Source organism: Ovis canadensis, chromosome Y, assembly GCF_042477335.2.
Source record: "Ovis canadensis isolate MfBH-ARS-UI-01 breed Bighorn chromosome Y, ARS-UI_OviCan_v2, whole genome shotgun sequence".
Classification (NCBI taxonomy): domain Eukaryota; kingdom Metazoa; phylum Chordata; class Mammalia; order Artiodactyla; family Bovidae; genus Ovis; species Ovis canadensis.
This window is the reverse complement of record NC_091271.1, coordinates 12,605,673-12,677,761: the sequence shown is the minus strand read 5'-3', so window position 1 is coordinate 12,677,761 and position 72,089 is coordinate 12,605,673. Positions and strand designations below refer to the sequence as shown.

Genomic DNA, 72,089 nt, shown 5'->3' with positions numbered 1-72,089 from the left:
GAGCTCTAACTCCTCATCTGCTTTCTGTCATCTGCATGCCTGAGTGTATATTTCTCCCAGCATTTTGATTCCAGTTTGTGCTTCATACAGTCTGACATTTTGCCTGATATACTATGCATGTAAGTTACATAAGTGGGGTGACAACAAGATAGCCTTGACATACTCCTTTATGAGTTCTGAACAACTCCATTGTTCCTGTCTGATTCTGTTACCTCGTGACCTGCATACAGATTTCTCAGGAGCCAGGTAATGTGGTCTAGTATACCCACCTCTTTAAGAATTTTCTACAGTTTCTGTGACCCACACAGTCAAAGGCTTTAGAATAGTGAATGAAGCAGAAGTAGATCATTTTCTGGAATTCCCTGCTTTTTCTATGATCCAGTGAATGTTGGCGATTTAATCTCTGGTTCCTCTGCCTTTCGTAATCCAATTGGTACATTTGAAAGGTCTCAGTTCACATATTGTGGAAACCTAGATGGAGGCATTTTGAGCATTACCTTGCCAGCATATGAAATGAGAACGACTGTGCAGTAGTTTGAGCGTGCCTTCACAATGCCCCTTTTTGGGATCAGAGTGAATCTGACCGTTTCCTGTCCTGTGGTCATTGATGAGTTTTCCAAATTTCCTGGCACATTGAGTGCAGCATTTTAACAGCATTGCCTTTTACAATTTGAAATAGCTGAGCTTCAGTGCTATCATCTCGACTAGCATTGTTTGTGTTAATTCTTCCTAAGATCCACTTGACTTCACACCCCAGGTTGTCTTCTCTATATGAGTTATCACACCATTATGGTTATATAGGTGATTAAGTGGAGAAGGCAATGGCACCCCACTCCAATACTCTTGCCTGGAAAATCCCATGGACAGAGGAGCCTGGTAGTGTGCTGTCCATGAGGTCGCTAAGAGCTGGACACGAGAGAAGCAACTTAGCAGCAGCAGGTGATTAAGACCTTTCTTTGGTACAGCTCTTCTCTTATACACTTGCCAACTCTTCATCGCATCCTCTGCTTCTGCTAGGTTCATACCACTTCTGTCCTTGATTTTGCCCATGTTTGCATAAAATATTCCCTTGGTGTCTCTCAAGTTCTTGGCAAGATTTCTAGTCTCCTATTCTATTTTCCCCTCTATTTTCTATTGGTATTAAATGCACACAATATTATATCCCCATTCAGTGTTTAAGTTTAGATATGCTTCAAGTGTTTTTTAATCCACTCCAGAAGAAATTAATGTGATAGCTATCCATCCATTTTGTGTTTTTCCAGGAAGTGGATGAATAGGCACTTGAATCATGTCATAGCACTGAAACACTGACGTTAGTAAAGTACTGGATGTATTTTTCCAGTCTGGATGATGCAGCAGTTTGTGTCACAGCTTGGAAGTGCTGGATGGTGATAAACTACTGGTGTGTTTGATAAAGATGCACTTGAACTTGTGACAGCAGTGAAAAACAGGAAGTGATAAGCTGGTGAGGCTATTTTACCTCAAGATGGATCCCATCCATCTTTTTCTGTATTGTGACATGGTTTGAGCCTCCTCCATTCCCTCCAGGTAAAACACACCCTGTAAATTATCATCTTTCTTGATGCTGTGCTAGTACAGGCTTGAAGTGTCCCTTTGTCTCATTTAATCAAACACTCCCTGTCGTTTACCATTATGCAGTGTTCCAGTACTGTGGCTTGCCTCATGTACTTCTTTATCCTCTCCAAATAAGATATGGCAAGCAGCTTATCACAATTACTGTTCAGTTCTGTAATGAGTTTCAAGTCCTTCTTTGGTCTATCCTAGATAAAACACACTCAGAAGTTTACCATGGTCCCATGTTTTACTCTGTGCCATGCTTCCAGTTTCTCTTCATTCAACATGTATCAAACACACCCCATAGTTTATCACCATCCAGTGTTTCAATGATGTTTCCTGCTCAACTGCTTCTTCATTCTCTGCAGAAAATACACAAGCAATAATTTATCACAATCCAGTGTGTTAATTCTGGTATATGTTTCAAAAGATCGTTTTTCCACCCAAGGTTGAGCACACTCTTAGTTTATCACCCTCCATTGATTCAGTGCTATTACATACTTTCATTGATTTTTCAACTACCACAAGTCATCATACACAATGCTTTATCATGATACAGTTTCAGTGTTGACAGGCTCCTTGTGCTTCCTTCCCCATACAAGATCAAACACAGACCATTTGAAGTGTGAACTTATAGTGTGTCAGTCATGAAACCCACTTCAAGTGGTTCTTCACTTACTCCACAACAAATACACCATATAGGTTACCGACATTCATTGTTTCAATGCTGTAGCACATACTAATGGCTGCTTCACTAACTCCAAGTCAAACACATTCACTGTTTTACCACTATCTTGAGTTTCAGATCTGTGACATGCTTCAGTAGCTCCTGAAACTACTCAAGGTCAAATGCACTCAGTAGATTTGTCGTTGCTGGCTGTTATTTGTTGTTCAGTCACTCAGTCATCTCCAACTCTTCATAATCCCATGGACTGCAGTATATCACGCCTTCTTGCCCTTCACCATCTCCCGGAGCTTGTTCAAACTCAAATCCACTGGATCAGTGAGGCCATCCAAGCATCTGGTCCTCTATCGTCCCCTTCTTCTGCTCCAATCTTTTGCAGCATCAGAGTCTTTTCCAACGAGTTGACACTTCACATCAAATAGCCATAATATTGGAGCTTCTGCCTCAGCATTAGCCCCTCCAGTGAATTTTCAGAATTGATTTCCTTTAGGGTTGACTGGATTGATTTCCTTGCAGCCACAGGGACTCACAAGAGTGGTCTCCAAGATTGTGGTTCAAAAGTTTCAATTCCTTAATGTTCAGCCTCCTTTATGTTCTAACTTACATTGTCACATGGCTTGTTAAAACACACACACACACACACACACACACACAAATATAGCTCTGACTATATGGACCCTTCTTGGCAAAGGAATGTCTCTGCTCTTTAACATGCAGTCTAGGTTTGTCACTGCTTTTCTTCCAAGAAACAAGTGTCATTTTATTTAATAGCTGCAGTCATCATCTGCCATGATTTGGGGGTCTAAGAAAACAGAAGTCTGTCACTGTTACCATTGTTTTCCCATCTATTTGACATGAAATAATAGGACCAGATGCCATGATCTCAGTTTTTTTAATGTTGAGTCTTAAACCAGCTTTCTCACTCTCCTCTTTCACCTGCATCAACAGGCCCTTTAGTTATTCTTTGCTTTATGCTATATCGGTGGTATCATCTGCATATCTGAAGTTATTGATATTTATATTGCTATTTCTGTTTTTCTCTTAATCTCAGCTTGTGTTTCCTCCAGCCCAGCATTTTCCAAGATATGTTCTGCATATAAGTTAAATAAACAGGGTGGCAAATATAATAGTTTTTTTTTTTTCCCCAATTTCAAACCATCTGTTCTTCTTTATCTGGTTCTCACTGGTTGTTTCTTGACCTGGATACAGGTCTCTCAGGAGGCAGGTAGGTAGTCTGGTATTTCCATGTCTTTAAGAATTTTCTGCAGTTTGTTGTGATTCACACAGTGGATTTTTACCATAGTTAATAAAGCAGAAATAGATTTTTTTAAAAAAAAGAATATTCTTGCTTTTTCCATGATCCAATGGATGTTGCCAATTTGACCTCTGGTTTCTATATTTTCTAAATCCAGTTTGAACATTTGCAACTTCTAGGTTAATGTGCTGTTAAAATCTTGCCTGGAGAATTGTGAGTATGCCTTTGTTCGATTCACTTTAGTTGCTCAGTTGTGTCTGACTGTGAAACCATGGACTACAGCAAATCAGGCCTCCCTTTCCATCACCAACTCCCGCAGTTAACTGAAATTCATGTCCTTTGAGTCAGTGATGCCATCTAACTGTCTCATCCTCTGTCCTCCCCTTCTCCTCCTGCTTTCAATCTTCCCAAACACCAGGGTCCTTTCAAATGAGTCAGCACTTCACATCAGTTGGCCAAAGTGTTGGAGTTTCAGCTTTAACATCAGTCCTTCCAATGAATATTCATGATTGATCTTTAGGATGGACTGGTTGGATCTCCTTGCAGTCCAATGGACTCTCAAGAATCTCCTCCAACACAACAGTTCCAAAGCATCAATTCTTTGGTGCTCAGCTTTCTTCATAATTCAACTGTTACATCCATACTTGCCTACTGGAAAAATCATAGTCTTAGCTAGGCGGAGCTTTGTTGGCACATTAACACGTCTGCTTTTTAATATGCTGTCTTAGTTCAGGTCAGTTCAGTCGTGTCTGACTCTTTACGACCCCATGAACTGCCGCAAGCCAAGCCTCCCTTGTCCATCACCAATTCTCTTGGATCACTCAGACTCACATCCATCGAGTCAGTGATGACATCCAGCCATCCAGCCATCCAGCCATCTCAGTTGTTCATAAATTGTCTTCCAAGGAGTTAGTGTGTGAAATAAGGGAGTTGTGTGATACTTCGAACATTCTTTTGCATTGTCATTCTTTGGATTTCACATGAAAAACTGACCTTTTCCAGTCCTGCAGCCACTGCTGAGTTTTCCAAGTTTTCTGGCATACTGAGTGCAGCACTTCAACAGTATCATCTTTTAGAATTTGAAATAGCTCAGCTGGTGTTCCATCACCTCCACTATCTTTATTTTAGTGATGCTTACAGGCACTTGATTGCACACTCCAAGATGTCTGGCTGTCTGTGACTGATCACACCATCATGGTTATCTGGGTCACTGGGATCTTTTTGGATAGTTCTTCTATGTATTCTTCCATGTATTCACCACTTCTTTTAGGTTCATACCTTTTCTGTCCTTTATTGTGCCCATAGGTGCATGAAATTCTCCCTTGATACCTCATTTTCCTGAAGAGATCTCTAGTCTTTCCCAGTCTCTCATTCCCACTCAGTAATTTAGCAACATTTATTGTTTCACGGATGTGACATGCTTCCAGTGCTGCTTCTTCAACTTGAATTCCTACACTCCTAGTAGTGTATCACCATCCCATGTTTCAGTATTGGGACCTGCTTCTTCTCAACGCTAGATCAAACACAGTCAGTACTTTACCACCATAGAGTATTCAGTGCATTAACATGTGACACTTTCCAGTGTTTCCTTGTCACCTGGGACTAATCACCCAGTGGTATAAGTGCCATACTCTATTTTAGTGCTGTTACACAGGTCAAGTGCTTCATTTTCTGAAGCTAAAACACCCTCATCAAGCAGTGTCTTAGTGCAGAGACATGCTTGAGGCGCTTCTTCATCCACCCAGTCAAACACTCCCAGGAGTTTTTCACCATCCAGTGTTCAAGGTTTGTGACATGCTCAAGTGCTTCTTTGTGTACACTGGGTCAAAGACACTCAGTAGCTTGTCATTATCCAGTGTTTCAGTTATGCAACATGCTTCTGGGTTTCTTCATTCCCTCAGGTCATCACACCAAGCAGTTTCTCACTATCCAGTGTTTCAGGGTTGCAGCATGCTTCCAGAGCTTCTTTTTCTCCCTGGGTTAAACATACCAAGTAGCTTGTCCCCGTCCATGTTTGAGTTCTGTGAAATGGATCATGTGCTTCTTGTCCGCCCTAAATCAAGCACACTCAACACTTTGTCACCATCCAGTGGTTCACGTTGCTGACAAGGTTCAGATACTTCCCCATGCACTCTGGGTCATACACATCCTGTTGTTTATCACCTCCTATTTCAGTTTCTTGACATGCATCAGTTGCTTCTTGTCCATCCTGGGTCAAACACACCAGTAGTTTAGCAACATCCAATGTTTCAGTACTGTTACATATTTCAAGAATTTTGCCACACACCACCGTTCAGAAATACCCAATTGTTTATCAGCATCCCATGCCTCAGTTCGAGGACTTGCCTCAAGTGCTTCTTCACAACCCTAGACAAAACATGCCCAGCGGATTATCACCATCCATTGTTTCAGTCCTGTGGCATGCTTCATGTGCTTCTTCATCCTCTCTAGGTGAAGCACATGCAGTAGCTTATGACCATTTGGTGTTTCCATTTTATGGCAGATTCCAGGACGTTTCCATCCTCACCAGGCCAAACACACTCAAACATTAACACCATCCAGTGTTTTACTGTGTGACATTCCTCAAGTCTTCCTCATTATCCCAAGTCACACACATCTGTAACATTCACCACTTACTGTTCCAATGCCAAGATCCACTTCAATGGTGTGTTCATTCTCCCCATTTAAAGACATTCACAAGGCTATCACCATACAGTGTTTAAGTTCAGTGACATGCCTCCAGTGCTTCTCCATTCATCCAATGTCAAGCCCAGCTGGTAGTTATTGACCATTCAACCTTTCATTGTGTGACATGCTTCAAGGGCTTCGCTATTCACCCAGGTCAAATGTGCCCAAGACTATTAAAAAAAAATGGAAAAGAAAGAAAAAAATCACTCTTTAAGAGGTGATCAGTTCAGTTCAGTCACTCATTCATGTCCAACTCTTTGTTATCCCATGAACCGCAGCAAGCCAGGCCTCCCTGTCCATCATCAACTCCCATGGGTAACCCAAACCCATGTCCATTGAGTCGGTGGTACCATCCATCCATCTCATCCTCTGATGTCCCCTTCTCCTCCTGCCCTCAATCATTCCCAGCAACAAGATGCTTTCAAATGAGCCAGCTCTTCACATCAGGTGCCCAAATTATTGGAGTTTCAGCTTCAACATCAGTCCTTCCAATGAACACTAAGGACTGATTTCCTTTAGGATGGACTGGTTGGATCTCCTAGCAGTCCAAGGGACTCTCAAAACACCCAGTTCAAAAGCATCAATTCTTCAGTGCTCAGGCTTCTTTATATTCCAACACTTACATCCACACATGACTGCTGGAAACCATAGCCTTGATTAGATGGACCTTTCTTGACAAAGTAAAGTCTCTGTTTTGAAATATGAATATTAATAATCATAAAATCAATAATAATCAATTATCAACAATAATCAATGGCTAATCATCTAGGTTGGTCATAAGTTTCCTTCCAAAGGAGTAAGCATCTTTTAATTTCATGGCTACAGTCACCACCTGCAGTTATTTTGGAGCCCAGAAATATAAAGTCATCTTCTGTTTCCACTGTTTCCCCACCTGTTTGTCATGAAGTGATGGCATCAGATGCCATGATCTTAGTTTTTTGAATGTTGAGCATTAAGCCAACTTATTCACTCTCCCGTTTCACTTTCATCAAGAGGCTCTAGTTTGTCTTCACTTTCTGCCATAAGGGTGGTGTCATCTGCATATTTCAGGTTATTGATATTTCTCCATCAATCTTGTTTACACCTTGAGATTCCTCCAGCCCAGCGTTTCTCGTTATGTAGTCTGTGTAGAAGTTAAATAAGCAGGGTGACAATTATACAGCCTTGAGGTACTCCTTTTCCTTTTGGGAACCAGTCTGTTGTTCTATTTCCAGTTCTAACTGTTGCTTACTGACCTTCATACAAGTTTATCAAGAGGCAAGTCAGGTGGTCTGGTATTCCCGTCTCTTTCAGAATTTCCCAAAGTTTATTGTAATCCACACCGTCAAAGTCTCAATAAAACAGAAGTAGATCTTCTCTCCTGGTTTTTCAATGATCCAGCAGATGATGGAAATTTGATCTTGGTTCCTCTGCCTTTTGGAAAACCAACTCGAATATCTGGAAGTTCCTGGTTGATGTATTGCTGAAGCATGGCTTGGATAATTTTGACCATTAATTTAGTAGCATATGAGATGAGTGCAACTGTGTAGTAGTTGGAGAATTCTTTGGAATTGCCTTTCTTTGGGATTGGAGTGAAAACTGCCCTTTTCCAGTCCTGTGGCCAGTGCTGAATTTTCTGCATTTGGTACCATGTTGAGTGCATCCCTTTCATAGCATTGTCTTTGGGATTTGAATTAGCTCAACTGGAATTCTATCACCTCCACTAGCTTTCTTTGCAGTGATGCTTCCTAAGACCCACTTGAGTTTACATTCCAGGATGTCTGGCTCTAGGTGAATGATCACATCATCATGATTATCTGGGTCATGAATATCTTTTATGTACAGTTCTTCTGTGTATTTTTGCTACCTCTTCTTAATATCTTCTGCTTCTGTTCTAGGGGAAGGGGAAGGGGAAGAAGGGGAAGGGGGAAGAAGGGGAAGGGAAAGGGAGAAGATCTTAATGATACAGATAACCGTGATGGTGTCTTTACTCACCCAGAACCAGACATCCTGGAATGTGAAATCAAGTAGCCCTTAGTACATAACTATGAACAAAGTTACGAGAGGTGATGTGTTTCCAGTTGTGGAATTTCAAGTTCTACCAGATTATGCCATTAAAATCCTGCACTCAATATGCCATCAAATTTGAAAAGTTCAGCATTGGCCACGAAACTGGGAAAGGTTAGTTTAAACTCCAATCCTAAAGAAAGGCTATGTCCAAGAATGTTCAAACTAAGACACAATTGCACACATCTCACATGCTAGCAAAGTCATGTTCAAAATTCTCCAAGCTAGGCTTCAGCAGTACATGAACTGAGAACTTCCAGATGTTAAAGCTGGATTTAGAAAAGTCAGAGAAACCAGAGATCAAATTGCCAGCATCCATTGGATCAGAGAAAAAGCAAGGGAGTTCAAGAAAACCATCTACATCTGATTTGAACAATGCCAAAGGTTTTGACTGTGTGAATGACAACAAACTATGGAAAATTCTTGAAAAGATGCAAATACCAGATCTCTTTAGTAGCCTCCTGAGAAATCTATAGGCATGTCAAGAAGTAACACCTAGAACTGGACCTAGAACAATGCGCTAGTTTCAAATTGGGAAAGGAGTACATCAAGGCTGTATATTGTCATGTGGCTTATTTAACTTATATTCAGCACATCATGTGAAATGCCAGGCTGGATGAAGCCCAAACTAGAATCAAGATTGCCTGGAGAAATATCAGTAACCTCAGATATGCAGTTGACACCACATATATGACAGAAAGTGGAGAATAACTAAAGAGCGTATTGATGGAAAGAAAGAAGACAGTGAAAAACCTTGCTTAAAATTTGATATTGAAAAAATGAAGATCATGGCATCTGGCTCCATCACTTCCCATCAAATAGGGAAATCATGGGGAAAAATGGAAACAGTGATAGACTTTATTTTCTCGGGCTCCAAAATCACTGCAGATGGTGACTGCAGAGGTGGAATTAAAAGGTGCTAGATCATTGGAAGAAAAGCTGTAACCACCTAAAGAGCATATTCAAAAGCAGAGGCATTACTTTGCAATTAACGGTCTATCAGGTCATACCTATGGAGTTTCCATTACTCATGTATGGATGGGAGAGTTGGACTATACAGGAAGCTGCTCATGGAATAATTGATGATTTTGAAGTGTGGTGTTGGAGAAGACTCTTGAGAGACCCTTGGACTGCAAGGAGATCAAAGCAGTCAATGCTAATGGAAATCAGCCCTGAATATTCATTGGAAGTTCTTTTGCTCAAGCTGAAATTCTGATACTTTGGCCACCTGATGCAAAGAACTGGCTATAGGAAAAGGCCTGATGCTGGGAAAGCTTGAAGGCAGAAGGAGATGGGCCTAGCAGAGGATGAGATGGTCAGACTGTACAACTAATTTGATGCACATGAGTTTGAGCAAACTCTGGGAGTTAGTGATGGACAGTGAGGCCCAGTGTGCTGCATAATAAGGAACATAACATTCCTTAGTATGTTGCAGAGAGTTACTATGACTGAGCAACTGAACAACAGCAGAATAATACATTTCAATAAGAAGTGAAGACGCAACTTTCAAGAAGATGCTCAGAGAAAAATAGAGAAAAAATATCAATGCACTTCTCATACAGCCATTTTTACTGCTATTGAAACAAGTTTTTCCATATTTAAATATAGATTTCGTGAAGTATGTGAATTCTAATTAGTTTTTTCACCTCAGAGAGGTGCGTTGATGAAGTCATGATGCACAGAGACATGTCAGTTCTCACAGATTCCCTTAATAAAATCATGATGTACTTAAGGAGCTAGAGGTATTTTTCCATGGGAATGAAATATTTTGATGAGGAACTCTTTAATATTTTAGAAAATGTTAATTACTATAATCAAATTTGTTTGGAATATTTGTATTTGTAGTCTTTCCTTCGGTATCTGAAGATACTACAGCCCTAACCATAATGCAGGGTTTTCCAACCAAAACCCTGAAACAGAACAGCTCACCACACTCTAAAAGCACATTAGAAAAGCATTACTTTGCTATCAAAATCAGTGAGGATTATACCCAAATTAAAGAGTGGCAAAAAACAGCTTGACGAACATCACTAGAGCCTGCTAAAAGAAATGCAATATGGGGTTAATGGTATGAAAGGTTAGAGTAGATGAAACTTGAATTATGTTAATGGAAAATATATTAAAAGTTTCCTAGCGTGTGGTCAGAATGAGAAGTCTCCTCAGAAACTAAAGCAAACAAAACAAATCTACACATTCTTTTAGAAAATCCAGGGAGGTGGGAGGGGGTTCATGTTTGGGAATGCATGTAAGAATTAAAGATTTTAAAATTTAGAAAATAAAAAACTAAAAAAATAAAAAAAATAAAAAAAGAAAAAACACACACACACACACACAAAAAGAAAATCCAAATGGCTTCAGAATGAAATATAAAGGTGCAGAAGAGAGAGCTAACAGCTTAAGTAGATGTATGTATACTCGAATTATTTGAGCAACATGATGTTTCATAGGCTTTTATGCATTCACACCACAAATTTGAACTCTGATGGTTGGGATGTCCTTACCTCTCATCCTGGTGAACTCTTGCATAGAATATTTTTATTCTGTGATAAATTTGTTCCAATCAGTATTGTTCTATCATGTTTTAAAAAATAAGTATTTTTGCACTTTCAACATGCAAAGTATATTTGCTTGTTGCTACCTATATGTAACTACACTTCTATGTTAAACTAAGTCTACTGCTTTTCTTCAAGGTCTTATTTATTTTATTCTTTTTAAAATTGCATTTATTTTGGCAGGGCCCAGTAGTCATGGATGTTCAAGGACTTTCTCTAGCTGAGGCAAGTGGTATGGTGCACTTCAGTATGGTACATAGCCTTCCCATTGTGATGTTTCTTTTGTTGGAGAACACTGGCTCTAGTTTTGGTACATGAGCTCCTAAGTTGTGGCCCATGGGCTTAGTTACACTTCAGCACGTGGGATCTTCCCAGACAGGGATCATTGGGAAGCTGACTATTAATCGATGGATCACTAGGGTAGTTCTGAACAAACACAGACTATACAGGCTAGAAGTTGGATACAATACATATGAAAGCCAAGAAGCACTTCTTAAGTAGATAGTGTGTTGCTTTGGGGGATTCACCTGGTGCCTCAGTGGTAAAAATCCACCTCCCAGTGTAGATGACCCAGGGTTGAGAAATCCCTGAGTTGGGAAGATAGATTTTCTGGAAGGGAGAATGAAAACCAACCTCAGTATTTTTGCCTGGGAAATCCCACGGGAAGAGGAGCCTGGTGATCTATAGTCGATGGAGATGAAAAAGAGAAGGAAATGACTTAGCAACTCATCATGACCACCACCACCATGTTGTTTTGGCAGATGAAGTAGATAGTTTGTTTAAATGACCTTTGTCTGGAATGTCTGAAAAGTAGTCAGTACTTTTGATTATTAAAACTATGCATAAGTAAAAGGCATTTTTATTTTATTGTGTGTAAAAATCCTTTACAATATTGACTGTGAATTTTTATAATGTATTGCCAGAGAATTTCGCCAGTCATTATCTGCATTTATTTAGTTCTCTTTTGAATCCATGTCTTAAAACAGCAACTGGTTTCAGGTATATTCTTGCTTTGGTATCCATCTTGAATTAGATTTTATTTATTTATTTATTTATTTTTTGAAAGCAGCATTTCAGTAGGTTTAAATCATTTATTTAATATTTACTATTTTCTACTACAACAACTAGCCTCTAACAAGGAAAAAGTCACTCCATTTCTCCTCTGATTTTATAGGGAAAAGAGAGTAGCAAAGTTCATTGCTTTATGTATTTTTTTTTTCAGGGTTAAAATAATCTTTCTAAGGGAGACTTCCAAATCTCAAGCTTTTCAATCATCTTTTTCTTTTCTTTTTAATCTATTTTGGTTTCTGGTCTGCTTAGTCTCATACTCATGTCTGACTCTTTGTGACCCTCTGGACTATAGCCCATCATGCTCCTCTGTCTATGGGGTTTCTCCAGGCAAGAATACTGCAGTGGGTTGTCAGGCCACTCTTTCAGTGGATATCTCATAGCAGATGGATTTTTAACCATCTGAACCACCAAGGAAGCCTAAAGAATACTGGAGTGACAGTGATCTATTGCTTCTCCAAACCAGAACTCAAATGGGTCCCCTGCATTGCATCAGATTCTTAAGCAGGTGACCTACCAGGGAAGCCCTAGTTTCTGCTAAAAAGTACCAATTGTCGTTCCTTATTATGTGGACTCACTGATCATATGTCATGATTAAGTAGGAGAAAATTTTCAGTACAAAGTTTCATATTTGAAGTGAAAATTTTTTTTCTTTGAAGAAAATTATACCATATTGATGAAACTACCCAATAAACACTATATACTAAAATTAGAAAAAAAAATGTTTTTCAAAAATACTCAAGGACCATAGTCTGGAAAATGGTCTTCCATATAGTTTAAAGAGGAGTGTTCTGAATCTGTAGGGGCAGAGCCAGTACACATAGAAATTTCTTTAAAGTGGAAAATAAATGAGTGAAACATATATAGTGGTAAAAGAATCCTGTTAATCACAAAATACAGGTCTGGCAACAGTGATGTTAGTGGTTTCCTAGGCAAGAATCTGGAATCATTAAACTTCTTAATTATCTTACCTGACTAGGAACACACAACTCCAAATCACACAAATGCACAATCTCATTTTCGTACCCTGATTTTCCCAGAGGGTACACTGATGATAGACAACTGCAGTAGATTTTTATTTCTCCATTCAAGTGGATACCCAGTGACTATTCTCCATGGCTAAAGCAGATGGACAGGGAGGCCTGGCATGCTGCGATTCATGGGGTCGCAAAGAGTCAGACACGACTGAGCGACTGAACTCACTGAACTGAAAGCAGATGTACGATATTTGTTTCACGGGTCAAAAATAGGGTATCTAGCATAAAGTTCAAGCAAAATTGTATCTAGCCAGAATATTCAGTAATACTTAAATAGGTGAAAAGGTTTTCCATCACTATGAAAAAAATCTAAACATTTTCTTTCTGAAGAGAAAGTATTGTTTTGCTTGTTTGTTTACAGTAACATTAAACTTGACTCCATCACTCCAACATTAAATACACAGACTAGGGCATCTATCCCTGCCACCAACAGTCCCTAGCTCAGTGGACCTAAATATTTCAAAGAGAGGGACCCGTAATGAACCTCAAGAGGTTCCTGTCTCCAAAACCTAAGAACGTTTGTCCAAGTCTTTTGACAGATATATAACCGTTCTCTTTAATTCCTCCACCACTTGTATTACACTAGATTTCTAATAGAAGCATCCTGATGGAATTTGTTTCTCCAAGAAGGAAGACAATAGATACAATTTAAGTGAAGAAATGGTCAGGCAAGAACACTTATTAACAGGTAGCAGAAGTCTATTCAGTAGTATGAGTTAGTTCAAGCGGTTTCTAATTGGGGAAATGCACGCGGTCTCCACTATATTGACCCATGTCGTTTCAAGCTCAACGTGGTGTTATCCAAAAATCTTTCACTCTTTACGGGAATCTGACACAGTGTCCCTCACGTTGTTGAGTTCCAGGAAGTCAGTTGGTTTGGACTACACGTGCTCCATAGGGCAGAAGAGACTGTGCTTGGGGGATAGGCCAGTAGCGTCACGCGAGGAAAGTGATTTAACCCCGTGACACCAGCCAGGTTGCCATTTTGCTGCTGCTAAGCGTGGCTGCATGACAATGTCTCCCGAGTTCTCAATTCAGAGAGTGTAACTTAGTTCCTTGGAAGCCTGGGAGGATTACCTGGCAGCGGCAGCAGCACAGGAAGCTGCTTGGAAACAGTGAGCCTGCCGCTACAGCTATGCCCAAGAATAAAGATAATGACTCCGTTTCCGGAACCACCGATTACTCACTCAGCTGCCGTCAGTGGTCAGTGGTAGTTCCCCCTTCTTGTGGTTGGCTGATGTCTTTGAGTGGGACTGCTCAGTCCACAAAGGAGCAAGAAGCTGCTTCCTCCCGCTCTGTTCCCATAGCGATATAATTTCCTCTCCCTTTTTGTCAATTTTACACCGAGGGTAAAATACTATTAGTTTTGGATTCATGCCAGTTTAACTGCAGGTGCGTTAGTAAACTGGCGGAAGCCTACTTTTGGTGAGCCGAGGCTTTGCCCCTGTGGCCTTCATCCCTTCCCTGGACTCTCCCTTAGCTGTTTTTTGGTGACACGCTGATTCTCTCTTTTGGGACTGTTAAATATTTGCCCATGCTTTACTTTGTGGACACTTCACTACTGGTGAACTTGTCCTTAGTTTACTTTGTGACAGTTTACTACTTCCTCTTTGCAAGTGAAGTGAAGTGAAGTTGCTCAGTCGTGTCTGACTCTTCGCGACCCCATGGACTGCAGCCTACCAGCTCCTCGGCCCATGGGATTTTCTAGGCAAGAATACTGGTGCGGGTTGCCATTTCCTTCTCCAGGGAATCTTTCTGACCAAGGGATGGAACCCGGGTCTCTCGCATTTTAGGCAGGCACTTTACCATCTGAGCAAGCAGAAAAGAAATCCATGTTGCATGTTTAGGTTCATGTCTGCTGGTTTACTTTCCTCTACCTGTCACAAACCTTAGCCTTTTTTTTAGAAGGCACACATATCCCAACTTGTTCAGCCTTCTTTTCTCATAAAACAGATGCTGGCACTATGTATTTCTATTTATCTTTATTCTGAGGCAGACAGTTCACAAATAACCAGATTTGACAATAACTGCACTTGTAACTTCCAAAACGGTACTTCTAAGCTAACTGAAGGAGGGCACTGGGACAGTCATTCCTTGAATTCTCCTTTGTACAGTCCTGAGTTCTGCTTGTGTCATGTTTAATGTCCTTGTAACGCCTCCTGGAAAACTGTAACTAAAGGAATGAGAATACCTCTTTCAGAATAGCACAACTTTTCACATTCCACAACAAATCTCTCTTCATTATTCATTCCTGGCACTTCATTTTAGCTCTCAAGGCTTACTTAACCTTTGCTATATTTGGTCACACTTCTTTGCTTTTGAGTTCAGTGCTCTCTAGATTCCCCAAACCAACTGGCACAGCCTTTGTCTAGTAAATGTTTGCTACTAACTATTCAGGGAAACTCTAGGAATGTCTTTTTCATAATGTGTTAGGTAAATTACAAACCACTTCCACTGTTTTTTCCCCTAATCTATTAAATTCACTTTTAACTTACAAATAAGTGTACATTTCCATACATTCCTTTTTGCCTCTTCGGTTTCTAGGAATGAAGTTTCAGATGTCCATGTTGGATTGTGCATTCTAAAGAGAATAGTAATTATTTTATGAATGCAGAATTACCACAACTTGGTGCTTATAGATGTTCAACACATTTTTTTTGTTAATGTTATCTTCCTAGGCATCATTCCATCCTTGGGTAACAACCCTCTTCCTTCTGTGGGACTTTTAAACCAGCTGCTTCCTCTCAGGCCAAACTGAAAACATTTTGACATATGATTTTTCAATTTTCATTGCTTTACAAATATATGGACTATTTTGGTTTATTAATTTGCAAATGAATTTTGGAACAGAATGTATAGAAGCCAGGTTTAATTGGAAAGCGTGGATGATAAAAATGCTAATGGTTGTCTCTGGTAATGGGTTATGTGGTTGAAAATATATGTATCTGCTAAGGGATTTAGAAGAAAGCCATCAACAATCTGTAAGTGGCTAATCAGTAAGCAAATTATATTAAATGTAAATCTCTTTTGAGGTCTGTTAATATTTTGCTGCTATTTAAATGATAATCTGTTTCCCTGTTTATATAAAATTTAACAGCTTATATTAGCTTGTTTGATGAGTTTGTAAACTATTATACCGATGATTAGACTTTAAATTTTATTCACTTTTTAATCACTGAGGTAAAGCAGGCAGAAGCAGGTGCAAGGGTAAAGAGAATGAATATGAAAAAAGAGACAGTATTTAAAGAAGATGGACAACGTAAGAATTCTTTAGCTATTTATACCTTTTATAATAATGTGAATTTCAGAGTTTAATCTGAAACATACCTTAGTCAAAGTCCTGAAGAGATGCCTCATATGTCCTTTTTTTTTTAATCTACAGGTTGTTATTTGCATATATACATATATACAAACATATATATATATATATATATATATTTTTTTTTTCCTGCTGTGCTGGGCCTTCATTACTGTGCATGGGTTTTTCTCTAGTTGTGGGGAATGGGGTCTGCTCTGTAGTTGCAGTGCACAGACTTCACACTGGGGTGCCCTCTCCATTTGTGAAGCATAGGCTCTACTCAGACCAAGCTTCAGTCATTGCAGCATGTGGGCTCAACAGTTGGAGACTGCAGAACACAGGCTCAATAGCTGTGGCACAGCGGCTCAGTTGTTCTGAGGCATGTGGATTCATCCTGGACCAGGGATCAAACTGGTTTCTGCTGTATTGGCAGGTGGATTCCCTATCACTGAGCCACCACAGAAGCCCCTCATGGCTCCAGCTTTTCCCCCATTTGCAGTGCCATACATTTCTCTAGAATTTCTGTATTAAATAATTCATTTTACACCATTTCTTGTGGAGGATTAATGTGTCATTTCTGTAAGCAAAGTGTTCCGTTTTAGGGTTTAGAGCAGAGTAAGGCTGTCTTCCAACACTGAAAATTCCCTACTATTGTAACATTTTTCAGTAGAATATGATAAATCTATGCCAAGACCTCAGACCATTAGTACTACCATTTCATTAGTGCATGATCATATTTAATAAAGTTACCGAATAACTGACTCTTTTTTAAGTAAGTGAATACTAAACTAAGAGTAAAATAATTGACTGTACCACGTACTTTTTTTTTTCACTTTAATGAAAATTTAAGCCCATGGGAATGTTGAAATGAGATTACAAATCCTGTATGTGTTTCACTTAGACTCACTAATCTTTAATGTTTTCTTTTTGTATTTACTTTCTCTACATGAACATCTTCCTTCTAACATTTTAAATTGCGTTATAGGCAGGTCTAGTTATGTAGATATAGACTTGAGCCCTAAATATTTCATCTCCTAAGAGTGAAGCCTTTTGTTATAGGCAGGTCTAGTTACATAGATATAGACTTGAGCCCTAAATATTTCATCTCCTAAGAGTGAAGCCTTTCTCTATATAACTCCAGGAGAATGGTCACAAGACATTTAACCTTCCCATTCTATTGTTACCTAGTAAACCATAACCTTGACTAGACAGACCTTTTTTTGGCAAATTAACGTCTCTGCTTTTTAATATGCTGTCTAGGTTGGTCATAACATTCCTTCCAAGGAGTAAGTGTCTTTTAATTTCATGGCCACAGTCACCATCTGCAGTGATTTGGGAGCCCCCCAAAATAAAGTTTGACACTGTTTCCACTGTTTCCCCATCTGTTTCCCGTGAAGTGATGGGAACAGATGCCATGATCTTAGTTTTCTAAATGTTGAGCTTTAAGCCAACTTTTTCACTCTCCTCTTTCACTTTCACTAGAGGCTTTTTAGTTCCTCTTCACTTTCTGCCATAAGAGTAGTGTAATCTGCATATCTGAGGTTATTGATATTTCTCCCTGCAATCTTAATTCCAGCTTATGCTTCTTTCAGCCCAGCATTTCTCATGATGTACTCTGCATAGATGTCAAATAAGCAGGGTGGCAATATACAGCCTTGAGGTACTCATTTTCCTATTTGGAACCAGTCTGTTGTTCCATGTCCAGATCTAACTGTTCCTTCCTGACCTGCATATAGGTTTCTCAAGAGGCAGGTGAGGTGGTCTGGTATAACCACCTCTTGACCAAACTAGATAGCATATTAAAAAGCAAAGACATTACTTTGCCAACAAAGGTCCATCTAGTCAAGGCTATGTTTTTTTCCAGTGGTCATGTATGGATGTGAGAGTTGGACTGTGAAGAAAGCCGAGTGCTGAAGAACTGATGCTGTTGAACTGTGGTGTTGGAGAAAATTCTCAAGAGTCACTTGGGCTGCAAGGAGATCTAGCCAGTCCATCCTAAAAGAAATCAGTCCTGGGTGTTCATTGAAAGAACTGATGCTGAGGCTGAAACTCCAATAATTTGGCCACCTCATGCGAAGATTTGACTCATTGGCAAAGACCCTGATACTGGGAAGGATCGGGGGCAGGAGGAGAAGAGGACAACAGAGAATGAGATGGTTGGATGGCATCACCAACTCAATGGACATGAGACTGGGTAAACTTCAGGAGTTGGCGATGAATAGGGAGGATTGGTGTGCTGCCATTCATGGGGACGCAAAGAGTCAGACACGACTGAGCGACTGAACTGAATTGCACTGAAGTACTTTTTTCTAGCACTTTTGCTTGCACTTACTCATGTCTGGCTGTCTTTTGAAATCATGGATTGTGCCCCACCTGGCTCCTGTGTCCATGGAAATCTCCAGGAAGAAGACTGGAACGTGCTGTCCTTTCCTTCTCCATGGGATCATCCTGGCCCAGAAGTCAAATGTGTCCCTCCTTTGTATCTTGCGTTTGCAGGTGAATTCTTCATGGATGCTTTTGAACTGTGGTGTTGGAGAAGACTCTTGAGAGTCCCTTGGACTGCAAGGAGATCCAACCAGTCCATTCTGAAGGAGATCAGCCCTGGGATTTCTTTGGAAGAAATGTTGCTAAAGCTGAAACTCCAGTACTTTGGCCACCTCATGAGAAGAGTTGATTCATTGGAAAAGACTTTGACACTGGGAGGGATTGGGGGCAGGAGAAGAAAGGGACGACGGAGGATGAGATGGCTGGATGGCATCACTGACTCAATGGATGCGAGTCTGAGTGAACTCTGGGAGTTGGTGATGGACAGGGAGGCCTGGCGTGCTGCGATTCATGGGGTTGCAAAGAGTCGGACACGACTGAGCAACTGAACTGAACTGAACTGAACTGTAGTGAATTGAGCCACTGGGGAAAACTGTTTTTTTGTTACAGCCGCTAGCCAAATGTGGAGGTTGAAATGAATGGAAATTAACATATTGTTCAATTCACATGTATACTTTTCTCTTAACTGAAAACTCTATTACCTGTCGTTGAGCTGGTGTATAGCCTCCATTCACACTTGTACATTTGCTTATGTAATTTACAGCACTTCTTAACAAGGCCATGTAGTTATTCCTGCATAGTGAAAGACATGAAATGCACACAACAGAGAAAAACACACACACACGCACACTCACACACAAGCACAAATAATTTATTAATTTCTTGGAACATGATGTGAGATAAAGATAATCCCGTCCTTGACCTTCATATTTTTTCCTTACATTAGAAGTTTGTTTTCATGGCCTATTTTTAAATTATCGTCTTCTTTTCTTTGTTATTTTCTTCTGTGTAGCACTCCTGAGTACTAAGCTGGGTTCATGGGCTGTTTTCCAAGGAATTCTCCAGCATGTGAATCCTATTACATGTCAGGATAATTACAGATTGGACTAGGAGCTCTTGGTGGAGTTGTTACTCAGTTGCTAAGTCATGTGTATGACTCTGTCATAGACAGAGGACCCCATGAACTTCAGTACACTAGGATACCCTGTCCTTCACTATCTCCCTGAGTTTGCTCAGACTCTTATACCTTGAATCCTGTGATACTACCCAAACATCTCATCTTCTGTTGTCCTCTTCTCTTGCCCTCCTGCTTTCACTGCATCAAGGTCTTCTCCTTTCAGTCGACTCTTTGCATCAGGAGGCCAAAGTATTGGAGCTTCAGCAGCAGATCTCGCAGTGAATGTTCAGGGCTGATCTTTAGGATTGACTTCTCTGATCTCCTTGCCATCCAGTGGACTCTCAAGAGTCTTCCCCAGCACTTCAGGTGAAAAGCTTCAACTCTTCAGTGTTCAGCCTTCTTTATGTTCCCAACTGATACATCCATATGTGACTACTGAAAGAACTAGATATTTGACTGTAGAGACCTTTGTCGGCCAAGCGGTCTGCCTTTGCTTTGTCTGCCTTTTAACGTGTTGTATAGAGTTGCCATGGGGGATGATCTTGATCCCTGTCTCCTGTACAATGTCACGATCCTCATTCCATAGTTCATCAGGCACTCTATCTATCAGATCTAGGCCCTTAAATATATTTCTCACTTCCACTGTAAAATCATAAGGGACTTGATTGAGGTCATGCCTGAATGGTCTAGCAGTTTTCCCTACTTTCTTCAATTTGAGTCTGAATTCGGTAATAAGGAGTTCATGATCTGAGCCACAGTCAGCTCCTGGTCTTGTTTTTGTTGACTGTATCGAGCTTCTCCATCTTTGGCTGCAAAGAATATAATCAATCTGATTTCAGTGTTGACCATCTGGTGATGCCCATGTGTAGAGTCTTCTCTTGTGTTGCTGGAAGAGGGTGTTTGCTATGACCAGTGCATTTCCTCGGCAAAACTCTATTAGTCTTTGCCTTGCTTCATTCAGCATTCCAAGGCCAAATTTGCTTGTTACTCCAGGTGTTTCTTGACTTCCTACTCCTTCATTCCAGTCCCCTATAATGAAAAGGACATCTTTTTGGGGTGTTACTTCTAAAAGGCCTTGTAGGTTTTCATGATCAAGACCATCCCCTTGGAAAAGAAATGCAAAAAAGCAAAATGGTTGTCTGGGAAGGCCTTACAAATAGCTGTGAAAAGAAGAGTGCTGAAAAGCAAAGGAGAAAAGGAAAGATATAAGCATCTGAATGCAGAGTTCCAAAGCATAGCAAGAAGCGATAAGAAAGCCTTCCTCATCAATCAATGCAAAGACATAGAGGAAAACAACAGAATGGGAAAGACTAGAGATCTCTTCAAGAAAATTAGAGATACCAAGGGAACATTTCATGCAAAGATGGGCTCGATAAAGGACAGAAATTGTATGGACCTAACAGAAGCAGAAAATATTAAGAACAGGTGGCATGAATACACGGAAGAACTGTACAAAAATATCTTCACTACCCAGATAATCATGATGATGTGATCACTAATCTAGAGCCAGACAATTTGGAATGTGAAGTCAAGTGGGCCTTAGAAAGCATCACTATGAACAAAGCTAGTGGAGGTGATGGAATTCCCATTGAGCTGTTTCAAATCCTGAAGGATGACGATGTGAAAGTGCTGCACTCAATATGCCAGCAAATTTGGAAAACTCAGCAGTGGCCACAGGACTGGAAAAGTTCAGTTTCCATTCTGATCCGAAGGAAAGGCAATGCAAAAGAATGCTCAAACTGCCACACAATCACACTCGTCTCACATGCTAGTAAAGTAAGGCTCAAAATTCTCCAAGCCAGGCTTCATCAATACGTGAACCATGAACTCCCTGATATTCAAGCTGGTTTTAGAAAAGGCAGAGAAACCAGAGATCAAATTGCCAACATCCGTTGGATCATGGAAGAAGCAAGAGAGTTACAGAAAAACATCTCTTGCTGCTTTATTGACTATGCCAAAGCCTTTGACTGTGTGGAACACAATAAATTGTGGAAAATTTTGAGAGAGATGGGAATACCAGACCACCTGACCTGCCTCTTGAGAAATCTGTATGCAGGTCAGGAAGCAACAGTTAGAGCTGGACGTGGAACAACAGACTGGTTCCAAATAGAAAAAAGAGTGCGTCAAGGAAGGATATTGTCTCCCCGCTTTTTTAACTTATACGCAGAGTATATCATGAGAAACGCTGGCCTGGAGGAAACACAAGCTGGAAACAAGATTGCCAGGAGAAATATCAACAACCTCAGATATGCAGATGACACAACCCTTATGGCAGAAAGTGAAGAGGCGCTAAAAAGCCTCTTGATGAAAGTGAAAGAGGAGAGTGAAAAAGTTGGCTTAAAGCTCAACATTCAGAAAACGAAGATCATGGCATCTGGTCCCATCACTTCATGGGAAATATACGGAGAAACAGAAGAAACAGTGTCAGACTTTATTTTGAGGGGGCTCCAAAATCACTGTAGATGGTGATCGCAGCCTTGAAATTACAAGACACTTACTCCTTGGAAGAAAAGTTATGACCCACCTGGATAGTACATTTAAAAGCAGAGACATTACTTTGCCGACTAAGGTCCGTCTAGTCAAGGCTATGGTTTTTCCTGTGGTCATGTATGGATGTGAGAGTTGAATTATGAAGAAGGCTGAGTGATGAAGAATTGATGGTTTTGAATTGTGGTGTTGGAGATGACTCTTGAGAGTCCCTTGGACTGCATGGAGATACAAACAATCCATTCTGAAGGAGATCAGCCCTGGGATTTCTTTGGAAGGAATGACACTAAAGCTGAAACTCCAGTACTTTGGCCACCTCATGCGAATAATTAACTCATTGGAAAAGACTCTAATTCTGGGAGGGATTGGGGGCAGGAGGAGAAGGGGACGACGGAGGATGAGATGGCTGAATGGCATCACGGAATCATTGGACGTGAGTCTGAGTGTTTTCTGGGAGATGGTGATGGACAGGGAGGCCTGGCGTGCTGCGATTCATGGGGCCTCAAAGAGTCGGACATGCCTGAGCGACTTAACTGAACTGAAATGATAGAGTTGCCATAGCTTTTCTCCCAAGGAGCAGTTCAGTTCAGTCACTCAGTTGTGTTCGATTCTGTGACCCAATGGACTGCAGAATGCCAGGCCTCCCTGTCCATCACCAACTCATGGCGTTCACCCAAATGCACGCTCATTGATTCAGTGATGACATCTGTCCATCTCATCCTCTATTGTCCCCATTTCCTCCTGCCCTAAATCTTTCCCAACATCAGGGTCTTTTCAAATGAGTCAACTCTTTGCATCAGGCGGCCAAGTATTGGAGTTTCAGCTTCAACGTCAGTCTTTCCAGTGAACATCCAGGACTGATCTCCTTTAGGATGAACTGGTTGGATTGCCTTGAAGTTCAAGGGGCTCCCAAGACCATGCTCCTACACTAAGTAAGAAAGCATCAATTCTGTGGCACTCAGCTTACTTTACAGTCCAACTCTCACATCCAAAAATAACTACTGGAAAAATCATACCCTTGAATAGAAGGAACTTTGTTGGCAACGTAATGCCTCTGCTTTTTTAATAGGCTGTCTAGGTAAGTCATAACTTTCCTTCTAAGGAGTAAGTGTCTTATAATTTCATTGCTGCAATCACCATCATCAATGATTTGGAGCCACCCGTAAAAAAAATGTCAGCCAGAGAATCCCCATCTATTTCCCATGAAGTGATGGGACCAGATGCCATGATCTTAGTTTCCTGAATGTTGAGCTTTAAGCCAACACTTTCACTCTCCTCTTTCCCTTTCATCAAGACGATCTTTAGTTCTTCTTCACTTTCTGTGATAAGGGTGATGTCATCTGCATATCTGAGGTTATTGACATTTCTCCCAGGAATCTTGATTCCATCTTGGGTTTCATCCAGCCCAGCGTTTCTCATGATATACTCTGCATAGAGGTTAAATAAGCAGGGTGACAATTGATAGCCTTGAGGTACTCCTTTTCCAAACCAGTCTGCTGTTCCATTTCCAGTTCTAACTGTTGCTTCCTGACCTGCATACATATTTCTCAAGAGGCACATCAAGTGGTCTGGTAATCCCATCTCTTTCAGAATTTTCCACAGTTTATTGTGATCCACACAGTCAAAGGCTTTGGCATAGTCAATAAAACAGAAGTAGATGATTTTCTGGAACTTGCTTGCTTTTTCAGTGGTCCTGCAGATGTTGGCAACTTGATTCCTGGTTTCTCTGACTTTTTGAAAACCAGCTTAAACAGCAGGAAGTTCATGACTGAAGTAATACTGAAGGCTGGTTTGGAGAATTTTGAGCATTACCTTTCTAGTGTGTGAGATGAGTGCAATTGTGTGGTAGTTTGAGCATTCTTTGGCATTGCCTTTCTTTGGGATTGGAATGAACACTGACCTTTTCCAGTCTCCTGGCCGTTGCTGAGTTTTCCAGATTTGCTGGCTTACTGACTGCGGCAATTTCATACCATCATCTTTTAGGTTTTGAAATAGCTTAATGGGATTTCCATCACCTCCACTACCTTTGTCCATAGTGATGCTTTCTAAGGCCCACTTGACTTCCCATTCCAGAATGTCTGGGTCTAGGTGAGTGATCATTCTATCGTGATTATCTGGGTCATGAAGATCTTTTTTGTATGGTTCTTCTATGTATTCTTGCCACCTCTTTTTAATATCTTCTGCTTCTCTTAGGTCCATACCGTTTCTGTCCTTTATTGTGTACATCTTTGCATGAAATGTTCCCTTAGTATCTCTAATTTTCTTGAAGAGATCTCTAGTCTTTTCCATTCTATTTTTTGCCTCTATTTCTTTCCACTGATACCTGAGGATGGCTTTCTTGTCTCTCCTCACTATTCTTTGGATCTCTGCATTCAAATGGGTTTATCTTTCCCTTTCTCCTTTGCTTTTCAGTTCCCTTGTTTTCACAGTTTTGTAATGCCTCCTCAGAGAACCATTTTCCTTTTTTGCCATTTTTTCCCCCTTGGGTATGGTCTTTATTCCTGTCTCCTGTACAATGTCACAAACCTCCGTCCATAGTTCACCAGGTACTCTGTCCATCAGATCTAGTCCCTTAAATCTATTTCTCACTTCCACTGTTATTATCATCAGGGATTTGATTTAGGTCACACCTTAATGGTCAAGGAGCAGGCCCTTTTTAATCATGGCTGCAGTGGCTATCACGTTGATGTTGGGCCTTAATACAAAATTTAGTAATGTACCAGTTTTATATTAATTACCTGTTTCATTCTCTTTATTCTGATGCCCACATTTGTCATTTAAGTCAAGAAGACATGGTCCCATACTGGCTAATGCTTATGTCAGTGCTTTCAAGTGATAGTAGTTTTAGGTGGTCTCTTGGCTATTCTTGGATATAAAAGATGCTTTATCTTGAAATACGACTTTAAGCACTTTAGAACTAGCATCAATGTGTTCTCAAGCAAAAGTTTGTTAGTGATCAAGCTACTGTTTATAGTCAGTAGCGTTCATGAAAGAAAGGCGAGCCAAGGTTTGATGAATACTCAGCGTGAGGGTTGCTAAGTTAGCATTTAGGGTACCACTTGAAATGAGCCACTTTCATGTCCAAAGGTAGAGTGTGTAGTCATAATGACCAAGACTGAATTGTTTTTCTCATATTAGCGGACAACTTAAATTTTCCCAGTAGCAGATAGTTTTTCATGGAAATAGCATTTGTGATTTTGGATTAACAGCTTCACTTTTGTTGACTTTTTCCTGCTCTAAAAATAAGGGGATATATACATAAGTGTAGCTGAAGAGACTATAGACATTGTTTGAGAGATTAAGAGTCTTCTCATTTTCATGGGGAAGATTAATATATGTCACCTTGAGACCTCTCATTTGTTATAACGCTTGACCTTTTTTTTTTTTTTTCCTCTCTAATTATGGTTTGGTCTAAAGGTAGCTCTAAAACTGAAGTTACTAACCTAATAACAATGTTACATTTTAGGAAGTATTGAACAGTATCTTACAGTTGTTTGTTTGTTTGTTTTGTTTTCTTTTTTGCTGCTTCTGAAGAATAGGCTCAGGTAACCAAAATGTCAGGAAATGCACTATTGGAAGCAATGTGTTTTGATGGTGTGAAAAGGGTATGTCATATCCGAGGAAGCTTAAATCAGAAGGTCAATGTGGATATATATTTTACTTTAATACAAAGCTTACCTTTAAAAAATTTACCTGTGCTTCCGAGTGACTGACTTTTGTGGATTCTTGATGACTTCAAAAATAATAATTTATGTGGCCCTATAAAAGCATAAAATTAGAAAATCCTTGATAACTTTCATAATAGGATTTATGTTTAGAAAGAGTGATTTGTAAGATCTAGGCTGGACTTATGCCAGATATGTTTAAACTTGATGAACCAGACAAATTCTGTGGATGAAACAAATGGCCTAGACTCAACAAAAATATTAAGCTGTGAAAGAAAGAAAGAAAGAAAGAATGAATGAAAGAAAGAAAAAAATGTTTTCAAGACAAAATGAGTCTAATTGCTAATCAAATATAGTGTACAGTCCTGCATAACACTTTGATTTGTGGAAACAGCTGTAGGTAGTGTTAGGAGCATTTGAAACTGGAACATGATAGGTCATCTTATTTAGTAATTTTGGCATATTTATTGATCATGTTGTTTAAAAGTTCTTTCAACTCAAATTTTTTGGATTGAAAAACAGTTTTGGTCTCTTGAATCATTCTTTTCCAGTTAATGATTTTGGGCCTGAATCAATGTATATTTGTATCAAGATGACTATTTTTGTGTAGAAGGGTTATTTTTATTTGCTTAAAATAACTAAAAATTCCCAGAGTGATTTGTGAATAAAAGTAATTTATGTGACAAAGAACTATGCTCTTGTAATTTTAAAAGACTTTAGTTGAAGTAAATATTGTATATTTTAATATACTAAATTAGAAAATTTGAACCAAACTGAACTGCCTAAATTTAATTTTTGCTTAATATACTGTAGCTATAACAAGACTTTGTCACGTAGGCATGAGCACACGCACATCATACACACATTGCTGCACAGGCATACAAGACAAACACACACACACACACATATCTGTAGTTTTCTCCTAATCATTAGCAGATACTTTTCACACACATGTGATACTTTTTTGTATCACATTGCTGCTGCTAAGTCGCTTCAGTCGTGTCTGACTCTGTGCAACCCCATAGACGGCAGCCCACTAGGCTCCCCCGTTCCTGGGATTCTCCAGGCAATAACATTGGAGTGGGTTGCTATTTGTATCACGCTAAGTATGGCTTAACATCAAACACTTTTGTTTGTTTGCATTTTAAATACAATATACTGTGAGCTTTATTTTATAGATTTGGATAAATACTTCAGATATTATATTGGTTGGTCTTCGAGATTATCAGGTAACAATTACACTTAAATTTATAGTGTTCTTGAATTTAGAAATCATTAATATCAGTATTTCACTGATGCGATAAAATACATTTGACCTGTTCTAGCCAGTTATGATTCTCATCCTTCCGGCATCACAATTTGTTAATATCCACTTATGTTTAAGACAATAGGATTCTGGCTGACTGACGGTATATGTGTTCCATGGGAAGACTGGTTGTTTCTTTTCTGATTTTAAATATAATATGCAATACATATCCTCTAATAATTTTGGATAAATACTACAGCTCATCATTCTGTCCTCATCTAAAGTCCAAGTATATTCAAGGTTCTGTGCTAGGTTTTCAGGGTTTATGCTGCAGGCTGACTTCAGCTTTCTGTAGTAAAACGAAGAGATATCTTTGTATTTTATGATATATATTTCACAGAGCTAGATTATTCATTTTCCTTTCAATATTTTTTTTTCTTAATTTTTGACCACACTGCAGCTTGTGGGATCTTAGATACCCAGTCAGGGACTGAATCCAGAATACTGCTGTGAACGCCCTGGGTCCTAATCATTGGACCATCAGAGGATTCCCTCCAGGTTTGCTTTCTAAATATTTTTGCAAAATGACCTTTGCTGAAAAAAAGAACACTAGCATATGACAGTGATTTTCATTAGCATTCTCACTCATCAAAAGAAAAAAAAATAATGTTTATATTAGGTTCTCAGTTATGATTTTTCAATTTAAAGGTCTCAGATCCAAGTATGAGAAACCACTGCTGTAGATGATGCAGTTAAATGGCACAAAACCTCTATCTCCAAAAAAAAACTGTTTGGGGGGGCTTATAGGAGAAAGGTAAGGCATAGACTAGGTCTTTTAGAGTGTAAGTTATTAATCTGAGATGAATGCTTAGAGGACGACTTGGTGGTTGGCCATTATGACCTCAACGTTTGGAATATGACTTGTGAAACAGAAATCCTTTTGATTTCTGTATCAAACCCGTTGCTTGTGCTTAATTAAATTTTGAGTGAAATGATTGCTGTTTCTCTCTATTCTATTACCAGGTCATGTGTTCTGTAAATACCTAAGACTTTCTGGTTTGTAAATTTTCAGTCTTCTGTTTCCTTGTTTAGTTTTTGGTGTGATTGCTCTATTAGTGATTTACAGAGACAGTTTGAGTCAGCCATTCCACTTTTCATCTCCACTAGGTTTCTTTTAAAGAATCTATATGACCTGATTCTTTAGTGAAATATTCTTGAAAATTAAAACAAACAAACAAACAAACGAACATTGTGCACATTGTTTCTGCATTATTTTTGTCTATACTACCAGATGTAAAGTCTCTGTTAGGTCCAGCTTCTAGGCTTTATGAGCCATGCTTCGTATTAACTGCGCATTTCCTTATATGTGACCAGACACTCTCTCCTATTTCTTTGTGTGTCTTTTGATTTGTTGTTGTTGTTGAAAACTAGAAAATGAAGATATAACGTGGTGAGACGGGACATCAGATTTCTTCTCCCAGAGCTTTTTCTTGTCATCGTTTGTTGGATAATTTCTGAAATAGATTCTGTATGGTATATATCTTTTCCTTGTGTGTGGCCACTGAATGCTTGTTTATAACCTAGCAAACAGCCCATGTTTGAGGTTTTATTAAAAGCCCATAGGCCTCTCAACCTCTGCTTTTAGGCTCTGTGCATGTTGGGGCATACCTTTAATACTCAGCCAAGCGACTGATAGTTCTTCTCTTCATTTGAGGCTTGTGCAGATAATCCGGGTCACTCAAAGCTGAGAGATTAGGAGTATACCTAAAATTTTATGAGTTTGTATTCAGTCCTGATTCCACATATAAATGAGGTCCTGCAGTGTTTGCTTTCTCTGTGTGACTTGTTTCTCTTAGCACAGTACTGCCCAGGTTCATCCAGGTTGTTGCAAATGGAAGGATTTATCTACCTTGGGTGTTAATTGGTCATACCATTTGCAAATATTTTTAACGATCTAATGCACTGCTTTTTTCTAATGTTGTTGACAATTTCCTTTTCCATGCAAAAGCGATTTAGTGTTATATAGTTTCACTTACTAGGTTTTACTAGTTTGCAAAGAGCAAGAGTGGCATTCGGCACACTGTGTTCTCTTGCAGTAGTTTTAAGATTTCAGCTCTGTGTTTAAATCTCTGATCTATTTCAGGGTAATTTTAGGTAGATTCTGGTGTAAGAAAGGAGGTCTACTTTTACGTTAAGCGTTGTTTTTCCAGTCCTGTCTATTGGAGAGGATGTCTTTTCTACAGTGTGATCTTGGTTCCCTTCCTAGGTATTAGTTGAACGGTTGTGAAAAATTTTATTTCTGAGTGCTCAGTTTTGTTCCAGGATCTGCATTATGGGGTGGAATGCAGTCTCATATTGTTTGGACATTTGTGTTTCAGAAGCAGGAAGTGCGTGTCCTCCAGCTTTATTCTTTCTCAAGATTGCTTTGGCAGTTTGGGTTGTTTGAGGTTCCATGTAACTTTGTCTGTGGGGGGGATAAATGCTACTTGAATTGTTATAGGAATCACATGGAATCTGTACATTACTTTGGGTAATATGAATGCATTAATATTATAACAGGTTTAAGTATGTTGATTTTATACCCTGATACTTTACTGATTTTTTTTTCATTTGTATGTTTTGTGATCTAGAACATCCATTGATAACCTTTCCATTTTTTTTGTATTTGATGACTAAAAACATATAATCTGTCCATAAAAGTGTATATTCTCATGTCCATTTATTTTAGTTTAACTACATATAATCCTGCAAATGGATCAAATAATAATTCCCAGTTTAATTCTCTGTTTGATGGGCAATGTAGCCACATTTATATTAATCCCTTAAGGGATTAAAATACTAACTGTAAAGTGATACCCACATATAGCTCTTCTGATTATAATCTGTTGTGGATAATTGCAAACCTTTGCTACTCAAATCATAATCTAAAAGTAACAGCAGCATCACTACTCCATGGAATTGTATGAGCAGACTTTTCGCCTATCTCTTCACTACTGAGTTACATTCAGTGTTTTAACAGAATACTTATGTGTTTTTGGTGCACATAGTTTGAGAAGTGTTGGTTTGTATCACACTGCAGTTTTATGACTGTGATATTTTCAGTTGCCTTTCTTTAGGCCTTTTCTAGCCTAATTGCAAGTATTCAGAATATTTTCCTCTGTGAGTGACTCAGCTTCTTTAAAATGGAGAAACGTGAACTCCTTAAAAGGCAGTAATTCTCAGGCATATTTGCATCATAAACTCACAAAGACTTCACTTCAGGCCTGTCAAGCTTAAGGAATATAAAAAGCACCACAGATAATTCAAATCAGTAAGATACTCTAAGAACTGTGGGTTATAGAAAGATTTCTCTTGGGTAATAATACCACTTTCAGTTTGAACTACAGTGTTAGAGTGTGAACAAGGACCACATTGCCACCCCACATGTTTCCTGTTCTTTCTTTGCTTCAGTGCATTGTATACATAACTTTCCTTGTTATTTGGAAATAACTTTATTTGGTCACGCATGCAAACTTCATCACGATGATTGTGCCTGTGTGTGTTTGCAGATGACAGAAGGAAGGTGAGAGAATAGTGAGGTTTTTCTTAAGGGTGTTTAATTTGAAAGTAATGTATGAGACAACTGATGATTCTTTGCATAACCGGTTTTGATCCTTCCTGTTTTTCTCCAAGGATAACAAAGCTGATGTAATTATAAAGTACAATGCAGATGAAGCTAGAAGTCTGAAGGCTTATAGAGAGCTTCCAGAATATGGTAGTTAATATCAAAGTGATTACACTTCCCTGTCTTTTCATAGTATTTACTACTTTGTATTTAGGTGAAACAGTCGTTTCTGAATTCTCTCCTGTCTGTATTTTTGCATAGATGCTTAAATTCACTTTAAATTAAATTTAAATGTATTAAAAACTTCAGAATATTAACAACTTAGTAATGAATTCTCTTCCTAATATATGTTCTTTTGGTGGGGAATTAAAAAACTCAGAAATCTTAGACTTATACATAATAATTGTTAAAGGAATGCCTCTTTTACACTCTTAAAAGCTATTCTTAAGAGATTATACCTATTTTAAGCTAATCGAGGGCACCATTTATGGTATTGGTTTTGATTTTTTTGGAAAAGAGTATTCAGGTATTTTTTTAGTATTTAGAGTACTGCCGTGGAGCTTTGGGGACAGTGTTTTAAAATCCCTTTTATTTCTTAGAGCCAAAAGTATTCTATTCTTCCTCTAGTACACTTGGAACAATTAAAATGTTTCTAGTAACAAAAAGAGGAAGTGTACTAAAGTCACATTTTGAATATGATAACTTTTTAAAATTCCATTACAGTGCATTTTATTATAAATTTATGAATTTTTGAGTAAGAATGAAGATTCTGATGAGATACAGGCCGTTTAAGAAATGCTAAGATAATTGGGAATCAGATAAATACTTGGCAGTGAATTTCTTTTAGCAGTTTCATTGTGAGTTTGTAGTTAGGAAGACTTTTCTTGGAATAAAACTGTTGATCCAAGGATTGATTACAAGCAGTTTTTTTTTTTTTTTTTTTTGTACAGTTCAGCATTTTAGTATTAATCCAGTGTTATTTATTTAAATAGACAATTAATCTAGTAACATCTTGGTTTTATATCTCTAAGAGTGTGTTCTTATTGTTTTTAGCTGAACTTAAACAGACACCTTTGATCCTGAAGATGATGATGAAATACAGTTTAAGGACCTTGCAGGTGAAAATGAAGATACTGAGGTTTAAGTCCAGGCTGAACCATATGTGTGTGTGTGTTTTATATAAGAAAATAGTCAGAAATTTCATCATCTTTGGCCTCAGAAGGTCGAATGTTGAATTGAAGATATAGTGAAAATTATGTATCCATGAATTTGAATGTTCATTACTATATAGAAGCCAGCTTGGCAATGTTTCTAAATTTTCTAAAACTTTATAATTCTTCGGATCCTTTTTTTTTTTTTTAATTAATTAGGTCTGACGCTAGGTACTCCATAATGACACTTTGTTATACAAGGGGGTCTACAGTGATGGTGGTAAGAAGTTTAGCAGGCAGTTTTAAAATGTATCATGTCCCAAGGCTGATACATTAAAAGAAGAAAAGCAAATTGAAGCCAGCTTGCTGAAGCATTGGGATTTCAGTGTACTCCAAAGCATTCTTAAAATGAAGGCCTGTTTTTTTTGCTCATGGATTTAGAATTCACATTAATTGCCTGGTATCACTTTAGGACAAACTTTTGGCTCTCAGTTTGTGGGAAATGGTTGTTTATCATGGTAAGGAAATAGTGATGATAGGAGTTTTATATGCCTCACTTTTCTGCTATGTAAGTATTTAAGTAAACATTTTATTGATTTGTATCTCGACTTATTGGACAGGCATATCAAGTAACTGGAATGACAGTATGGCTTATACTCTTGCAGGCCCTCTTAGACTTCTTATTCTTTTGGTACTTCTGCAGTAAAAATGTACAGTAGAATCCAAAAATGTAAAAGAATCAATGAGTGTTTGAATAATAAGGCAGAAGGTTAGGATTTCAGGAACAGATTTTAGGAAGTCTAAATTGGATCACTGACCTCCCACACGGTTTTCAAGATCTTTCAGTCATCAGCATTCTTATTAGGAGCATTTCAGACACTCAGAGAAAGTGAATTTTAATTTGAAGGGAGCACTTACATATTCACCAAGATTATACAGTTTACAATTTTCTACTCAGTGTGTCACATCTATCCTGTTCATACCAGTACACATTATACGTTGACGGGTTTCCAAATCATTTAGGAAATAAAACCAAGGCACTACCCTGGTGGTCTAGTGTTTTAAGATTTTCACTGCAGGGTTCACGAGTTCAGTTCCTGGTTGGAAAAAATGACCTGCGTCCTGTGGTGGCATGGTCACAAATAACAATGAAAACCCAAATTGTTTCAGATTACTCACTCCATGAATTATAACAGCTGAATACGTATCTTTAATGGTGAAATTTTTACCAGATTTTTTTTACCATATTTTTATAGATTTTTAAACATATGATAATACTCTACTATAGTGAAAGTGAAGTCACTCATCGTCTCCAGCTCTTTGCGATCTCGTGGACTGTACCCTCCCAGGCTCCTCCTTCTGTAGGATTCTCCAGGCTGGAATACTGGAATGGGGGGCCTACCTTCTTCAGGGGATCTTCCTAACCCAGGAATGAAACATGGGTCTGCATTGCAGGCAGGCATTTTACCCTCTGAGCCACCAGGGAAGCCCAATACTCTACTGATATTGTAATGCATTCTAAACCACACGAGAAATATGAAATGAGAAAAAAATTAGAAAATGTTGAAATATCATTAAATGTTCTAAAATTTTTTCTGTCCCAGTTTTGCTATCATTTCTCAGAGGCTCTAAAAATATAACACATATTTCTATTTTATGTATTTATGATGTTTTTGTCATCATCTTTTATGTATTTGGATTTATGAATTATGCAAATCTTAAAATGAGCATCTTAAAGAATCATCAGTTAAATCTTGACTTTAAAAAAAAAAGCCAGTTTTATTTGAAAAAGTGGACCCCAGGTTTTATGAAACAGTTGCAAATGAGAAAGTATAAAAGGATTATATACAAAGAAAGAATCCAGTAATGAAATGTGTATTAAGTAGATGTCTATTTAGTGATGACTTTGTAGTTTATAGGTCGTTTATAACGCTGACAACAGATCTCATAGAAGTGCTGTCCTGTTTCTGACATTTTGTTTAGTTTAGCCAGAGATTCCCTGTGGCTAAATTAATACTGTGGAGGTACAACTGACAGTTATTTTCTCTGGTAAGCATGTGAAATTCACCACTTGCATAGTATGTTATTTGAGACCTGAAGGTTGTCAGCACTGAGCTGGAGTTGAAGGCAAGGAATCTAACCAAAGGGAACACTTGAATGCCAAGCCCCACAGATGTAAGCCTGTCCTTAGAAGGAAAAGAGAATAGCTTTCTGGAGCTGTGACTAAGCAGCTCAGTGGGGAAAAGACTAAAGAAAATGGTAATGAAAAGAGTTTGTGTTAGTTTGGAAATTTTGTTTATGATTCTATGTTTTACATCAGAATCCCAGTTCTTGCCAGAGTCATTTATCCTGGTGATTTACTAGAGTGCCACTCCTGTGATCAGATTGAGTGAGAAGTATTTGATTGTGTACCACCTTTCTCTCTTTAGGAGGAAATAAGATGCTAAACTCCAATTAAAATGAATGCTGCTGCTTCTAAGTCGCTTCAGTCGTGTCTGACTCTGTGCGACCCCATAGAGGGCAGCCCACCAGGCTCCTCTGTGCCTGAGATTCTCCAGGCAAGAATAATGGAGTGGGTTGCCATTTCCTTCTCCAGTGCATGCATGCATGCTAAGTCCCTTCAATTGTGTCTGACTTTGCAACTCTATGGACAGCAGCCCTCCAGTCTTCTCTGATCACAGGATTCTCCAGGCAAGAATACTGAAGTGGGTTACCATTTTCTTCTCCCATTAAAATGAATAAGTTAATTTAAAACATTAAAACAAAAATAGCTTGTATAGCATGTGATGTTCTCATGCCGATCAAAGTGATTCAGTGAAAACAGATAGGAATCGAGAAAACAATCTGGGTTGTGTCCTTCACGTTAGTACAAAAGGATTGATTTTCGAAGTAGTGTAAAGAAGATTCATTATGTACTATTACAAGAATTAATTTTTCTGTACATCTGATGTTCTTTTCACTTACAGATCTGAATTGAACTCAGAGGTCTGAAGATTGTGCTACGGTTTGGATTGTGGTCATCACCTGTTAAGAAGAGTAACACTTCAGTATGAATGTAATTTGAAGCACACTGTGCCTTAAATACCCACTCCAGTGTTCTTGCCTGCAGAATCCCAGGGACGCGGTAGCCTGGTGATCTGCCATCTATGGGGTCACCCAGAGTTGGACACGACTGAAGCTACTTAGTAGCAGCAGCAGTGCCTTAAATAAACAATAGTGTGTTTTCATTGTTTTAAAGTATCACATTACTTTTAAAAACTTATGGAGATGAATTATTTTGAGGACAATGTTAACACTTTGTTCTTTCAATATAATGGAACTTAGGGGTAAAGACCACAATATCTGCTTAAAACGCTGGGAAGAAAGAAAGAAGAGAAAAGATTCCTCTCCTGTTTTGCCTCCAGTTAACAGGTGTTTTGAATAAATTGTCTCATCATCATAAGCCATAGTACGAACTCATCTGTTTGCAGAGTCTTTCTATATATTCCAATTATTTATATATTTTCTTGAAATTTTTGATAGAATTTAAGGAAAGTGGAAATATGCATTTGAAGTTAATAAAAGGGGCTATTTTCTTAAAAAACGTTGCCCAAGTGTAGTTTTATACCATTTGCTAACATATATATTTTTTTCATCATTTTGTGTTGCCACTGTCATAAGAAGGGCATTTCCAAAGTAAAGCTATCAGAAGACAGACTGATTTTCAATTCATGTGATTAGAAGTTGCAGAAATTCTATACTAAGTAATCCTCACTCTTCTTAATACTGAAAGTTTTGACCTGTTTGTTCAGAGTGTTTTTGCTTAGCATTTTAAATATTTCTCAGGTACAACAGCCATTAAGGTAATATAACTAGCTGATCCTTTATAGAAAAAAAAGTAGATTGTATGTCATTTTATTCTCAAAAGTCATATGTTTTGTAAGTAAATGGTGCTAAATTTGATGAATCATATAATCAGGTTGTGTAAGTGAAAATCTAATTTCATAACTAAATTCTGTAAACTTAGACTTTCGTAAATTTATCCCTTAGCTGAGATAAGGGAAAGGAAGGAACATCCACTGGAAAAATCGAGAAAGTGTTGCACGCAGTGTATTTTGGCCTTACTTTTTGTCACTGGTGTATTTTTGTGCGTGTGTATTTTCCTGCGAATTTAGATAACAACCTTGCTTTTTAACAGTGTGCTTTGAATATATCCTCTGTAGTAAGAGGAAATGAATTTCAGTGCTAGTTCATTAAACTCAATAAAATTATACTCGTGTGTAGTGAGAGACCATTCATCATGTAATTTCTGAAACACATTTCTTCTGAGAATTTATAGGGAATACACATTTAGCTGGTTTCTATAATATAAAAAAGGCGGGAGTACACCCTCAGATGGTTTCATTTCATGTTGCTGGAGTTTTCTTTCCCAAGCTGATAAACTGAAGTAGTAGTGAAGTCGCTCAGTCGTGTCCCACTGTTTGCGACCCCATGGACTATAGCCCAGCAGGCTCCTCCATCCATGGGATTCTCTAGGCAAGAGTACTGGAGTGGGTTGCTATTTCCTTCTCCAGGGGATCTTCCCGACCCAGGACTCGAACGCAGGTCTCCCGCATTGTAGGCAGATGCTTTACTGTCTGAGCCTTCAGGGAAGTCCTGATAAACTGAGTGTTTACATAAATAAATCCAAGAGAAAGTTCACCTATGTGGCTTGTGGTGCTTCATCTGTGGAGTTCCTGAACCCTTATATGCTGAATATATTTGAGATGCAGGATTACTTTTAGTATGCTGGAGAAAAACCTTGAGAAGCTGACTTCATGGATAATCAAAACTTCCTAGTTATTTAGTCTTTTTACATATCTTTCTTCAACCCTTTGCCAAAAATATCAGAATCTGCACACATGACAAAGTGAAAAACTTCTCTGTGGACGTTCTCAAACACATAGAGGTTTGCCCAAAGATTTAATCTATCCTGAAATTGTGTTGATTAGTTGTCATGGTCTGACCGTTGTACACTTGTTTATTTGTTTGTTTGTTTGTTTTTATCTTCCTAAAAATTGTATACTGATGCCCTAACCCCAGAAGATGATAGCATTGGGAAGCAAGCCCTCTGGGATGTCCTTCTTCCACCACGGAGGAACTCTTGGCAAAGGAATGTCTCCACATATGAAGGAGACCTCAGAGGGTTCGCCATAGCAGAGGGAGCAAGAACTCAGCAGTTTGCAAAGCAGAGGAGGATATACACCAGAACCATAACCCTACCAGCACACTGATGCTAGACTTCCCATGACTAGAAGTGAAACTTTCTGTTGTTGAAAAGCCAGTTTGTAGTATTTTGACATAAGAAATTGAATGAAGGGAAACACTGGTGACAGCACATTTTATTCTCACTCTTTAGTAACTGTGAGGCATAGCGTTTCATCTTGAGATGCTTATGTGAAATTTTACATGGAAGACTTATCTTGATACATGTCATGTAGAAATTGTATAGATACATTTTTGTCAGGCCTAGAAACTTTATTCAAAATTGAATGTCCCACATTAATTGGTGCTAAAAAGTGAGTGATCTCTTTTGCTCCCTCTCCAGCCACTTGAAACATTCTGTAAGATGCCCTGATGGGAGCACAAAGTAATATTTTAATGGAAACTTAACAGTTCTGTTTTGTAGGATTTTAGAGTGTGAGAACACACTTCTTGGCATCAAAACTTGACACTACCCTCATTCAAATCAGACATTGTTACATAGATTCAGAAGACAGGCTGGACCATGGACCCCCAACGCTGAAATTTCGGAAAGCAACCTTTTCATTTTTTCAAATTATTTTAATGGGAAGACATTCAATTTACAATATTGGGTTAGTTGTTGCCTTACATCAACAAGAGTAGGTCACCAGTGTTCCTGCATCCAGAACCTTCCTCCCACCTCACTCCCCAGACTATTGCTCTTTGTTGTCCCAGAGCACTGGCTTTGGGTGCCCTGCCTCATGCACTGAACTTGCACCAGTCATCTGTCTATGTAGGGTAATGTACATCTTTCATTGCTATTCGCTCAAATCATCCCACCATTGCCCTCTCCACAGTCTGTTCTTTCTATCTCTGTCCCTTTTGCTGTGCTGCATGTTGGGTCATCATGACCATGTCTCCAAATTTCATACATATGCATTCCTACACAGGATCTGTATTTCTCTTTCTGACTTTACTTCATTCTGTAGAAGAGGCTCCTGTTTCACCCAAATCTCTAGAATTGACTCAAATGCATTCCTGTCCACAGCTGAGTAATAGTCCACCGGGTATATATACCACCACTTTCTTATCCATTCATCTGCAGTGGATATCTAGATTGTTTCCGTGTCCTAGCTATTGTAAATAGTCAGGCGATGAATATTGGTGTACACGTGTCTCTTTCACCTCTGCTTTCCTTGGGGTGTACACTGGGGTGATTGCTGGGTCATACGACAGTTTTACTTCCAGGTTTTTAAGAAATCATACGGTTTGTTGTGGCTATACCAGTTTTCCTTCCTACACAACAGTGTAAGTTGGTTACTTTTCACTCTCTCTCCTGTGTTCCTTATTTGAGACTTTGGGTGATGGTAGTTGTGAACAGTATGAGATGACACCTCATTGTGGTATTGACTATCATCTCTCTGATAATGAGTGATGTTGAGCATCTGTCCTGTGTTCATTAGCCATCTGTATATGTTCTCTGGAGAAATGTCTATTTAGTTTTTTTGCCCACTTTTTGATCGAGTTGTTCATTTTCCTGGTATTGAGTTGCATGGGCTGCTTGTATATGTGGGAGATTAACTCTTGGGCAGTTGCTTGATTTGTTGTAATTTGCTCCAGTTCTGAAGGCTGTCTTTTCACTTTGCTTATAGTTTCCTTCACTGTCCAGAAGCTTAGAAATTTAAATCAGTCGCTTTTTTTTCCTTCTGTGTTTATTTCCGTTACTCTGGGAGGTGGGTCATAGAGGAGAAGATCTTGCTGTGATTTCTGTCAGAGAGTGTTCTGCCTTTGTTTTTCTCTAAGAACATTATAGTTTCTGGTCTTCCACTTAGATCTTTAATCCATTTTGCATTTGTTTGTGTGTGTCCCATTAGAAAACATTTCATTCTTTTAATGCGGTTGACCTGTTTTCCCAGACCTGCTTGTTCAAGAGGTTGCCTTTGCTCTGTTGCATATTTATGCCTCCTCTGTCAAAGACAAGGAGGCCGTGGGTGTGTGGCTTCGTCTCTGGACTCCCTATTTTGTTCCATGGATCTGTTTTTCTGTCTTTGGCCCAGTACCTTATAATCTTGATGATTAGCTTTTCAGTATAGTCTGAAGTCAGGAAGTCTGATTCCTCCGTTTCCATTGTTTCTCAAGAGTGATTTCCTCATTGGAGGTCTTTTGTGTTTCCACACAAATTGTGAAATTACTTGTTCTAGTGCAGTGAAAAACACCGTTGGTGTTTTGATAGGGATTCCACGGTTGAATATGAGAACATCAGTGTGAATGAATGTACTGATATATTGCCTTGAGTTGCATACTCATGGTGACCATATTGATTCTTCTGATCCAAGAACATGGTATACGTCTTCAACTATTTGTGCCATCTTTGATTTATTTCACCATGGTTTTATCGTTTTCTGTGCCAGGTTCTTGCTTTCTTTAGGGGAATATATTTCTAAATATTTGATTATCTTCCTTGGATGGTGAATGAGATACTTTCCTTAAGTTCTCTTTCTCATTGCTTGTGTATCAGAATGAAAGGGATTCCTGAGTATTAATTTTGTATTCTGCAGCTATACTCTATTCATTGATTAGCTCAAGTAATTTTCTGCTGACATCCTTATTGTTCTCTGTGTGGAGGGTCATGTCATCTTCTAAGAGGAAAAAAAAAAATTTTTTTTTCCCAATCTGTATTCCTTTTACTTCCTTTTTCCCTGATTGCTGTGTCTAGCACTAATTTAAAAACTAACTCCAATGTGTTTTTCACGTCAGAAAAACTTATAGATGAAATCACGAAGCCTTGAGAAATCTCAGTTCTGCCAGATTCCCACAATAAAATCATGAAGATCTTCAGGAGTTAGGGGTAATTTTTTGGGCGGCGGGGAAGCAGAATCTGTTTAAGTATTTACAAAGCTATATCATAATCAAGTTAGTCTGGAATACTTGTAGTCTTTCCTTCAGTTTCAGAAGATTCTAGAGCCCTAAGAGTAATGCAAGGCTTTCTAACTGAAACCAAGAAACTCTCCAAGAGCTCATCAAACTCTAACTGTGCACATTAGAAAAACTGTGTTACTGTGCTATTAAAATTTGTCAGCTTTATAGCCAAATTAAAGAATGGCAAAGACACCTTCAAGATGATTGTGCTGAAGATCCTGCTAAAACAGGTCAGGCCACAGGACAAGGGAACAGGGGAGGCGTGGGAGACCCCTGAATGAAGTGTGGTCCAAGGCAGAGGTAGGCTCCAAAGGCACAGTTGAGAAGGGTCCATTAGAGCCACAGCTGTTAAGTGTCACAGTCATGACTTTGGATGTCTCCCTCAGGCCTGCGTCTGAGGAGGATCAGCACCTGAGGCCTCTAGGTCAGGGATGATGAGAGACGGTACACCAGAGCAGCCACCAGAGACAGTTATTGTTGTAAATGTTGATGATCCTGGGAAATAGCTGAGAGTGCGGGAGTCCAAGACCCATGCCCGTCAGTCAGAGCCCCTGTAGTTGCTCCCACTAGTGCAATGCAAAGGCACGAAGTGGTCCACCAGCAAAGAGGAACTGGAAGGGGCTGCTATTCTCATCTGCTCTGAGTGCCAGACGGATTCAGACACATGCCTGCCATCTTTTGTGAAGACAGGGAGCAGGTCAGAGACCTAGGGCTATCTTGCTGAAGACACATACACACACACATACACATGCACACCACCCCCTTGCCTGAAGACACAGTGTGCAACAGGGACTGCAAATCCTGACACGATAAGCGGTGACATTACTCTACCCAGCACACACAAGTCAGGAGGAGGAGAGTAGCAGTCAGAAACAACCCCTGCTTGGGGGATGCAGACCACCTCAGATGCAGAACACCACAAGGAACCCAGAGCCCTAAGTCTGTCTGATGGTATGGCAGGGACTGAGGACGTGAGTGGTGGCTGGGCAAGTGGAAGTACCCAACATCCTTGGAAGCTCCTATGCCAGTGTGCTTCTTCCACTCAAGACTAGGGCTGTTGCTTTTGGCTCTTCTGGCCCAGCATGTGGCCTGAAGGGCTCCTTGACCTCAAGCAGATTATGAATCACGCGCAAGTTTTTGTCATGATCGGCGACCAAGATAAAGACTTTCTTAGCTACAAGATCGACTTGAAGGTCAGTGAGGGCATGTGGGTATGGGGCTTGGTGGGGAGTTGGGGGGATCATGTTATCTGTGTTCATGTGATGTGAGAATGTGCAGAGGTTTAACTGTTAATGCCTGCCTGGGAGACAAGCTGAGGCACCCAGAAGGTTGCACCTTTACCCTCATCCCTGTCCTGGAAGGCACAGGAGCGGAGCCATCCAAGGTCCAGCTGCAAGCTGATCTTTTCCTATAGGGACAACTCCTACTTTTGGAACATGGTGATCATTAAGGAGCATTACTTTGACATCACTGGTAAGACATGGCTTCAGGGAGGTGTAGGTGTGTAAGGGGATGGATGATCCCCCTGCGGAATCCACCCCTGTGTTCCCGGTCTTTCTGCAGGGTGTAGGGCACGTTACTCCACTCCACTCCACTGGTTCTTGGACTTTGAATGAGGAGCACCCAGCTGCAGGCTGGACATCAGGAGCCTTAAATTTCTCAATTGGTTGTCAGGCCACAACTGCCCAGAAGCGAACAGGATTGCTGAGGTGGAGTTGCTTTGGGCCTGCATACTGTTGATGACTGATGTTGGAGTTCTTGGATGCTCACGAGAGTGTTTGGGCCTGGTCAGCCCTGGGCTGACCTTGCTTGTGTTGCCAGCAGATCATTGGCGAAGACATGTGGGACAGTCCTGTGACGTATTACACGAGGAAGGAAGGTTCTGCCATGAGCGGTAACTGACAGAGACACATGTGGGGAGGGTGTCTGGAGGTGGGCCCTGAAGGGACAGCCCTGTCGTGGCCAGGACACTGTCCTTTCCCAAATGGGGATGCTCAGGCTCATGTAAGCTGGCTGCAGAGCCAGATTTTGGGTCCTGCATGTAGCACATGACCTGCTGAGACTGAGGGCTTTGGAACTCGGTCTGTCCGTGAGTGAAGCAAGTCTCCCTCAGTGCAATAGTCCTAGGTGATACTACTAGAAAAGGGATGAATTAAGTATCTTTGTCAGAATCTTCTTTCTGTGGGTCAAGCCATTCCCCAGCCTCCTGTTACTCAATGAGTTTAAGATTGCCTGTGCCTTACACTCCCGCCCCTTACCCTGGGAAAGCCTATCATTGAAACGGCACCCTGTCCAGTGTCCCAGTGCACCTGTGTGTGACTTTGGGATCTTCTGTGAATTTACACATCCACCAATCGGCGTCTCACCACAGCCACACATGCTGCACTGGAAGCTGCTTCAGGCTGCCTTCGGAAAATACGGAAATGCTCAGGGAGGAGGTGGACAGGGAGCTCCAAGGGCAGGACATGGTGCCTCCTGACACCATCTCCAACAGTGCTGGACATGGTGCCTTCAGCTCCTGAAACACCTGTGTTCCCTGTATACATTTGCGTCTCTGTATCAAGCCTATAATTGTATACACATACATGCTTGTGTCGCCTGTGTTTATGTGTGTTTGTGTGTGTGTGTATCTGGTCCAGGGAAAAAGCAGAGATGAAGGCAACGAGAGGAGATGCCAAGCAACCAGAAGAGGAGACACAGGCATCACAAATCTGAGGGTGGTTGCTCACTGTATCTCTGCAGTGACCCTGTCCAGGATGGGAATGAGGAAAGGATGGCCAGTAATAACACAGGAACCTGGCTCCAGAAATCTGCAATTAGACGAAATACAGAAAGACGCTCACCATTTCCACCGTGTTGTAGTATGTGTGAGGACCAGGAAGAGCAGGTGCATGGTCTCTGGATTCACCCAGGGCAAATCAGGCGGTGTAGGGCTTTAAAACCACCACCTGTGGAGCCCACAGTCTGTGCGGACATGAGCTGGCATGCGGAAATGGTGGATGTGGATACAGAGGACCTGGGATGGTTGAGGAGACTAAGGTCTTGCTGAGAAGGAGGAGACCTGAAGGAGAAAGAGACACAGATTGCCTGCTGCACTGGAGGCTTGTTCCACACACATAAAAAGGAGACCCGGGAAGGTCCCGGACCAGGGCTGCCCAGGCTCAGCCCATCAGCCAGCACGCTCTCTCCATGAGGGTGGCACACACTGGCATGATGCGACAGAAAATGCAAGACATGCTAAGATAGGTTGTCCGTTCAAAACCACAGGCATCCTAAGAGAGACAAGGTGTGAGTGCGGAATGCCTCCAGGCACTTCCAGTCTCCCTGGTAGTGCAGAAAGGCGAGGAAAGTGCAGGTGTTGGTGTACGCGTGTGCTCCTCTGCCGGGGTGTGCCTATGAGGGAGGGAACAGGGAAGAAGCAAGGATGGTGGGCCCATTGCATGTCCCAAGGGACCTCAGGAGAGTGGGAGACAGGGAAGCCCCTGGGGGTAGTTCGGGGCCTGCTGGTTTTCAGGGCCTAGGGAAAGTCCTGCCAAAGATACCCCATGGCTCATGCTGGAAGCCCTGATGTAAATTCTTTCTTTCATCTGGGCCTTGCCCGTGGCTTTTGGGGCCTGAGGGGCAAAGGTGTGTGTCTGCACCTGAGAGAGGTTTCCAGCAGTCTTGCTGGAGCAGGCTGCCTGATGTTTTCAAAGGGAATTTGCACCATTTGAAACTCAGAGGGAAGCTGCGTCCTGTTTGACCGTCTTCGATATTCCTGTGCCCAACTGAGGACTGGCTTCCTAGGCACATGGGCTCTGTAGGTAAGCAGGGATGCCTGACTGCAAGGAGTCCTACCTGGGCCTAATGAAACCCACTGGAAGAGCGTATTCGCATTTAGCAAATCAGTGAGTGTGGTTGGTTGGAATCAAGCCCTCGTGTTGTTTTTGAGATAGAAAAGCTGCTATCTGCCCAAGGGAGGCCTGAGCTTTGGACCCAGTAAGGGCAGGTTTCCCAGGTCATCATCTGTTTGGGGATTCCGTGGGTCAGGGTAGTCACAAACAGAAGGGACTACATGTGGAAATGCCACCTTATCTTTATGGCCTCAGGTTGCACGCCTTGTACCAGAAGTGGCCCTCTAACTATGTGCACCTTCCTCACAACATTTTTATTTATTTTTAAAGCTTTATAACTTTTTATTGAAATACTCATGTAGAAAAATACATAAATCATGAGTGTACAGTTCAATGGATACTCACAAACTAAACACATCCACGTAATTAGCTTCCAAATCAAGAAACAGAACATCACTGGCAACCCTGAAAACTCTCTTGTGTCTCTCCCAATCACCGCACTCCAAAGATAACTAGGATATCTGACTTTCAACACATAGATTAGTTTTATCTCTTTTGGACCTTTCCATGAACGGAATCATACAGTATGCATCTTTGTGTCTAGCTTACTTTACTTAACATTATACTTAATGAGACGTATCTATGTTTTCCATGCAGCAATAGCTTGTTCATTCTTGGGCTACAGTTCAAGATCTTTCTTAAATCTAAATCTTGGCAAATTAATCTTCAAGAAGTAGATTGGAGATGCCCAGCTGGAGTGTTTTATCATATTCAATTATCACTTGACTTTCCATGTTTCAGTGAAGACAGTTTCTGCCTCTTCTTTTGGAGCACTATTTCACAAGTCCTGACGCAGAAAATGTTCCTGAGAGTGCGAATTTTCCTTCCCAAGAATCCTTTTTATATTATCTAGTTACTCTCCCTGGGACCATGATATTTTTCCAATGATAGAAGACTATTATTGTTCCCTCTGAGTCATCTTTTTGGCAGTAGTGCATTTCTTCTTGCTTTCGTAGAACCACGTCTAAGTGTCTTTCTGCCTTCTGCCATCATTTTGAAGTTTAGGATCCAAACCCATCAGCAAAATTCCAAGGACCATGTCCAGCCAATGGACACACACTGGGTTGTAAACAATCTTCATCTAAGGGAAGAATTTGTTTTTGTTTTTGTTTTTTTTTTAATTTTTATATTTTTTATTTATTTTACTTTACAAACATAAACACGAATCCTCACAAAATTGGATCACACAGAGGCCCATCACAGTCCCTGGGGGCCCTTGGAGGCTCAGGCATCTCTTTGGCCTTTTCCTGCTAAAGGGAGCTAGCCCTTGGAAGCACAGGTAGACAGGTGCACATAGAAAGCTACACAGATAGAAAGAACAGGGGGCCTCACTCAGAATGTTGTGGGCCCAAAGGGGTGGTAGGCTAGCAAAAGGGACATAGACATTGACCAGGAATGACCTAGATAGGTGCACACCAAGAAGACAGTTCTCCAAGTCAGCGGAGCCCATACGTCCTTGTTTTCTGGTCCCCTGAAGGATTGCACAGACAATAGATCAGAATAGCCTGACTGGTACTGGGAAGCTGTCCAAGGTGATGGGAGAATGCAGAACGCAGGGGCAGGTCACTCAGCTGTCCAGGGCGAGCGTTTCCACCTGCCCAATTCTCTGCAGATTGGTCCCTGTCAAGAGCAAATGCCAAAATTTTGTAGCCTTTGAGGCTAAATCACAGAGTTAGAAGTGCAACCTGACATGATCGATGAGCATGTGAAAGAAAATAACCAGGACCAAGAAATTCGGGTGGTTACCAAAACTCATGTTCCTGCAGAAGAAAGCTTGTACTTCTGCATACCTGCAAGTTTCCTGTCAGGGATATTAGTGTGTGCACACGCATGCGTGTGCATATGTGTGCACAAAATTGCCTGGCAGTACGCTTGTGAATGTGAAGTGTCAGAACTGACCTAGCTAAGTGACGGAAGTTGAATAGCGAAAACATGAAAGCCATAGGGAAAGGTACATACTCGGGCCATCAGAAGCACTGGAGCCAGGGTACCAATGCCTGTTATCCCACTGAGTGAGCAACTTCTAAGTGGAATCACAGTGGTGCACCCAGGAAGCCTGGCAGAAAGGAGAGGCAGAAAGAAATTGACTGAGGGCCACCAGTGAGAGTGCAGAGGATCCAAGACACAGAACAGACTGCAATCCCAGACACAGAAGCCGCAGTGGGTGACCCCACAGCCCCTTGGACATGCAGCTACAAAGGCCTTTCCATCCTTCTCGAATGCTGGGCATTCTTTCGCTGACCTTACCATGAGCATGAGCAACACTTGCCATTTATGTGAGGTTTCAGAAATGGACAAGCACGGCAACATAGGCACTTGCTACCTGCACAGTCTTCCAGTCTGAAACATCGCTCTTTGTACTCTTTGCAGAAAGCATATACAGGGGGTCAGGACTATAGGATGGATGGCTTAGATTGCTCCTGTTGCTGCTCCCAGCCCCACAGGATTGGGTCACTGGGCAGGCTGGTACCTGCTCTCAGATGGAGAAAAGAACCACTTGAAAGGGACTTGATAGGGTAAATGGGCAGACGTACATGTCTCCAGCACCAGTGAGTCACGGAACTTAACAGGGAGTTGTCCTTAGCAATTCACTGGCAGGAATTTGAACAAGGTTCAGGGAGCTTCCTCATGCCAGCAGAGCATGCCCCATTTCTCCCTCTGTGAAAAGTGTGGCCAAGCCACCTCAGGCCTGTGCAGCGTTCATGTCTGTCCAGTGAGGGAGGGAGGGTTACCTGACACCTTCTGCAGTTCAGCAGTGACTGCCCACGGTTGGCTTTCAAGATTGAGAAAGCACTCTCCAATCCTGTGGACTAAAAGAGTCCAATCTCCCGTTGGTGCAACTCACTCAGGAGGAGAAGGGCTTGCCTTCACTCCAAGGATAAGCTTCTCCTATAAGTGCTGGTGTTCATACAGTGGGAAACGGCAACGGCACCACTTAAAGAGATGGAGACACACAGACACCAGCCCTGGCACACACAAGGAAGGATTGCTCCAAACAGTGCTATGCCAAAGCAGAGACAAAGAGACAAAGAGAGAGCTCTGTACCCTAAGGTCCTGGTGTCCCTGAACAACAGAGATCAACGTAGCAAACGGTGGGGTTTTTCCCTACTCCCCTAGCATCCGGCCAGCAACAGTCTGTCAGTCCCATGGAGAAAAGTATCCAGCCACTTGGCACCCCTGTGTATCCTTTGGATACTCAGGGAGAGCTCCCAGTTATTGAAGGTCCTGTGGGACACAGGAGTGTGCTGTTTGGATTGTGGGTCAGGAATCCGTGGTTGGAATTTCCAGATCCAGATCAATGACAGCACCTGAGGTAGCAGCAGATGCAAAACCTGCTAGTTCTATGGAACAGAATCTGGCCATGTAGTGGAGCTGGATCCCAGAAACCACGGAAGATGACATCCAGTCTAGGGGCGTGTCCATAGTGTGCTGTCCTCTACCCTCTCAGCCGTTGGTCTAGATTTGGGTCAGCTGCCTGTGCGTGGCTCACAGCCTAGGGCCCCGCCTGTTTGGCTGATGTCCCAGGGCCCGTTTACCCTGTCCTGGGTTGCCACCACCCGTTTCTATAGTCTCAGGCCACCCAACACACACACCAGCCATAGCCTCTGAGCCATGCCCCACACTCCCCACACGAAAAACGCTAGTGGGCCCCACAGGATTATGCACCCTGGGGCACCGTTGCTCACCACTCGCTGTGGTGCTACTGTCATGGCCAGAGCCAAGAGGAGTGTGAGAGGCAGTCAGAGGAATGCGGGAGCGTCCTGAGACCCCGGACCTTCTTAGTGGTGAGCCTGGGTGCTCAGGGGGATGGGGCCCCGTGGCCTGTCCTGGTGACGCTGTGCGTGGCTGGGAAGTTGCAGCCACCAGCGGTCACACCAGGCGAAGATGCCACCCTCTTCAGAGTGGAGGCAGGAGAGGACGGCAAGGCCCAGGGGGATAGAGACATGGTAAGGATCAGACGGGTGTACCAGCTGCTTGCAGAGGACATCATTTTGGATGTGGAGGTTGTGCCAGATGAGGAGCAGCAACAGGGGTCCTCCCTGGAGCTGGAGGAGAAGACGGTGGAGGAGCAGTGCCAGGAAAGGCCTGGAGGCCCGAGTGAGCTCCCGGCACTAGATGTGCTGCAGGCACTGGCGACCCTGCAAGTGGAACTGAGCTCTGAGCCTGAGAAAACCTGCAGGGCCTACGTTTGGTTCATGTGCAAGAGCCAGGAGAGGAGGAAGCGTGACTTGGCTCAGGGGAGCACCATCATCCAGGGCATCCCTGGCTTCTGGGCCAAAGTGGTATCCTTTCTGCTACTCCTAGGGGTCTGCTGCTCAGGAGGAGGGGGAGGTGCAGAGGCAAGGGCACAAGATGGGTGCTGGTGGACCCTGAAGAAAGTGTGGTACTGGGGCAGGCTCCAAAGGCACAGCTGAGTAGAGCCCGGGCAGGGCCACACCTGTAAGGGTCGCAGCCATGACTTTGTGTGTCTACCTCAGGTCTCCATCTGAGAAGGAATAGCCTCTAAGTCAGAAATGACCAGAGACAGTACACCAGAGCAGCCTTAGCTGACAGTTATTGTTGTAAAGGTGAATGATTCCGAAAACAACTTAGATATGGGAGTCTCACATGCACATACACAAACCCACACAACATATGTACACGTACGCTAGCCAACACCAACCCCTTTGCTTTCAGACACGGATTGTCACAATGACTGTAAGTCCTACCATGTAAGCAGTGACATGCCAATACCCAGCATACACAGGTCTGGGAAATAACAGCTATCAGAAACAGCCCCTGCTTGGGGAATGCAGACCACCTCAGATGCAGAACACCATCAGGAACACAGAGCCATGAGCTTGTCTGATGGTATGGCAGGGCCTTGAGCTCATCAGTAGTGGCTGGGTAAGCAGAAGTGCCCAGCATCCTCGAAGATACCTGTTCCCGTGTCCTTCTTCCACCCCAGACTAGGGCTGATGCTCCTGGCTCTTCTTGGCCCAGCATGTGGCATAAATGGCTCCTTAACCTCAAGCAGATTATGAACCACCCTCAAGTTTCTGTCATGATCAGCGACCAAGATAAAGACTTTCTCAGCTACATGATCGACTTGAATGTCAGTGAGGGAGACTGAGCACAGGTGGGTATGGGATTTGGTGTGGTGTGGGAGCATCATGTTATCCATGTTCCTACACTGTGAGAGTTTGGAGAGGCTTCGTGGATGCTGTTAATGCCTGCCTGGGAGGCAAGCTGAGGACCCTAGAACCTTGCACCTTTTCCCTCCTCCCTACCCTTGCAGGTTCAGGTGTGAGCCATCCACGGTCATGCAGCAAGCTGATCTTTTCCTTTCGGGACCACCTCTATTTCCTGAAAACAGTGATCATTAAGGAGTATTACCTTGACATCACTGGTAAAACGTGAGTCCGGGAATGATGATTGTGGGTGTGCAGGGGTGTGGATGATCCACCTATGGGATCCACACCCATCTCCCCTCTCTTCCCGCAGGGTATAGGGCACATCGTTCCACTCCAGTCCGTTGGTTCTGGGACTTTGAACAGGGAGCACCAGCTGCAGGCTGGACACCAGGAGCCTTCACTTTCTCAACTGGTTGTCAGGCCACAACTGCCCAGAATCAAACAGGATTGCTGAGGTGGTATTGTTTTTGTCCTCCATATAGTTAATGACTGTTATTGGAGTTCTTGGCTGCTCATGTGAGGGTTCAGATCCTGGTCAGCCCAGGGCTGACCTTGCTCAGCAGCAAAGTGTTGCCAGCAGATGATCAGCAAAGACGAGTGGGATGATCCCCTGAAGGTCTACCCCAGGGGGGAAGATTCTTCCATGACAGAAACACATGTGGTGAAGGGGTCTGGAGGTAGGCCATGAAGGGACAGCTGTGTACCAGCCGGGACACTGTCCTTTCCCAAATGGGGATGCTCAGTCTCATGCAAGCTGGCTGTGGAGCCTGAATTTGGGCCATGCATGTAGCAGGTGGCCTGCTGAGACTGGGGGCTTAGGGATTCAGTGTGTCTGTGACTGAAGCAAGTCCCCTCAAATCAGTTGTGGTTGCGGAGTGAGAGTCCTAGGTGATACTACTAGAGGCAGGGTGAACTAAGTTTCTTTGTCAGAATCATCCTTCCATGGGTCCTGCCATCCCCCGGCCTCCTGTTGCTCACTGAGTTTGAGATTGCCTGCGCCTTACACTCCCACCCCTTACCCTGGGAAGGCCTATCATTGCAAGGGCATCTTCTCCGGGGTCCCAGTGCACCTGTGTGCTTACTTTGGGATCTTCTGTGAATTTCCACACCCACCGCTCGGTGGCTCAGCACAACCACACATGCTGCATTGGAAGCGGCTTCAGGCTAACTTGGGAAAATATGGAAGAGCTCGGGGAGGAGGTGGACAGGAAGCCACAAGGACAGGACATGGTGCCTACTGACTCCATCTCCGACATTGCAGCGACCAACCACCCTTAGACTGGGGACGCCTCGTGCTTCCTCTTATGGTTGCTCAGCACCTGCTCTCCTGTCGCCTTCATATCTACATCTTCCTTGGGCCAGACAAATGCACACACACACACACACACACACACACACACAGCCGACACCAACACATGCGTGTATACAAATGCATGCTCAGCATGGGGACACAAACACAAACAGGGAACACAGGCTCCTGAAATACCTTTGTTTCCTGTTTGGGTTTGTGTCCCCATGCTGAGCATGGGTGTGCATACACACATGTGCTTGTCGGATGTGTTTGTGTGTGTGTGTGTGCGTGTGTGTGTGTGTGTGTGTGTGTCCGGCCTAGAGCAGACGCAGAGATGAAGACCAAATACAAAAACACACTCACCATTTCTACCTTGCTATTGTGTTTGTTTGGACCAGGAAGAGGGGTTACATGGTCTGAGGATTCACCCAGGACAAATCAGATGGGCTGGGACTTTGAAACCACTGGCTGTGGAGCCCTCAGTATGTGGGCACATGGGCCGTTCTGTGGAAATGTGAACGTGGCTACGGCAGGATTGGGATGGTGAGGAGACTAAGGTCCTGCAGAGAAGGGCAGAAACCCAAAGGAGAATGAGGCACAGATTGTCTGCTGCACTGGAGTCTTGTTCCACACACGTGAGGAGAACCAGGAATGTCCTGGGCCTGTGCTGCCCAGGATCAGCCCATCAGCCAGCACACTCTTTCCATGAGGGTGGCACACACTCACATTATGTGATGCACAACACAAGATGAGCTACGGTAGGCTGTCCATGAAAAACCACAGGCATCCTTGGAGAGACAGGGTGTGAATGTGGCATGCCTCCAGGCACTTCCAGCCTCCCTGGCAGTGCAGATAGGCAAAGAAAGTGCAGGTGTCCGTATGTGGCTCTATGCCAAGATGTGCCTGTGAGGGAGGGAACAGGGAGGAAGCAAGAATGGTGGGCTTATTGCATTTCCCAAGGGACCTCTGGAGAGTGGGAGACAGGGAAGCCACTGGGGTCAATTTGAAGCCTGCTGGTTTTCAGGGCCAGGGTCTAGGCAATAGCTGTCCTGCCAAAGATGACCAACCCATGGCTCATGCTGAAAGCCCTGACATGAATTCCTTCTTTCCTGTGGGTTCATGCTACTGGCTGTGGGTCTAGACGGGCAAAGGAGCACGGCTGCACCTGAGGGAGGATTCTGGCAGTCTTGCTGGAGCAGATTCTCTGATTTTGTCATAGCGGTTCTGCCCCAGGTGACACTCAGATGGACCCTGCCTTCCCAGTGACTGTCTTAGATGTCTTTGGGCCCAACCAAGGACAGGCTTCATTGGCACTTCAGCTCTGTGGGCAAGCAGGTATAGCTGATTGTATGAAGACCTACCTGGCCCTAATGAGAGCAACTGAAAGGGAGTCTTGGCATTTAGTAAATCAGTGAGGCATGGGTGGTTCAAGCACTCTTGGAGCTGTCACAGAGTTAGAAGTGCAACCTGACATGATTGATGAGCAAGTGAAAGAAAACAGCCAGGACAAAGAAAGTCAGGTGCTTACCAAAATTCATGTTCCTGGGGAAGAAAGCTTGTACTTCTGCATATGTGCAAGTTTCCTCGCAGGGACGTTAGTGTGTTCACGCATGTGCGTGCAGATGCACCTGCCAGTACGTTTATGAGTATGAGCTGTCAGAACTGACCTAACCAGGTGATGGAAGTTGAATAGCAAAAACATGAAAGCCATAGGAAAAGGTACGTAGACTCTAGCTAGCAGAAGCACTGAAGCCAGGGTACTTACTGATCCCCGTTAACTCACTGAGTGAGCAAGTCCTGAGTGGAATCACAGTGGTACAGGAAGGATGCCTGGCAGAAAGGAGAGGCCGGAAGAAAGTGCCTGGGGGCGACCAGTGAGAGTGCAGAAGATCTGAGACACAGAACAGGCTGCAATCCCAGACACAGAAGCCATGGTGGGTGACCCCACAGCCCCTTGAACACCCGGATACAAGGGCCTTTCCATCCTTCCCAAGTGCCAGGCATACTTTCCCTGACCTTACCATGAGCATGAGCAACCCTTGCCTTTTTCGTGTGGTTTCAGTGATGGACCAGAACTACAGCATAAGCACCTGCTACCTGCAGTCTTCCAGTCTGAATCATCACTCTTTGTACTCTTTGCAGAACACATATATTGGGTATCAGGACTATAGGATGGATGGCTTAGGTTGATCCTCTTGCTGCTCCCAGCCCCACAGGCTTGGGTGACTGGGCAGGCTTGAATGTGTTCTCACATGGAGAACAGAACCACTTGGAAAGGGCCTCGATAGGGTAAATTGGCAGCCGTGCATGTTTCTGGCACCAGTGGGTCATGGAACTTAATGGGGAGCTGCCCTTACCATCTCCCTGGCAGGCATTCAAATAATGTTCAGGGAGTTCCCTCAGGCCCCAGGGCATGCCCCATTTCTCCATCTGTGCAAAGTGTGGCCAAGCCACCTGAGGCCTTTGCAGCATTCACGTCTGTGCAGCGAGGGAGGGAGGGTCGCACCGCACCTTCTGCAATTCAGCAGTGACCTCCCACTGTTGACTTTCAAGTTTGAGAATCCACTCTCCGAATGTGTGGACTGACAAAGTCTGATCTCCCATGGGTGCAACTCACTAAGGAGGGGAAGGGCTTGCCTTCTCATATAAACGTCTCGTATGAGCACTGGTGTCCACAGAGTGGCCGACAGCAAGAGCACCACTTAGAGAGGTGGAGACAAACAGACACCAGCCCTTGGTACACACATAGAAGGTTTGCCCAAAACAGTGCTATGCCGGAAGCAGAGATGAAGAGACACAGAGCGAGCTCTGTACCCTAAGGCTCTGGTGTCCCTGAACCGTGGAGATCAACTGTAGCCAACAGTGGGGTTTTTCCCTTCTCCCCTAGCATCCGGACAACAACAGGTTCTCTGTCCCATGGAGAAAATTATCCGGCCACGTGGAGCCCCTGTTTATCCTTTGGATACTCAGAGAGAGTTCTCAGTTATTGAGGGTCCTGAGGGACACAGGAGTGTGCTGTTCAGACTGCAAAGCAGGAACCCATCGTTGGAATTTCCAGAACCTGGTAAAGGACAGCGCCTGGGGTATCAGCAGATGCAAAACCCATTACCTCTCTGGAGCAGTATATGGTGTGCCGACGAACAGGAACCGTGGAAGATGCCCTACGTTTGAGGGGCGTGTCCACAAGGGTGCCACCCACCACGCTCTCGGCCATTGGACTAGATTTGAGCCAGCAGCCTGTGCGTGGCTCACAGCCTAGGGATCCGCCTATTTGGCTGATTTCCCCAGGGCCTGTTCACCCTGTCCCGCGCTGTCTGCCACCCCTTTCTTCAGCCTCAGGCCACCGGACAAACACCGGCCCCCGCTTCCCTACCATCCCCCTCACTTCCCGCCGCCAAAGGGCTAGAGGGTCCCACAGGATTCCTGAAGCCTAGGCCGCATTTGCACACCACTTGTTCTGCTATTATGTCCCGTCGCTTCGCATCTGCCCCAGCCTGGGGTCACGACCAGGGCCAAGAGGCGTGTGAAAGGCCGTCAGAGGAATGCAGGAGCATCCTGGGACTCCAGACCTTCCTAGTTGCGAGCCCCGGTTTCAGGGCGGTGGGGTTGGCAGCCTGCCATCCTGAGGCTTTGTGAGGCTGGGACCTTGCAGCCACTAGTTGTCATGACAGGCAAAGGAGCCACCCTATGCAGGGTGGAGGCGGTGGACGATGGTGAACCCCTGGTGGACGGAGACTTGGTTGGGATTAGGTGGTTGTTCCAGCTGCTTGCAGAAGACGTCATGGAGGAGGTGGAGGTTGTAGCAGATGAGGAGCAGCAGTAGGGTTCTCCCAGGAGCTGAAAAGACGGTAGGGGAGCAGGGCCAGGAAATGCCCAGGAGCACTACTGAGCTTCCAGGGCAAGATGCGCTGCAGGCACTGGCTGCCCTGCTGGTGGAACTGAGCTCTGCGCATAAGAAAAACTGCAGGGCCTACTTCCAGTTCACGTGCAAGAACCATCAGAGGAGGAAGTCTGACTTGGCTTGGAGGACCGTCATCATCTGGGACATCCCTTGCTTCTGGGCCATAGCTGTATCCTTTCTGCTGCTCTTTGAAGTCTGCTGCTCAGGAAGAGGAGCCGGCGCAGGAACCCTTTCCCTCCTCCCTATCCTGACAGGTGCTGTTGCGGAGCCATCCATCGTCCCATTGCAAGTTGATATTTTCCTTTCAGGACCCCCCTACTTCTTGAACACAGTGACCACTAAGTAGAATTACCTTGGCATCACTTGTGAAACGTGGTTGCTGGGGTGATGAGTGTGGGTGTGCAAGGTTGTGGACTGTCCACCTGGGGGATCCACACCCATCTCCCCTGTCTCTCTGTAGGGTACAGGGCACGTTGTTCCACTCCTGTCCACTGGTTCTGGAACTTTGAACGGGCAGCATCCAGCCGCAGCATGGACACCAGGAGCCTTAACTTTCTCGGCTGGTTGTCAGGTCACAACTGCTCAGAACTGAACAGGATTGCTGAGGTGTGGTTGCTTTGGGCCTGAACAGTTAGCAATTCACTTTGAGATTCTTGTCTGCTGGCTCACCTTGCTCGTACCGCTAGCAGACTGTCGGCCAAGATGTGTGGGACGATCCCCTGAAGTAGTACCCTGGGCAGGAAGGTTCTTCCATGAGAGTAACTGACAGAAACGTGTGGAGATGGGGTCTGAAGGTGGGCCCTGAAGGGACAGTCGTGTGATACTACAGGGACACTGTCCTTTCCCAAATGGGGATGCTCAGACTCATGGAAGCTGGCTGTGGAGCCTGAATTTGGGCCGGGCATGTAGCAGGTGACCTCCTGAGACTGTCTATTTGGGGACTTAGTGTGTCTGTGAGTGAAGCAAGTCTCCATCAAATCAGCTGTGGTGGCAGCACCAGAGTCCAGGTGATACTACCAGAGGCAGTGTGTATTAAGTATCTTTGTCAGAATCATCCTTTGTGGGTCCTTTCATCCCCTGGCCTCCTGCTGCTCACTGAGTTTGAGATTGCCTGGGCACTTCACTCCTGCCCCTTACCCTGGGAAGGCCTATCATTGAAAAGGTGTCCTCTCCGGGTTCCCAGTGCACCTGTGTGCTGACTTTGGGATCTTCTGTGTGTAAGGTCGGACCCCGGGGGCCATGATGGGCCACCCCTCCTCTCCCTCCCGCCGGCGAGAAAGTCCCTAATGGCGGATCCTCCCAGATCCCAGGGACCAATGACAGCACACTTCGCTGGTTGCCATGACGAGCCGCCCCCTCCTCAGTCCCTAACGGAGGGAGCCTCCCAGATGCCAGGACCAATGACAGCAGACTACACCAGCTAAAGCTGCCCCGCCCCAGCCGCACAGAGAAACCTATCAGCTCGTGACTCCATGAACCAGCAGCCTATCCAAACCTCCATCCGCTAGCCCAGCCATCCCTCGCAAGGTGCATATACAAACAAATTTCCAACATGGTCCCGGCGCGCGGATTTCCTCGACCTGCCCCGTTCGGGTCCGGGAACCTCGCCCAGGAGCGCTTCGCCATTAAAGCCCGGTAAACATTTTTTGGTGTACCTGGTCGTCTTTTACCTAACACTGTGAATTTCCACATTCACCACACAGTGTCTCACAACCACCAAACATGCTGCGCTGGAAGTGGCTTCAGGCTGCCTTGGGAAAATATGGAAGAGTTTGTGGAGAGCCCCAAGGGCAGGACATGGTGCATACCGTCGCCATCTCCGACATTGCTGGCCTCAGTCGTCTTCACCTCCTATGTTCCCCGTTTGAATTTGTGTCCCCGTGCTGAGCATGTGTGTGTATACACACTTGTGCTTATTTATGCTGGCTGTGTGTGTGTGTGTGTCCGGCCCAGGGCAGAGGCAGAGATGAAGGTGGCAGGAGAGAAGGTGCTGAGCAACCAGAAGAGGAGTCATGAGGCGACCAGGCTGAAGGTGGTTTGTCGCCGTATCTCTGCATTGATCCTGCCCAGGATGGGAACGAGGAAAGGATGGCCAGTGATAACTCCAGACTGCGGCTCCAGATATCTGCAATTAGACCAGATACAAAACATGCTCATCAGTTCTACCATGTTGTTGTGTGTGTTTGGACCAGGAAGAGGGGGTTCATGGTCTAAGCGTTCACCCAGAGCAAATCATGTGGGGTGGGGCTTTGAAACCACTGCCTATGGAGCCCTCAGTGTGTGGGGCCGTGGGCTGGCCTGTGGAAATGGTGGACATGGCTATGGCAAGACCCGGGATGGTGAGGCTAATGTCCTGCCAAGATGGGCAGAGAGCTGAAGGAGAAAGAGTCATAGATTGCCTACTGCACTGGAGACTTGATCTACACACATGTGAAAAGGACAACTGGGAAGGTCCTGGACCAGTGCTGCCCCGGATCAGCCCAGCAGCCAGCACACGCCCTCCCTGAGGGTGGCACACACTGGCACGATGTGACACAAAACATGAGATGTGCTAAAGTATGCTGTACCTGCAAAACCACAGGCATCCTAGGAGAGACATGCTGTAAGCGTGGCGTGCCTCCAGGCACTTACAGCCTGCCTCCCTGGCAGTGCCAAAAGGCGAGGAAAGTGCAAGTGGGTTTACCTGTGATCCTCTGCCAGGATATGCCTGTGAGGGAGGGAACAGAGAAAAGACAAGGGCGGTGGGCAAACTGCATGTCCCAAGGGACCTCAGGAGAGTGGGAAGACAGAGAAGCCCCTGGGGTAGTTCAGGACCTGCTGGTTTTCAGGGTCTAGACTCTAGGCAATAGTGTTCCTGCCAAAGATACCCCATGGTCCGTGCTGAAAGTTCTGACATGAATTCCTCCTTTTCTTTGGAGTCTTGCCCCTGGCTTTGGGGGCCTGAAGGGCAAAGGTGCACGTCTGCACCTGTAAGAGGATTCTGGTAGTCTTGCTGGAGCAGATCTCTGATTGTGTTGTAGGGGATCTGCACCCAGGTGACACTCACAGGGATGCTGCCTTCCAGGTGACCGTCTTGGATGTCCCTGGGCCCAACCGGGCACTGGCTTCCTTGGCACGGGTGCTGTGTAGGGAAGCAGGGATGCGTGCCTGTAGGGAGTCCTACCTGGGCCTAATGAGAGCAACTGAAAGAGAGCCTTGGCATTTAGCAAATCACTGGGGCATGGGTGGTTCAAGCCCTCTTGGTCCATTTGAGATAGTAACACTGCTTTCTGTCCAATGGAGGCATTAGCTCTGGGCCCAGAAACTGCAGGTTTCCCAGGGCATCATTTGTTTGGGGACTCCATGTGCATGGGTAGTGTTAAACAGAAAGGAAGACGTGTAGGGATGCCACCTTACTTTTATGGCCTCCGGTTCCATTCTTGGTATCGGAAGAGACCCTGTATCCATGTGTACCTTTTTCACAACCTTGGATCAGAACCAGGCCTGTCACAGTCTCCGGGGGCTTTTGGAGGCTCAGGCGTTTCTGGCCTTTTCCTGCTACATGGAGATAGCACATGGGGGCACAGGAAATGGTACACACAGAAAGCTACACAGATAGGAAGAACAGGGGGCCTCATTCAGAATGTTGTGGGCTGTAAGGGGGGGTAGGCTAGCAAGAGGGGCACAACATTGACAAGGAATGACCTAGATAGGTGCACACCGAGAAAGCAGTTCTTCAAGTCAGCTGAGCTCAGAGGTCCTTGTTTTCTGGTCCCCTGAAGGAATGCACAGGCAATGGATCAGGCCAGCGTGACTGGTACTGTGAAGCTGCCCAAGGTGATGGGAGAATGCAGAAGGCAGACACATGTTATACAGCTGTTCATGGCAAGAACTCCCAACCCTGCCTGCTGCTCTGCAGGCCAGACCCTGTCAATAGCAAATGCCATGATTGTGTAACCTTTGAGGAAAAGGCACAGAGTTAGAAGTGTAACATGACATGATCGATGAGCAAGCGAAAAAACAAGGACAAAGAATTGTGGGGGCTTACCAAACTTCATGTTCCTGAAAAAGCAAGCTTGTACTTCTGCATATGGACAAGTTTCCTCTCAGCGATGTTACTGTGTACACATGTATGTTTGTGCACATGTGCACGTAGAAATCCCTGCCAGTACGCTTGTGAGTAGGAGCTATTGTAACTGACCTAGCCAGGTGACAGAAGTTGGACAGAAGTTGGACAGTTGAAGTTCTTAGGGAAAGGTACATAGTCTCTGGCCAGTAGAAGCACTGAAGCAAGGGAATCGAACCCGGTTATCTCACTGAGCAAACACGTTCTAAGTGGGATCACAGTGGTGCACCTAGGATGCCTGGCAGAAAGGAGAGGCAGGAGGAAAGAGCCTGCAGAGTATGAAGAAGAAAGTCTGCTACACCTGCAGTTTATGAAAAGTAGAAATGTACCTAATGAGCTGGGAGGACAAACTGTACTTAATTAATTGAGTTATCTAGCTAAGAGCATTTCCAACAAAACAGCCAAAAGTGCTTCCTGGTTTCTTCTCACTGCCTGTAGTAAAACATGAAGGGAATTTTTTAAAAAATGTTTAAGATAAAGACTATTAAAAAAGGAGACAAAACTTGCTGATTTGGGAATGTTCCAGTCTTTTAAGATGACAGAAGATGTTAAAATTAATGACTCTCAAGCAAGATCATATCCAGGGAATTGAGATTAGGTGGTCTAAATATAACATTTTACACCACCTATAGGCCAGTTCTTCTTCATATTTTATATATATATATATATATATATATATATATATATATATATATATATATATATATAAACAAAGGTGTTCTAAAGATGAGTGTGACTGTAAAATTCTTTGTTAAGCCTCAGAAAGCTGGAAGGAGGGGTGTCACTCAGAGATCATTTCAGTCACACAATGAGACTTCTACCACGGTTCAGGGTGTTATCCTTCAGCTATCTCAGCAGAAAACCAAGTCAGAGTAGGGCCTTATTATGAAGACATGTGTGATTGTGGCTTTGGAGTGGGGTGCTTTGCCATGAACATCAGTAAGATTATCAGGAGACACACCAAGTTTTTCAGATAACATATTTAAGTTCAGCTCGGACTGAAAGGACCAGCAATAGTACAAAATAAGAGCTCTGGACTTCTACCTTCTACAAGAAGGAAGCAGCCTACGGAGACCGTTTCGTGTAACCATATACTAGCCATCATTCATGCAATGGCATCATGTCAGGGGGCAGAATTAAAAAATCAGAGACTGAAGCCTAGGAAGTCTCCAGGCCTTAAATACTAATCAAATGACCACCACAAGAACCCATGCGATTTCAGAACTGCTGCTATTGACTCCCATCTCCCCTCCCCTTTCTGGAACAGGAGTGTCTATGAAGGTTATTTATGCCTGACCCACCACTGTATGTTGGCTGTGAAAGTGAGCAGATTAACTCATCTCTTTTGCTCACACACCCTCAGGTCTAGAGGAACTACACTTGTATAACTTGCACTGATGTGTGGGAGAAGACTTGAGAGGCTCTTGGACTGCAAGGAGATCAAACCAGTCAATCGTAAACTAAATCTCTCCTGCATATTCACTGGAAGGACTGATGCTGAAGCTGAAGCTCCAATACTTGGGCTACCTGATGGGAATAATTGACTCACTGGAAAAGACCATGATGCAGAAAAAAATGAAGGTAGGAGAAGGGGACAGCAGAGGATGGGATTGTTGAATAGCATCATCGACTCAATAGACTTGAGTTTGAGCAAGCTCCTGGAGTTGATGGACAGGGAAGCCTGCAGTGCTGCAGTCCATGGGGTCGCAAAGAATAACATACAACTGAGCGACAGAACACTTGAGATACTGTACAAGTGGACCCTGATCCATATCTGGACCTGGCTTAGATGACAAGGTCCTGAACTTCAAGTTAATGCTATAACGAATAAATTGTTTGAAAGCATTGGCAGGAAAATGCATTTTGGACATACAAGCATGTAAACAATTTGTGGCCATGTGTGTACCACTTGGTTTTAAATTATGTCCACGGTTCCTTCCTTCTCCCCTTCACATGTGTGCTGGACTTAGTGGCTCACTTCTAATGTTAGAATATTGTAGAAACAAACAATGAAGCGTCTGAGACTAGGTCATAAAAGGCACTGCAGCCTCCTTGCTCATCCTCTTGGATCACTCACTCAGTCATATCTTGAGAACACTCAGGTAGCCCTTTAGAGAGGCCTATGTGAAAGAACTGAGGCTTTCTCCCAACAGCCCGCAAGGAAACTGGTTTCAACAGCTATGTGAGTAAGCCATCTTGGAAGGAAATCCACCAGCCCATGTCAAGGCTTCAGATGATGGCAATCTCATGAAACACTGAGCCAGAACACTCAGCTGAATTACTCCTGGATTCCCAACTTTCAGCAGCAGTATGAAATAATATTGTTTTAAGCTGCTAATTTGGGGTAATTTGCGATGCAGCAGTAGTTCATTAATGCACTGCCAACTTTGGGCAATGTCTTTATTCAGGGGTGCCTGTCCATTTAGTCCAATCTAATCCAGAATCTGCTACTTCAGTTTAGAAAACATACCCCACCCTTGATCTGACCACCCTCAGTATCAGATCAAATTTCACTCACCTGAATATCTTATCAGCCTTGCCTAGCCTCAGCAATGATCCTCTCAGTTGAGCCAGAATCCACCCTCACCCTTATGGTCCTCTTAATAAGTTTCCATCCACTGACACCCACTCTGTTGTTGTTGCCCATTGCTTTTCAGTCTCCCAGTATCTCTTTGCAATCCCAAGGACCTACCCTGTTCCTTAGCTATAAATCCCAGCTACATCTCTGCTGGAGTCAGACATAAGCTCAATCTCTCTCCCGTATTATCATACCCCACTGTAGTACTCTTACCTTGAATAAAGTTTTTCATACCACCTTTAGCAAGTGTTATGAATAATTTTTTTTAACATTTCCAAGTTCTGTTAGTAAGGATTATTCTCAAAGGATTATAGTTTTATACCTTTACTTTTTATACTATATTCATTTGGGGGAACAAATTTCTAGAATTAAAACATTTCATGTTTTTACCATACAAACAGAAAATATCTTTTAAAATATATTTACATATCTGAAAAGGATGTGTATATAGGCATGTCTGTGTATATACACACATACCCTCAGAGATCCAAGGAAAACTTAATTCTCAGTAAACTATAAATGAAAATATTCAGCCTAAAAATACTGAAATCTTTGGAATCAACTTGCCAAAAATCTTAGAGAAGGAAATTTTAATTAAAACACATGTATACATTAACATATTTGGGATTCAGACAAAATTGCTAAATAAAGATAGGTCAATCCCTAAACCATCTATGGAAAAAAAAATGCTCAGTATCATGTAATAACCTATAATGGAATAGAATCTACAAAAGAATAGATATGCATCTGCATAAATAAATCACTCTGATATACATCTGAAATTCAACATTGTAAATCAAATATATTTACAGAAAAAAATTGTAAAGAAAGCTTCTAAAATACAAAGTTATAAAGAAAAAGAAATCCTAAAGAATGTAGAAAGTATATATGAATTGAAACAAAAATAGAAAACAACTTGTTGGGACAATAAAACAAGAGCTGCTTCTTGGAAAAAGAAAATCAGAAACACTGATACAACTGTGGCAAATCTAATAAGGGGACAAGGAGGTTAATTCCAATACTAGAAATGAGAAACGAAATGGGATTCTGAGAGGATAATATTCAACTCTGAGTGGAATAACTTTTCTTTCAGGAAAGGTCCAGTCAAGCAAAAACCTGGGGAAAGAAAAGGAAGGAAAAAAGAGGAAGAGAGACAAGGGAAGAAAGCAAGAAAAAGAAAGGAAAGCAGAAGGAAGGAATAGTAAATGTCTCAACAAATGTTGTAAACTATCCAATAAAACAATTCTCTTCAAGATCTAAAAGCAGAAACGGAAATTTATTAAGCCAGATACTCATTGCTTTTGATGGTACTCAGAACAAGAACACCCATTTACACATCACTGTTTAGATGTTTAGAACTGGCCAACACAATACGATTATTTTAAAAAATTAAAATATGCCATGTTATTTGTAAAAAGACAGACAGCAGAAATAATTTAAAAAATTATTTTACAAGTACTAATTTTACTTACAATGTTTTGGCAACGTTAATAAAATAATAAATTTTACCTGAAAGAACAAGCAAGGCAGACAAGGAAATTCGCAAAGGGCAGTAACAAAATAGTAATCTTGACAGATCTTCAATGTATTTGTAAAGAAAACAACGTGTCTTGTGTGAACAAAATATAGAGGTATCAACAGAAAAACAGAGGAAGCTCCTGAAAGAACTCAACTCACTATTAACTATCTTCTATTTGCAGGCACAGAAACTGACTCAAGTTAATTCTAAGAAGCAAAGTCCTGATGTTATTATCTCTTCCTTTTTTTTTTTTTTTGGTGAAAATTTAGGAAATTTAGGCTGGAGAGGGAAGAAGAGGATAGAGACTTCAAGTGCCTTTAAGGAGGAGGAGGAAAGAGAGGGGGTTGGAGATTTGATTGTGTTATTTGAACAGCATTGGTGAAGCTCAAACAAGGGAGGTAACAAGCCATGCAGGCCTGCGGGAAAAGCATTTCCAGAAGAACAGCATTTGCAGTCTTGGGATTGGGAAGAAATGGAATTTGATGGGGGAAACCAAGGCCAGTGTTGTCAAAAAGAGTACATTAGTGGGGAAAATAGTAGAGTAGAAGGACCGAGAATGGAAGAGAGGAAGCAGTTAGGGACCTATTGCAGGAACCTTCTGATTTGGCAATAAATACAACTTGTACTCCTTAGGAGCATACTTCACAGGAACTAACAGCAACAGTGTTGATAATACTAAGCAACAATAAAAGCACATAACTAAAACATTTCGAATTTTTACTATAGAAATCGAAGAAAGGAGATAAGAATGCAATAGTCTGCATATTTATTGATACAGAGAGTTTTCACCTGAGACCAGAACACAAACACACACTCTTTATACAACTAAAAGTGGTTTCAGCTGACACTTAGCAAAGCGCTTTGGCCCAAGTAAACTAACTGGAAAGGCCTAGTATTCAAAGTGCAAATAAATCAATCAAGCTTTGAGTAAATAAATACAATTTATTTGAATTTGAATTTACACTCAGGAAATTACCTAAAATGGAGACAATAGATTCACTACAGCTTAATCATCTGTAGTCCTTCCTCTTCAGTTCTGAGAGGGATGCTAACCCCTTGGTGATTATCACTTTCCAGCATTTTGTGAAATCTCAGAGGACTTAAATAAATTGAGGAGTGGGGAGAGTGGGGAGAGACAAAGAGGAAGAGAATGGAAGAGGAAACGGAGAGATTGCTCCTGGCACAGGTCTACAGACAGGATGCCAGCTTCCTTGAATGGTGCACAGAGATTGCTAGGTATCTGTACCAGAAGTGGAGAAGGGGTGACATTCAACTCCAGGAGGAGACTCAACTCCAAGAACCTACGGAGGCAGCCAAGTGCGCTGATGTTCAGGAACCAATACTTAGAGGGTACCCCACAGGTCTGTGAAAGAGCCCTTGGAGACCGCAAGAAAAAAAGGTTTCTACAAGTATAACCACAGATTAGATGGTTGGATAGATTAGAGGAAGGATAACTCTATGACCTGATAATTAGTGAAATACATGAGACAATTCTTGCACATCAGACTGTGTCAAGAAAGACTGAAACTCAATTAGTTTGATACAGTGGGAAAGTACACACGCAAAGAATTAGCTGTTAACTGTACTACATTTGTGTCCAAGGCAAGATAAGATACAAAACTGAAATCGTCACATGTCCAACTAGGGTAAGACACATGTAACTGGAAAAGGTAAGGAAAAGTTCTAAAAAGGGTTTAATCACCCTGGACTATTTTTATCCACTATATTTACTATTCTTGGACAACTCCATTGTAGCTTAAGGGTAAGAGAACTCAATTTAGCCCAGTTCAAAAACTGAACAGATTTCCTGTGTTTGATCCTTTTCAGTTAAAACTATGGGTCCAGCACAAATCAAAGTGGACATCAAGGCTCTTTTTCCTTTGGGAATTTTAACTTGCTTTACTACTGTGTGTGACACAGATATGGCTACCTCATTGTGACTATAGGAAAGGGGATGGAATGAATCAAATTCCCCTTTTGATCACTCAACAGAAGGTCCACAGACACCAGGTCTCATTCTATTAACTATCTCTGCCTCTCCAACTGCAGTCAATGATACACAGGGCCTGCCTGATGCTTGCAAGGGTCTCTCACCAAACACAGACATTTTAACGGTTGGCTTCCTTGAGATGTCCCTGGGCTAGGTAAGAACACTCTGAGACAATGTTCCTTCTACCTTGGCTCTATGCCTGGAGTGAATGTATGCCTCTTCCTCAGCTGGGAAAAGAAGCCACTGATTAAAGCCACTGATTAAATCCCGTGTCTTGTGCAAACTCACATCACAGCTTCTCCATCACCTTCTCCACTGCACGCTTTCAGAGCCAGGTTATCTTAGATCAGCACAAGAGGCACTTCAGAGAGTGACATTCAAATCTGGCTATACAGTTGATACTGAGATCTTCAACGCATGAAAACAGTTGAAAATTACGTTGCTAAAACACTCTACAGATTATATGTATAGCAGAGCTTTCGAACTTACAAGTAACATCAAATACCAAAATAGGTTCTTACTTTTCCTTTCTCCACTTCTCTCATTCTCTCTCTCTCTCACACACATGCACACGTTCTTTTTACATGTTAAGACAATTATATGAAAAACAGATAATAGATTTTTAAATAACATCTCAATATGCAAATCAGCAAAACTGTACTTCCTGTATTTTAAACAAAAACACATAAATTACCCATTGGTTTCCCTATATTTAGTATTATTGAATAATGCTATAATTTGATTTTTTTTGTTTTTAATGGGGTTTTTAACTTTGACTGAAATACTTGCTTCAGACTTACTGAAAGTAGAATTAACTTTTTTTTTCTTTTTCTGACCTCCTACTTTTAGATTTGGGGGGTGATGATTCAGAATCAGATGTGTTCACATTGATGGATGCTACATCCACCAATCCTGGTTGAAGGGGTTCCAGTGATACCTGAATAACAACTTTTGTTTGAGGAGATAATCCTTCTAGCTGCTTAGGCTTCTTAAACATTTGATGACACTGGGTCTTGTGCTCCCTTTCCTCTTTGGAAGTTAAAAACTGTAGCCGACATTTGCAACACTGATGAAAACTCTTTTCCCAGTGCCCTCGATGACGACGTCTGTATGCTGTTGCAGTTTTAAAAATTTTGAGACAAAACGGGCAAAGCAAATTCTTAGTGTTACCATGGTATGCTCTGAAATGTGCATCCACATCTGCAAAAAATGATGATCTGTAACTGCAAACCTGGCATACATAGGGCATTTCACCAGTCTTATGACTGTCTTTCATGGGCTGTAAGAGAACCTGATCTGTCTCAAAGGACAACTCACAGATGTGACAGACTGCGGAGGGCTCCTGGGGAGTGTGGACACTTTCAATGTGACACTGCAGCTGGAAGGGAGTAGGAAACTGGCGGAGGCAGTGCTGGCAGGTGGTGTGGTTTTACCAGCCGTCACCTCTCTGCCTCTCAAGTTCCAAATGGTGCTTCATGTGATTCATAAACTTGACATTTTTTAGAACTTTCAAGCAGCTGAGGCATTTTAAAGGCTGTGTGGGTCTTAGGTTCTGGCTGCCCAACTCCTATATGCTCTCCATAGTAGAAGTCATGAAGTAACACAATCAGATTTCCTTCATGGGATCAATGGTCTTGTTTCGACTTGCTAAACTTGGAAAATCAGTTTTTGTCAGTCCATTTCCCCCTAACGGTTTTACAAGCTTGCAATGAACACTGTCCTTTGGAAAAGGTGTTGGACAAGGTTCTCCATTCTGAACATGGCTTAGTGAGATATGGACACGGTCTGGTGTGCTTTGCTGAGTGGTCTCTGTATGAAAAATACCTGACGGGGAAAAACCTAAAGAATGTTCCCCTACAATGCCATCACTGAGCTTAGGCCTTTTGGGATTTCTGCTATTTGTTTCACAAGTGGAAAGTCGCTTTGATACATGAGGACTTTTTTCATATCTCCTGCAGAAACTGCTGTTTCTACTGGATGCTGCAATGAACTTGTGAAAGTAATCAAAGAAGAACACAACTCCTTCGAAAAGCTATTAGGCACTATTTGTGGCGAAATATTTTTATAATCAGCTTGAGACGGAGGTTCAATAATAATAGGACTATCTGTTGATCTTGAGTCAGAGTCAGAAACTGGCAAGACAGTCTTTGCTTCTGATGTAGGAGTCACATGACTAACAGGCTGTAATCTGTGAGCATTACCTTTCCTGAAGTGACCATACCATTTTCTCCTTGAACAAGAACCTGGGGTAACTCTGTTCAGTATGTTTGAAACGACTGGTTTTGAAGTTGAGGTCATCCCAACAAAGATCACGTCAGCATCTTCATTTACATGTTCCACTCCAACCAAGATCACTTCATCATCATCATCATCATCATCTACTTGTTTGGTTTCTCCCTCGCTTTTCCGTAGTTCTGGCTCTTCTTCTTCTTCACGTAACATAAATGGTAGTTCCATATTGTTAACACTTTTTTTTATTCTTAGAGGGTGCGGCCACAAGTCCCAGTGCTTCCTTTATACAAACTGCCACCTAAGTATAAACATACTACATATTAGTTAAGTACAGAAAAATGTGCTATATGATTATCTCCAAAACTCTAGAGTACTTATAAACACCCTTATCAGACAACACCCTTAACAGACAGAGACAATGAGGGTCAAAGAGACTCACTGACAGCTGAAAAACCTATGACTACAAGTCTACATGGCTCTAGAATCATAGCTTTGTCCCACGTTCACTTTAATCTCTTCTATTAAAAAAATAAAGATTAAAAAATAAAAAACACTACTGATCATTAGGTGAAATCACATGTAAAGGATGAGTATTTTTACAAAAACACTGCTGTGCAGTGTTTAGAAACATGGACTTTGGAGTCAAAGAAGATTCAGTTGGAATTCTAAGTTAACCACACAGCAGTTGCATCTTCTTGGGCAAATTTATAACTTTTAAATGTGTTTCTGTATCTTAAAGACAAACATGCTTATTTCTTAGACTTAAGGTTAACAACTCTTTTGAAAAGGCATCAGCTATTCAATGGCATCTTGTTTTGTAGTGAAATTGGAAGAAAATGTATCCTAAATGCACATTACAACTGATTCACAAATTCTAATTTCATAAACGTTAACAAAGAAAATAGGTAGCAAATTCAAACTATAATCTATCTATACATAGTTAACAAACAGCATAATTCAATGTCAAGCACTTAAGACAGGCCTAGGAAGTTGAGAATGAACTCTCTTGATAATCTCACCCCAATGCCACACTGATATATCCTAAATTTCCCCCTCTAATCCTGGCTAAACTTAAATCCAACAATGTTTCATCCTATATGCCACAGGTCTCTTCCCCACATAGCAGGCAAAGTGATGCCAGTCTTTCTCTCATACCAATATCAGACAGAGACATCACACACACACACACACACACACACACACACACACACACACACACCCGATATCCATTATGAATACAGGTGAAAGAGTCCTCAACAAAATACTGGCAAACAAAATCCAACAACATATAAAAAAGATTGTATGCCATGATCACATGGGATTTATGAAGGTATGCAAGTTGGTTCATTATATGAAAGTCAATCAACATTATACCATTTTAAAACAATAAAACAAAAAACACATTTGCCTGCAGAAAAAGCATTTCCCTGAATCTAGCACCTTTTCATAACATGGGTTAAAAGAACACTTAATAACTAAGAACAGAAGAGAACTTTCTCAATCAAAGGGTACCTGTAAAAGACCCACAGCTAACATCATACTTAAGAATGAAAAACTGAAAGCTTTCCCTCTAAGACTGGGAACAACACAAGGAAGTCTATTACACACTCTGGCTCAATATTATACTGGCAGTTCTATAACCAGGGCAATCAGGTAACAAAAAGGAATTGTCGCTGTTGTTAAAAAAAAAAAAAAAAAACCACACACAGCCTTCAGAATGGAAAGGAAAAAGTCAAAGTATATTGGAGACAACATACTTTTGTATATAGAAAATCTTGAAGAAAACACAAGTATTAGAATTAATATAAAGCTTGCAGAATACAAGACAAATATTTTAAAAGTCAACCACATTTTATACAGTAGCAACAAATGTTGTTAAGTAAATACTTGAATCTACACTAGCATTAAAAAGAATACTTAGGAAATCAGAAAGAGAAGGACAATATATTCTTTTGAATGGCTGAGTAATACTCCATTGTGTATATGTACCACAGCTTTCTTATCCATGTATCTGTTGATGGACATCTAGGTTGTTTCCATGTCCTGGCTATTATAAACAGTGCTGCGATGAACATTGGGGTACATGTGTCTCTTTCAATTCTGGTTTCCTCAGTGTGTATGCCCAGCAGTGGGATTGCTGGGTCATATGGCAGTTCTATTTGCCATTTTTTAAGGAATCTCCACACTGTTCTCCATAGTGGCTGTACTAGATGGCATTCCCACCAACAGTGTAAGAGGGTTCCCTTTTCTCCGCACCCTCTCCAGCATTTATTGCTTGCAGACTTTATATGAATCAATTCTAATGAGATGGATGAAACTGGAGTTGATTATACACAGTGAAGTAAGCCAGAAAGTAAAACACCAATACAGTATACTAACACACATATACAGAATTTAGAAAGATGGTCATGATAACCCTGTATGCGAGACAGCAGAAGAGACACAGATGTACAGAATGGACTTTTGGACTCTGAGGGAGAGGGAGAGGGTGGGATAATTTGGGAGAATGACACTGAAACATGTACACTATCATGTAAGAAACGAATCGCCAGGCTATGTTCAATGCAGGATACAGGATGCTTAGGGCTGGTGCACAGGGGTGATCCAGAGAGATGATACGGGGTGGGAGGTGGGAGCGGGGGTCAGGATTGGGAACTCATGTACACCCGTGGCAGATTCATGTCAATGTATGGCAAAACCAATACAGTATTGCAAAATAAAATAAAGTAAAAATAAAAATTAAAGAAAAGAAAGACAAATATCATATGGTATCACTTACATGGACTCTACAGTATGACACAAATGAACTTATCTATGAAACAGAAACAGACTCACAGACATAGAGAGCAGACTATGTGATTACCAAGAGGGGAAAGGTGGGGCAGGCATAGATTGGGAGCTGGTGATTAGCAGATGCAAACTATAATATATAGGCTAGACAAACAAGATCATACTGTATAGCACAAGGAACTATATTCATAATCTGTGATAAACAGTAATGGAAAAGGGTATGAAAAAAATTGTGTGTGCATATGTGTGTGTGTTTACATATGAAGGAAAGGAAAGGACAACTGTTGGCAAGCACGTACAGAAACTGGATCCTTGTGTGTTATGGATAGATTTTAAAATGATGCAACTGCTACCGAAAACAGTTTAAAGGCTCCTCGAAAAATTAAAAAATAGAACTGATACATGACTCAGCAATTCCACTTCAGGATATAAATTCAAAACAAGTTAACATGGGGTCTTGAGATATTTGCACAGCCATGCTCAGAGCAGCACGAATCACAACAACTAAGAGGTGGAAGCATCTAAATGTCCATCAACTGTGATACATACATACAATGAAACATTATTTAGTCATATAAAGAAAATTCTGTCACATGCTACAACATGCATGATCATTTCAGACATCAAGCCAAATGAAATCAGCCAGTCATACAAAAAGACAAATACTGCAAGTTTCTACCTGTATGAAATAGCTAACATAGTCAAGCAATAGAAAGGAAACAAAAAAGAACGATGGAGTCCATGGTCTAGGTAAACAGGGAAGAAAAGTGGAGTTGTTGTTTAATGGGACAGGTGATGGGTACAGAGTTTCAGTTTTGCAAGATGAAAAGGTGTAGAGATCTGTTTCATAACAATGTGATAAGGAATTCCCTGGTAGTTCAGAGGTTAGGACTCCACGGTTTCCTATCAGGGGCCTGGGTATGATTCTCAACCAGGGAACTGTCATTGAAGCTGCACAGCACAGCTAAAACAATGACAACAACAACAAAACAACACTGTGACTATGTGTGTGTATATGTGTTAGTCACTCAGTTGTGCCCAACTTTGCGTCCCCATGGACTAAAGCTCACCAGGTTCCCTTCTCCATGGGATTCTCCAGGCAAGAATACTGGAGCGGGTTGACACTTCTTTCTCCAAAAGGCTGATGAAAGTGTGTGAAATACTTAGCATGCAAAAATGGTTAAAATGGTAAAAATTTAAGTTAGGTGTTTTCTACAACAATTAAGAAAAGCATTTAACCTCCAGGAAAAGAATTTGAATAGACATTTCCGACTCTTTACAACCCCATGGACTGTAGCCTATCAGGCTCCTCTGTCCATGGGATTTTGCAGGCAAGAATGCTGGAGTGGATTACCATTTCCTTCTCAAGGGGATCTTCCCGACCCAGGAATTGATCCCAGGTCACCTACCTTGCAGGCAGACACTTTCCCTTCTGAGCTACCAGGGAAGCCCCTAGCAAAATGTAAATCAGTCTCACTGAGATACTACTTCACACCCATACTACTTCACACCCAATCAAAAAGAGGAATAATAACAAGTGCTGCAGAGGATGTGGAGAAAAGGAATCTTCAGATATTGTTGATGTAATTGCTATAAAATGGTACAACCACTACTGGAAAAGTGGTTTCTCAGTACCTCAAAAATTAAATATAGAGTACTCATGTGATCCAGCAATCTCCCTCTTTTGTATATATCCATAAACACTGAACATGTTTAGTCCATGCAAAATCAGTGTTCACAGCAACATTACTCACAACAGCCACAAAAAGTACACCATCCAAGTATTATCCATTAATTGACAAATGGATAAACAAACTGTGGTATATGCTCAAAATGGACTGCATGGAAGCCACTTACCATATTCATATACCATATTCAGCCATAAAAATAAAACAAAAACATTCACTGCTATACAGCCATGAAATGGATGAATCTTGAAAGTACACAAACTAGGGGACTTTCCTGGAGATCCAGTGTTTAAGACTCTCCAAAGGTTCCATCCCTGGGCTGGGTACTGAGGGTCAGGGCGAGGTCAGGATGAAAGGTCAGGGCGAGGTCAGGAAGAAAGGTCAGGGCAAGGTCAGGCACGCCTGGGCATGTCGGGACATGCGCCAGCAGAGGGCGCTGCAGACACACTCCGGAGATGGGCAGGCAACCAAGCCGACCAATCAGGAGCCGACACGAAGCCCTCACCGTCCAATCAGGAGCTGGCACGGAGCCCTTGGACCGGCGAGCCCGCATTTTCTTCCTTATATGGGAGCCCCGGCCAGGGCTATAAAACCCCTTCCCCACCCCTCACACCTCGCAGACTCCGCAGACTCCCCCACAGACTCCCTTTACCCCGCTGACTCCCTTTGCTTCGCAGACCCCCCTCGCTCCCCTGCTTACCTGCCCCTGGGAGTTCTGCCCGAGAGCGACCGCCCAATAAAAGGCCCTGAACAACGGCCCATAGGGGTGGTTCCTTCTTCCCGCGGCATTTCTTACATCTGGCGCCCAAGGTGGGGCTCGAGGTGAGGGCTTCCGGCACTCGCTGTTGAGGCCCCCTCGAGCTCCACCGCCGCGGTAGCCCCCGGACCCAGCCGGCTGACCAGCCCCCCGGACGGCAGGATACGGGGTAAGTCCCTTTGGCTTTGGAGCCCGCCCTCCCTGGCGACCACTTCCTAGGAACCAGTAACGGGTGAGCACTTACTGGGTCC

At 42.4% G+C, this 72,089-nt stretch overlaps 2 pseudogenes; both read left to right on the top strand.

Moving 5' to 3' along the window:
- The first annotated feature begins 14,041 nt into the window (after nt 1-14,041).
- Nucleotides 14,042-31,792, top strand: LOC138431314 (eukaryotic translation initiation factor 1A, X-chromosomal-like; annotated as a pseudogene).
- Nucleotides 31,793-41,002: 9,210 nt separating this feature from the next.
- LOC138431313 (testis-specific Y-encoded protein 1-like) lies at nt 41,003-51,693 on the top strand (annotated as a pseudogene).
- Nucleotides 51,694-72,089: the final 20,396 nt, after the last annotated feature.